Source organism: Glycine soja, chromosome 4, assembly GCF_004193775.1.
Source record: "Glycine soja cultivar W05 chromosome 4, ASM419377v2, whole genome shotgun sequence".
Lineage (NCBI taxonomy): Eukaryota > Viridiplantae > Streptophyta > Magnoliopsida > Fabales > Fabaceae > Glycine > Glycine soja.
Genome location: NC_041005.1, coordinates 39,989,740 through 40,061,828, shown reverse-complemented (window position 1 = coordinate 40,061,828; position 72,089 = coordinate 39,989,740). Strand labels below are relative to the sequence as shown.

The following is a 72,089-nucleotide window of genomic DNA, read 5'->3' as shown; positions in this document are numbered from 1 at the left end:
TTCCTACCAGCGGAATGTTTGGGTATCTTCCACATGAGAAAAGGACTCCTTCTTTTCCTTCCTTCCATCGGGGGAACCAACTGATTGTTCTACCTCCTATCCCGGCCAAGAGCTGGTCCCAATCTATTCTCCTCTTTTCAGTACACGAGCGATGGCTCAGGAGCGGACATGGATGTCTTGTGTCTTGTTGGAACAAGTGTGAAACCAACCAAACACAGAGGGCGGGTAAGCAACAGATGATCCGTGCGCTACTCTTTTCGCACCTTCGGTCAAATGTGTCAAATAGATCTGCCAAGACAGCTACCACCGGACTTTCCTTGCTATGGTGGTAGGCAAGGAAAGCGTCGATTGCTGCTAGGTCTACCAAACCATCCACGTTTGGAAAGAGGACGACCCCAAAAATTAGCAAAGCTAACACATCCATAAACGGGACCCAGTCTCCTTGATTGGCCATACCCCTCGCCTTGTCTTCTAGGTACTTCTGTGGTAGGCCCGCTATGCCGTTCCGAGTCTGTTTTATGCGGTCCAAACCTCTTGCTGAATCCTTGACCACAGTTGCAATTCTGCTCAAAGAGGGGAGACACCCGGAGGAAAGATATGGTTTTCTTCCCCCGAGAGGACATCCTAAAATTTCCTCAAATTCTTCAATGGTTGGTACTAATTGGAAGTCTGCGAATGTGAAGCACCTCAAAGGCTGGTCGTAGTATTGGGTAAGTGATGCAATGGCTTCTATGGACACCTCTGCTATGGTCAACTCTAAGGTCTTTCCGTAAGTCTTGCGGAAGGCTTGCATTTGGAGGGGTTCCATCAACCGCCCTAATTCCTTGATGCTGGTGGTATCTAGGCTTTTGACCTTGACTTGGTAGAACCTCTTGCCGGTTTGATTTGTTCCCATGCTTACTAAAGTGAGACAAAAGCTGGTGCAAATCAAAACTCCGATATCTCATGGGTGGGATGGATGAATGCATGATGGAATGCATATGACACAGATGCAATCTAGGAATGCGGGGGTCCGGGGAATTTGTCCCCTTCTTAGATACGACGTCTAGGGGTAGCGAAATGCCCCAACGCACGTTTTTAAGAAGGCGACACGGACCCTCCGTTGGTTTGTTTACAGTAGGGATCAAGACAGAACCCATATGCAATGCCTATGCAAAAGACACAATGCGGGAATGTGCACAGTATGACAATATTTACCGAACATAAGCAAAAGGGTATATGATACTCATGCATGGCAGTGTGAAAAATGGCACGCAACGTGTTTGCTTCGTGCCCCTATTTAAGGGACCTATAAGGGAGAGAACTAACTAGGCTTTTAGCAATAATCCCCAAGGTAGTTATATCTCTCTTGATGGTTTCTAGAGGTATCATCCCCTTTGAAGAACATATTGTAGCAGTAGGGACTACTAGCAACAATAGGTTTTCAAAGAGAAAAGCTCTAGATGAGGGTTCACTGTAATCAAGCAAGTCGGAGACCTAGCATGATCACAGATTCACCTCCACTCCTTATGCTCCCATGAACCCGGGTATAGGGCCCTTTTTCACTCACAGTGTGTGCAAATAGTGTTGGTGTTTGTGTGCATCAAATGAATAGATATTTACTTCATGCATACATTTAAAACGCACTAAAAGCAACAAAGAGTTTATATACACAAGAACATAATGAAAGGAAACCAACAAAGGGGTAAGTCACGGTAAAACATTGCACAAAATTAAATGGCCTAACTCTCTAAAAACAGTCCCCAGTGGAGTCGCCAACTGTCGCAACCTACCCTTCGGCGGGAGGGCGACGCGTGACTCGCGGGATGCGTGTTCCACGAAAGGAATACGCGCGGAGTCGCCACCAACGTTTATTTGAGGAAAACGTCGGAAAAACCGGAAAAGACGCGATCTACGGACTTTTAAGTGAAAGGTTCGGGAGTTGTATTTACGCACGGGGAAGGTATTAGCACCCCACACGTCCGCCCCAAGGGACGGCAGCCTTTAATCGAATGTGCAAACATGACTTTGATTTTTTATGTTCCCTTTTTATGTCTCTATATCCTTTATACCCTTTTTATATTTTCTCTTTTTTGTGGTCGACAAGGGTGTTTCCCTTTGCTCCTACGTATTCCTCAATTTGGGATGAGAAAATCAGACCTACGTAGTTCTTTTTTATCAAGTGATTCTTTTTTACTTTAAGAGGTGATCATTTTAAGGCGTTGGACCTTAAAAATGATCCATTTTACTTAGTGAGAAAATGAAATGACAAACTTCAAAAGCCTATTTTTATGGACGAGCTTGACTAGGCGAATTGATTTTAGCCTTTAGTTTCACTTTAGTTATTAATCAATTCGATTAAGAATGAGAAATCCCAAAGAGAAAACGTCCGATTGATTTTCCGCTTTATTTTACTAAAAGATGTCTTTTTGATTATTATATTATTTTTTACCTCTTTTTGATTTCCAACGTGGTTACGGCACGACCGAACGGTCGGAATTTATTTTAACCGAAGTTAATGGATAATACAATTCAAACGTTCGGTGGAAATTTATTTTATTTTTAAGTTAAGCGAGAAATGACTTAAGTAAAATGGCTTAAGCACGTCAACAGGGGGTATAAAAAGTAAACAAAACGAGAATAAAAATGCACGAAACACAATGTGGACCACCATGGGTGCATAGAATGAATCGAAAAGCTTGGTTCGAGGTACTTACCCGTTGAAGATCGAAGAACGATGAAGAACGAATGAAGAACGTCGAAGAACGGTTGGAACCTTTGCGAAATTCCTCACGGAAAAACGTTACGGAAACGTTTCGGAAGCGCCTCGGCTTAGATTTTCTTCACGGAAACAATTTTTCCAAGCAAATTTGAAAGAGAGAGAAGTGCCAAAGGGGCTGAACCCTTTTCTTCTTCACTTCCTCCCCTATTTATAGCAAAATAGGGGAGGTGGTTAACGCCCAGCTCGCCCAGGCGAGCTCAGCTCGCCCAGGCGAGCCAGGTTGCTTCCTCCAGAAGCAACAGCCTTCTGGAGGAATATTCTAGAGGGCCCAAGTGGGCCTGGGTGCTATTTGCACCCCCATTTTTACTAAGTACACCCCCCTCTGCTGTTTTTTTGGTGATTCTTTTTTCGTAAAGTTACGGAAACTTACGAATTTCATAACGATACTTGTTTTCTTTCCGTAATGTTACGGAACCTTGCGGATTACATAATCATCCCCCTTTTGACTTACGGAATGTTACGGAACCTCACTTAATTATGCAACGATGCTTCCATTTGATTTCCGGTGTGTCACGGAAACTTACGGATTGTGCATCAATATTTTTTTGGTCTTTCGGCATGTCCTGGAATTTCATAAATTGCCTAATGATGGGTGCCAAGCACCTCACGAGGACCAAAGAATGGTCGCATGTCATCAAGCAAAGGTCCCCGGACGAAATTAGGGTATGACAAGTTTTATACTGGTTCGGCAACAACCCGTGCCTACATTCAGTCCCCAAGCGACCTGCGGTCCTTGAGATTTCTTTTCAACCTTGTAAAATCCTTTACAAGCAAAGATCCACAAGGGATGTACCCTCCCTTGTTCTCTTTGAACAACCTAGTGGATGTACCCTCCACTAGAACTGATCCACAAGAGATGTACCCTCTCTTGTTCTCAGTCACAACAACCCAAGTAGATGTACCCTCTACTTATACCACAAAGGATGTACCCTCCAATGTGTAAAGACAAAGTTCTCAGGCGGTTAGTCATTTGAAACTTTGTAAATGGGAAAACAAAATAATTCTCAGGCGGTTAGTCCTTTGAAATCTTTTGTTTATGGGAAAGGGAAAAATCAAAAGAATTCTCAGACTATGTCGTTTTGAATTCTTTGACAAGGGAGAAGGGAGACACAAAAGAATTCAGGCGGTTAGTCCTTCGTTCTTTTGGAAAAGGGAGAAGAGAGACACAAAAAGAATTCAGGCGATTAATCCTTGGCGAATTCTTTTTGGCAAAGGAAGAAGGGAATGAAAAAGATGAATAACACAAGTTTTTGAACAAAGAACTTTTCTTGAAAGAGAAAGTCTTGAACAAAAACTTTTAGAAAGATGAAGAGAAGATGAAACCAGAAAGTTCTGAAAGAAGATGTTGAAAGATAGATTGAAAGATAGAATGATTGAAAGTGATGATGGATCAGAATTGAAAGATGATTGAGATGAAAGATTGTTTCATGCCAAGGTCACATATTTATAGTTTCTTGATGACTCAATTCAAAACTTGTAACTCTTGGCAATTCCTTTAAAACTAATTACTTAAAAAGATATGACATTTGAAAGAATCTTCAGAAACAAGTCACTTGAAGAAATGTGACTTTTGGAAATGAATTTTTCGAAAACAGTCACTGGTAATCGATTACCATAAAGGTGTAATCGATTACACATCAACAGATGTGACTCTTCATTTTGAATTTTGAAAATCTTAATGTTTTAAAACCACCGGTAATCGATTAGTATAATTTGGTAATCGATTACCAGAGAGCAAAACTCTTTGGTAATGATTTTGTAAAAACTTCTTGTGCTACTCAATGTTTTGAAATTTTTTTTAATACTTATCTTGATTAAGTCTTCTCTTGATTTTTGAATCTTTGAGTCTTGAATCTTGATCTTGATTAATCTTGAATCTTGAATCTTCTTGATGAAACTTTCTCTTGAATCTTTCTCTTGATTCTTGAATTGTTCTTGACTCAATCTTGAAATCATTCTCTTGGGATTTTTGTCATCATCTTTGTTATCATCAAAACACCTTGAATCAATCTTGATTCATCATCATGAATCAATCTTGATTCATCATCATGAAGCAATGAAGCTTGCTTCTACAATCTCCCCCTTTTTGATAATGACAACCTTGAAATCAAGAAACACATACACACACTTTTTCCTAGTCGATCTCTCACTTAATTCTCCATATTCTCCCCCTTTGTTTCTGAGTTTATGCTTCACTTGAAATTAAGTTAATTACTTATGTGAGTTCTTGATTTAATCCCTATTTCTCTCCCCCTTTGGCATCGACAAAAAGCCAAAGTGCATAATAAGTATAAAACATTCATATACTATTAATCATTCACAAGACATTCATTGAAGAATATAAACCAATCATGAAGCAAGAAACATGGATAGATAACATAATTCATAATAGTTCAATCATACCATGCAATTAAAGAAATACTAAATTGTTCAAATGTCATAATAATATAGATCATTTAGACAAATCACTAGCATCAAGCAGTCCTAATTCTTTTCTAATAGTGTAGAAGGAATCTTTGTTTAGTGGTTTTGTGAAGATGTCTGCAAGTTGATTTTTAGTATCTACAAATTCTAAAACAACATCTCCTTTTAGAATATGATCTCTAATAAAATGATGCCTAATTTCTATATGCTTGGTTCTAGAGTGGAGAACTGGATTGTTGGATATGTTTATGGCACTTGTGTTATCACATTTTATGGGAATGTGATCTAATACAATTCCATAATCAGATAGTTGTTGTTTCATCCACAGAATTTGTGCGCAACAACTACCAACAAAAATATATTATGCTTCTGCTGTGGATAATGCTACACTATTTTGCTTCTTGCTATTCCAAGAAACAAGAGCAGATCCTATGAATTGACATGTGCCACTAGTGCTTTTCCTATCTGTTTTTGATCCAGCAAAATCCGAATCAGAATATCCTACTAAATTGCATAAAGAATTCTTAGGGTACCATAATCCTAAGTTAACTGTTCCTAATAGATATCTTATGATTCTTTTTACTGCCATTAGATGTGAAAACTTTGGATTTGATTGAAATCTTGCACACATACATACACTAAACATAATATCTGGCCTACTTGCAGATAAGTAAAGTAGAGATCCAATCATACCTTTGTATTGCTTTGCATCAACAGGTTGACTGGCTTCATCTTTGTCAAGATAACAACTGGTGCTCATAGGAGTAGCCAAGTGTTTTGAGTTTTCCATTCCAAATCTCTTGATGAGTTCCTTGCAATACTTTGCTTGGTTGACAAAGATCCCATCATTTGTTTGTTTGATTTGTAGTCCAAGAAAGTAATTTAACTCACCCATCATTGACATCTCAAACTCACTTTGCATATCAATAGAAAACTCCTTGCACAAAGATTCATTAGTAGATCCAAAAATTATATCATCAACATAAATTTGTACCAATAAGATATCATTATCCTTTCTTTTTATGAATAAGGTGGTATCTACCTTCCCTCGAGTAAAATTCTTTTCTAATAGGAATTTACTTAATCTTTCATACCAAGCCCTAGGTGCTTGTTTTAAACCATAGAGTGCTTTCTTTAATCTATAGACATGATCTAATTTTTGTGAGTCTTCAAACCGAGGAGGTTGTTCTACATATACCTCCTATTGAATTAGACCATTTAAGAAAGCACTCTTGACATCCATTTGATATAGTTTAAAATTCATAATAGATGCATAAGCTAATATCATCCTAATGGCTTCTAATCTGGCTACGGGTGCAAAGGTTTCTTCATAGTCTATACCTTCTTCTTGATTATATCCTTTTGCTACAAGTCTAGCTTTATTTCTAATTACTATACCATTTTCATCCAATTTATTTCTAAATACCCACATAGTTCCTATGATTGGATAGTTTGAAGGTTTCTCTACTAATTCCCATACATCATTTCTTTCAAATTGATTTAATTCTTCTTGCATAGCTATTATCCAATGATCATCTATAATGGCTTCTTTAAAGTTTTTAGGTTCTATTAACGAAACAAAAGCCATATTATTGCATAAATCTTTGAGAGAGTGTCTAGTTGTTACCCCTTTTGAGATATCTCCGATGATGTTGTCAAGAGGATGATTTCTTGAAGTTTTCCATTCTTTGGGAAGATCATCATTTTCTTGGATTATATCATCTTGAACATCCTCATTTTCTTCATCTCTCTTCCTTTTTAGATTTCTTTCTTGAATGTGTGTATCTTCCAAAGAATCTGCAATATCATCAAGAAATTCCTTTCTTGGAGAGGTAATATTAGTTTCATCAAAAGTAACATGTATTGATTCCTCAATTGTCATGGTTCTTTTGTTGTATATCCTAAAGGCTTTGCTATGTAGGGAATAACCAAGGAATATGCCCTCATCTGCCTTAGCATCAAATTTTCCTAGGCTTTCTTTACCATTGTTTAGGACAAAACATTTACATCCAAAAACATGTAAATGAGCAATGTTTGGTTTTCTATTGTTAAAAAGTTCATATGGGGTTTTCTTAAGAATGGGTCTTATTAAGGCTCTATTCATAATATAACATGCGGTGTTGACTGCTTCTGCCCAAAAATATTTTGGTAGTGATGTGTCATTTAAAAGAGTTCTAGCAATTTCTTCTAAAGCTCTATTTTTCCTTTCTACTACTCCATTTTGTTGGGGTGTCCTAGGTGCAGAAAAATTGTGTTCTATGCCATGTTCATCACAAAAAATTTCAAAATTATTGTTTTCAAATTCACCCCCATGATCACTTCTAATGGAGATAATTTTGAGATTTTTCTTGTTTTGGATGACTTTGGCAAGTCTTGTAAATGCATGAAATGCATCATTTTTATGAGTAAGAAATAAAGTCCAAGTATATCTAGAATAGTCATCAACAATTACTAATGCATAGTAACTTCCACCAAAACTCATGACCCTAGATGGTCCAAACAAATCCATGTGCAATAATTGTAATGGTTGATAGGTAGAAACAATATTTTTTGATTTAAATGATACTTTTGTTTGTTTACCTTTTTGGCATGCATCACATAACTTATCTTTTTCAAATTTTAATTTTGGTAAACCAATAACTAGATCTTTTGAAATTAATCTATTTAGATGATCCATGTTAATATGAGCAATTCTCTTATTCCATAACCATGGATCACAGTCTTTACTTAGAAAGCATATATCATTTTCAGATTTTTGTTTTAAATCAATCATGTAAATGTTATTTTCTCTAAAACCTATATGCTCAATATTTTTGTCATGCTTATGCTTGATAACACATTTTTCAGAATCAAAAGATACTTTATAACCTTTATCACATAATTGACTAACACTCAGTAAACTATGTTTTAAACCTTCTACGAGTAACACATTTTCAATGGGAGTAGAGGAACTCGTACCTATTTTACCGAGTCCAATAATTTTGCCTTTGTTATTGTCGCCGTATGTAACGTGTCCACTTTTCTTAGGAGAAATGGTTGTAAATTTGGATACATCTCCTGTCATATGCTTGGAACATCCACTGTCAATGTACCACTTCTTCCTTACAGATTCTTCTTTGTTGTTTTCATGAGATTTTGTCATGAGACACAAGTTGGCTTGGTCTTCATCTTGAAATGATTTTAGATTTGACTTGTTCCTAAAAATACTTTTGAAAAACAAAGAATTTAAAGAGGCCATGAATCTTGAAGTTGTTAAACTTTCTACAAGATACCTGCTATGATACCACTTGTTGGATCAAGTGGCCTCGGAATAATTAAGAAAGGGGGGTTGAATTAATTATTACTAGACCTTTACTAATTAAAAATTACCCTTCTTAGGCTTTTACTATAATGTTAAGAAAATAAAGAACAAAGATAGAAACTTAACCAAAAGTAAAAGTGATAATTAAAGTGCACAACAGAAATTAAAAGAGTAGGGAAGAAGAAGACAAACACACAAGAGTTTTATACTGGTTCGGCAACAAACTCTGCCTACGTCCAGTCCCTAAGCGACCTGCGGTCCTTGAGATTTCTTTTCAACCTTGTAAAATCCTTTACAAGCAAAGATCCACAAGGGATGTACCCTCCCTTGTTCTCTTTGAACAACCTAGTGGATGTACCCTCCACTAGAACTGATCCACAAGAGATGTAACCTCTCTTGTTCTCAGTCACAACAACCCAAGTAGATGTACCCTCTACTTGTACCACAAAGGATGTACCCTCCAATGTGTTAAGACAAAGTTCTCAGGCGGTTAGTCCTTTGTAATCTTTTGTTTATGGGAAAGGGAAGAATCAAAAGAATTCTCAGACTGTGTCGTTTTGAATTCTTTGACAAGGGAGAAGGGAGACGCAATAGAATTCAGGCGGTTAGTCCTTCGTTCTTTTGGAAAAGGGAGATGAGAGACACAAAAAGAATTCAGGAGATTAGTCCTTGGCGAATTCTTTTTTGCAAAGGGAGAAGGGAATGAAAAAGATGAATAGCACAAGTTTTTGAACAAAGAAATTTTCTTGAAAGAGAAAGTCTTGAACAAAAACTTTTAGAAAGATGAAGAGAAGATGAAACCAGAAAGTTCTGAAAGAAGAGGTTGAAAGATAGATTGAAAGATAGAATGATTGAAAGAGATGATGGATCAAAATTGAAAGATGATTGAGATGAAAGATTGTTTCATGCCAAGGTCACATATTTATAGTTTCTTCATGACTCAAGTCAAAACTTGTAACTCTTGGCAATTCCTTTAAAACTAATCACTTAAAAAGATATGACTTTTGAAAGAATCTTCAAAAACAAGTCACTTGAAGAAATATGACTTTTGAAAATGAATTTTTCTAAAACAGTCACTAGTAATCAATTACCATAAAGGTGTAACCGATTACGCATCAACAGATGTGACTCTTCATTTTCAATTTTGAAAATCTTAACATTTTAAAACCACTGGTAATCGATTACTATAATCTGGTAATCGATTACCAGAGAGTAAAACTCTTTGGTAATGATTTTGTGAAAACTTCTTGTGCTACTCAATGTTTTGAAAAACTTTTTAATACTTATCTTGATTAAGTCTTCTCTTGATTCTTGAATCTTTGAGTCTTGAATCTTGATCTTGATTAATCTTGAATCTTGAATCTTCTTGATGAAACTTTCTCTTGAATATTTCTCTTGATTCTTGAATTGTTATTGACTCAATCTTGAAATCATTCTCTGGGAATTTTTTTCATCATCTTTGTTATCATAAAAAAACCTTGAATCAATCTTGATTCATCATCATGAAGCAATGAAGCTTGCTTCTACATATAAAAGAAGTTTCAAGTGGAAGGGGAATTTGGTCTAAGGGTGTTAGAGGATTGAACCCATAGACAATCTTAAAAGGCGATTGCTTGGTGGTTCTATGAACCCCTATGTTGTAGGAAAATTCTACATGAGGAAGATACTCATCCCAAGACTCATGGTTGCCTTTTAAAAGAGCTCTTAAAAGAGTTGATAGAGACCTATTCACTACCTCTGTTTTCCCATCAGTTCGTGGATGGCAAGTGATAGAGAAAAGAAGCTTAGTTCCTAACTTAACCCATAAGGTTTTCCAGAAGTGGCTAAGGAACTTAGCATCTCTATATGACATAATGGCCCTAGGCAAACCATGGAGTCTCACAACTTTCCCGAAGAAGAGTTTTGAGATGTGAGAAGCATCATCTACCTTGTGGCATGGTATAAAGTGTTCCATCTTGCTAAACCTATCCACCACCACAAACATAAAGTCTACACCTCTTTGGGTTCTAGGAAGCTCAAGGACAAAGTCCATACTAATGTCTACCCAGGGTGCAGATAGGATGGGTAAGGGTGTGTATAGCCCATGACGCATCACCCTAGACTTGGCTTGTAAACAAGCCATACACCTAGTGCAATGCTTATAGACATATTTCTTTATATGGGGCCAGCAGAAATTTTCTTTGAGTAAGACAAGGGTCTTGTCTATCCCTAAGTGGCCCATAAGCCCACGCTTATGGGTCTCTTTCACAAGTAATTTCCTGATGGATCCTTGGGGTATGCAAAGCTTTCTCTCTTTGAACAAATACCCCTCAGCCAAATAGAATCCATCTTGGGCCTTTTGCCCACAACTCTCATAAATGGGAGATAAATGTTCATCTGAAGCATACGATTCCCTAATGTTATCAAATCCTAAAATTTGAGCTCCTAGGGAGCAAAACAATGTGTGCCTCCTAGAGAGGGCATCAACTACCACATTTGTTTTTTCCTTTTTGTATTTGATAACATATGGAAATTGCTATAGGTACTTTACCCATTTTGCATGCCTTTTATTTAACTTGCTTTGCCCTCTAATGTATTTAAGTGATTCGTGATCACTATGAATGACAAATTTCTTGGGAACAAGATAATGTTCCCAAGTTTGGAGGGCTCTTATTAAGGCATAAAGTTCTTTATCATAGGTGGGGTAGTTGAGGGTGGCACCATAATTTTTTTCACTAAAATAAGCAATAGGGTGCCCACCTGCAACAATACAGCTCCCACACCCACTCCAGAGGCATCACATTCTAGCTCAAAAGTTTTAGAAAAGTCAGGAAGAGCTAGAACAGGTGCCTTGATGAGCTTTTCTTTGAGGAAAGCAAAGACTTGCTCTTTTCTTTCACCCCAAGTGAATGCCACATTCTTCTTCACCAGCTCATTGAGAGGTGAGGCAAGTGTAGAAAAATTAGGAACAAACTTTTCGTAGAAGCTTGCTAACCCATGGAAGCTCCTGTTATCTCCTACACTTTTTGGGGTGAGCCATTCTTGGATGGCCTTGATTTTCTCAAGGTCCACTTGGACCCCATTTCTACCAACTACAAATCTTAAGAAAACTATATTATCTACACAAAAGGTACACTTCTTTATATTGGCATAGAGAGTGTTTTTCCTAAGAACTGAAAGAACTTGTCTTAGATGTCCTAAATGATCATCTAGGATCCTACTATACACTAAAATATCATCAAAATAAACAACTACAAATATACCTATGAAATCCCTTAAGATAAGATGCATAAGCCTCATAAAGGTGCTTGGTGTATTAGTGAGCCCGAAAGGCATCACTAGCCAATCATACAAACCAAACTTGGTCTTGAAAGCACTATTTTCCACTCAACACCCTCTTTCATCCTGATTTGGTGATAACCACTTTTAAGATCAATTTTTGAAAACATGTTGGCACCATGAAACTTATCAAGCAAATCATCAAGTCTAGGAATGGGGTGCCTATACTTTACAGTAATGTTGTTGATGGCCCTGCAATCTGTACACATTCTCCACTTACCATTCTTTTTGGGCACCAACAACTCTAACACAGATCAAGGGCTTAGGCTCTCTTGGACCCATCCCTTCTCCAACAATTCCTTAACCTGAGACTCTATCTCTTTAGTCTCGTGAGGGTTAGTCCTATAGTCTGGCCTATTAGGAAGGCTTATTCCTGGGACTAAGTATATTTGGTGTTCTATTCCACTGAGAGGAGGTAGCCCAGGGGTATCTCTTTGGGAAATATATCACCAAATTCATGTAAGATTTATTGGACCTTTGGAGGTAAGGTCTCAAATGTAGGAATTATGGTAGTGCTAAGGTAGGTTTCCCTTGATAGGAGAAGGTAGAAGGATTATTTAAGGAGTGCTCTTTTGATATCAACTTTTGTTGCAAAATGATTTTCCTTCTTAACAATCTTCTTGGAGGAATTCTTTTCCTTTTTTTCCTTCCCCTTGGCCTTTGAAGACAAAGCCTTACTATCCTTTTTTTTCTTTTGTTTTTCTAGTTTTTCTTCCTCATCCCTCTTATCTTTCATAGTTAGTTGATCTTTGGCCACCTGTGAAGGTGTTTGAGGATGCAACACAAACTTTGTTCCAAGGCGGGTGAGGTTTATCTTATTAGTTAGGCCATTATAGTGATCTTCCTATCATATTGCCATGGCCTACCTAAGAGAAGGTGTCCTACCTCCATAGGAACTACATCACAAGTCGCTTCATCCTTATATGTTCCAATGGAGAAGGGCACTTTCACTTGTTGAATGATTATCATCTCTCCTTGCTCATTGAGCCGTTGAAGTTTGTAAGGCTTTGGATAGGGAGTGATAACAAGGCTCAACTTAGAGACTAATCTTGTGTTGCAACAATTGCAACATGAACCACTATCTACAATGAGAGAGAATGTGTTATAAATTTTTTTACACCTTGTGTGAAAAGTATTCTCTCTTTGAGATTGGGTAGAGTCACAAGATTGGCCTCCTAGAAGCCTTCTGACCATTAAAAGGTCTCCTTCTTCTTGGGAGTAGATTTCTTCACTTGATTCTTCCCCTTCCGCTTCTTCACTTTCACTAGAGGAAGGTGAAGTAGTAGCCTCATCTTGCCTACTATAAACGCCTTGGCCCCTCATAATCATGGTTTTCTTGGTGGGGCATTGAGAAGCAATTTGTCTTCTTCCAAGACATTTAAAGCACTTTATAGAGCTAGTCTTCTCTTGTATACTAGCCTTAGGGGGTTGCTTTTATATTGCCTTCCCCTTATCATCTTTGGGCTTAGAAGGTGCAGCCCCTAAGATGCCTTGACCTTTTAAATTGTTGCTCTACCCTTATGTAAATTTGGACTAGGTCATTTAGGTCCCTATATGGAAGGAGCTCAACCTTGCCCCTCACTTCCATATTAAGTCCACTAAGGAACCTAGTGATCGAGGCCGAACCCGAATCAAATAAACATTAAAATGTAGTAACTAGGAAGTGATCCTAGGTCATTTCCCAACGAGCAATGATAAACCAAATGTTCATAACAGATAGTAGGAAAATAGTAACGAATTAGGGGGGGTTGTTTGCTTTTGTAAATTAAACAACGAATAGATGTGAATTAGAAAATATCAGAATTTAAAACACGTTGCTTCCCCTTGATTCACAAGCAAGTCTCTTATCCTAGGTTACGAGAGTTTATCCTTTATCAGTTCAACCACTTAATCCAACCCTAAATTAAATTACTAAGCGAAATTTAACATAAGGCATTCATTATGTGATTAAGCAAGACATACACCAATTAATCATAAACGATCATTAAGCATGAACGTAAATTAAGCGCAAAGACAATTAATCAAGCACTAAGCATGCATGAATTAATAGCAACAAATACAGAGTAATTAGTGAAGAGGAAAAACTGATCAGAATTTAATAGTAATAATAGAACCTCAAAGAGAATTGTGCTTGATCCTCAAGAGAAAACAACGCTGGAGACTTAGCCTTCCATTAATCAATAGAGAACGAAATTTTATTGCTAAAACGAAAAGTAACAATTGGAATCGCAAAATGAAAAAGTGTCTAAAAGAAGAGAAGCCTAAAACTAAAAACGAAAACAAGAGAGAGAGAAGAGAGAGAAGAGAGAGAGAGCCTAAACTAGAACCTTGGTGCTGTTATATAGTTTTCTAGCCCCAAAGCTTACAAATCTGTTTTAAATCCAAGCCCATAAATAAAATAAAATCAAATCTAGATAAGATAAGATCTAGATGAAGTAATATCTAGATGAGATCAAATCTAAATACTATCTAGATAAGATAAAGTCTAGATAAGATAAAATTTTGTAGAATAAAATAGTCTGCCCTCTTCAAGTCCAAGCCCAATTCTGGATTCAAGCCCAATGCTTCATTAATTCCTGAAATTAGATTAAAAACATCAAATTAGCTGAATGAGCCCAAATAATAAAACTGCCTAATTAATTTGACAATTAAGACTAATCAGTAATTAAAATGGTGCAAAAAGGGTTAAGAAATAGGAGAAAATAATGGCACATCACCTAGCAATACTTGTTTTTTCCTCCTTCTTAAGTCCAGCTCTCAAAAGGAGTAGTTCCATTTGTTGCCTATACTCTTCAACACTCATACTCCCTTGTCTAAGCCTTTGGAGCTTGTCCATAATCTCCCTTTTGTAGTAGGAGGGAATGTGCCTCTTCCTAAGGGCACTTTTCAAGTCATTCCAATACTCTACTGGAGGATCCCCATGAATTCTTCTTTCCCTAACTAGGGAAGTCCACCAATAGAGGGCATACCCTTGGAAGCTAAGGGTAGCCAAAGGAACCTTCCTTTCCTCACTTGTATGATGGCAAGCAAAGAGTTGCTTAACCTTCATTTCCCAATCTAAATAAGCCTCTACATTGTCCTTCCCATGGAAGTATGAGAGGTTAATGCTAGTCTCTTGAGGCTTTATTTCCTTTTCTCTCCTATGGGAGTGAGCTCTAGGATGTGACCTATTTCTTCCTCCATAATAGTCACTAAGTTCTTCACTTAGGCTCTTGCATGAGTCATGACTACTATAGAAGGCATGTTTTTCTTTTCTTAACTCTTTTAGTATTTTCCTTCTTTCTTCTTTCCTTATTTGTTCCCTCTCATCTTGATTTATTTCTACCTTCTCTTTTCCTTTTTCTTTTCTTTCTAGTTTTCCTTTCCATAACTTGAGGGAACTCAACTCATCTAAGATTCTAGATAGAGGATCCTTATGACTAGTACACTCACCATTAACACTAGATGAATGATGACTCATGTTAGTTCCTAAGTTGTGGTTCTTTCTTGTTTGGGGTTTGCAAAAGGTAAAAGCTAGGGTTCCAAAAGAACTCAAGATAAGCGTGATAAGCAAGAAGAAATTATTATGCAATAACAAGATAAACTAGGTGTGACTAGTAAAAAAAATAAGCTATGAAAGTAAGCAAGAAATTAAAGTGCAAGAAATGTAAACTAGGCGAATCCTAATAGTGTTTGGATGACCACATTTAAGGTTCCCAACAAAACACTCACCATCCTAAGGGAAAATTGCCTAAAATTATTACACACAAATGGAATTTTGGTAACCTATCGGAGGCTCCCAACGCACTTCCAATGAAAGCCTTTTTGTTAAAAAATTTGATAGCAATGAAGGTAAGTAAATTGCCAATTACAAAGTTACAAAAAAGTCCTCAATTTTGGTGGCTATTATCTTTTTGGTGTTTCAATCAATTTGGTGTGCTTCTTAGTTCAATAGCTCTTAAGGTGTTTGGCCCCTTGCTTTTTGAGTCAAATTCTTCAAGGGATGACACCAATCCTCCTTTCCAATTCCCTATATGGCAACTCACAAACAAGGAAACAAAGAGATAAGCAATAACCAAAGACCAAAAAATGAAATGAAAGCTAAACCAATAGAGTTTTAACAAGACAAATTTCCAAGGATTATTCAACAATTAAAGCAATGAAAAGTACATAAAAGGAAGCTAGGACTCAAAGAGAAACCTAGAATGACTCTAGAGTATAGTAAAAAACTAAAAAAAAGACTCAAGAAACCTCTAGTTTTGACACTTTTTTTCACACTACTTTTCAATTGAAATTTCAAAACTAAGATTGTTCTAAAATAAGCACTAGCTATAGAACAAATTTTGAGCCAAAATAACAAGCACATTTCCTTTTCACTTTTTTTTTTTTTATCTTTCCTGGACACTGATTTTTCTGCCAAATTGTATGATTTTTCTTATTTTTTACTTTTATCCAAATCACTTGGTTATTTTTTCACATTTTTTTTCAAGATGTCCAAAAAATTCAGTAAAATTGTCAGCTCAAAATTCGTAGTGACCAATTCCCAGTAATGTTTACAAGTTCGTATGTTCAAGCTGCCAGCACCGGCAATTTCAGACTTTGAATTTTTTAAGCATGGTATATTGATTGGCTTAGGCTTAATTTCAACCCTCCTATGTATGTTGAACTGACTAGGCTTGTTTACCACAGTTTTAGGAGTTCAACATTCACTTAGGATCAAAATTTCAGCCAGCAATTCAATCACCAAAACTCAAATTCACAATAGACACAATCATAAGAAAATCTAAAAGTTCAAGAAAAGGTTCACAATCAAAGACTCTCTAAGAATTTTGCATGAACATGTTAAGGACTAATTAACATGCAAGATTTGAATCAAATCAAATATAGGCTAAAATAATTTCATACACTCATGAACAAATGAGTTAGACAAAGAAACAAGAAAAATAAAATTTAGCACAACATAAGGAATCTTATGTGACAAGTTTCATGACTTGACATGACTTCTATGACAAAACTACAATAGGTGAACAAGTCACTCTAGATTTTAAGGTTGTCTTCTACTTTAATGTTTTTGTATGAATTTTATGGTTTAGGTTTCAGCCACAAAAAATAGCAAAACAAAACTCAAAGGAACCTAAACTTAACACAATTCATGGTTCAAGAACAAGAACAATAAATTTGAACCATAGAAAATCAAATCTACCTTCTATAGCAAGTTTAATCGGTGGAAATTCTAGAGAATCATGTTAAAAACATTTAGCACAAGACATGTGAGGAGATACATGGAGAAAAATGAAGAAATAAAAATGGAGGAGAAATTAAAGCTGAAAATTAATGGAGGTTTAAGAAGCACCTACTTGAAGCTCTTGTGCTCTAATTACCACTTCATGGAAGCTTTCTTGTGAAGCTTCTATGGAGGTTGGATCTTTGAGCTTCACTAAGGTCCTTCAATGATGATTTTCAGCCATGGATTTGCGGTGAAAGATAAAGGAGAAGAGGTGAGAGGAAGCACCATCTACTAGAGAATAAGCCATGGAAGGAGAAGCTTCACTACCAAGAGAGTGCCTTGGATAAGAAGCTTAGAGAGGAAGCTTCAATGGAGGAAAAGAATGTGAGAGAGAGGGGGGGCATGAAACTGAAGGAGAAAAAGAGGGAGAAAAGTTAAACTTTGAAGTGTGTCTCATAAGTTTCTCATTCATCAAAGTTATGACAAGTGTTAAACATGCTTCTATTTATAGCCTAGGTCACTAACTAAATGAAAGCTACCTTGAGAAGCTTCCTGGAGAAGCTAAAGCTTAGCTATATACATTCCTCTAATAACTAAGCTCACCTCCTTGAGAATCTTCCATAGAGCTTAACTACACACACCCCTCTAATAGCTAAGATCACCTCCTTGAGATGAGAAGCTAGAGCTTAGCTACGCCTTGAAATACAAGGCTAAAACCCTATACTACTAGAATGGCCAAAATACAAGGCCCAAAGCCCAAAAGAAGGAAAACTTATTCTAATATTTACAAAGACAAGTGGACCCAACCTTGGCCTATGGGCTCATAAATCTACCCTGAGGTTCATGAGAACCCTAGAGCCTTCTTTAGTAGCTCTAGCCCAATCCTCTTAGAGCCTTCTGCTCATGGCTCTGGTGACTGGTTCCTTCCTAGGGAGGATTGCATCACTTTCCATAAGCAAACCTGAGCTACTGCGGATGAGCTTTGACCTCAGTTTTGATTGACAACACTTGTAGGCAAGTAAATGCATGAGTACTTGTCACAAATTAAGGTGATCGTTGACTCTCTTGCTTTTATTGGAAGCTCGATCATGCTTTAGGAGCATATTGATTCCATCCTTGAAGGTCTCTCATTGGATTATCATTTGATCATTACTATAATCGAAACAACTTATGGAATCACCTATAGTGAACTATACTCACACTCAAATAGTGCCAAACAAATAGGAGCTTGAATTTTTTTTCCAATTTCCATGGTGGATCTAACCGTGGCGGTGGTTTTGGTGGAGGTTTCAACTACATTGGTGGCCGGTGAGGTGGTGCCAGTGGTGGTGCTGGTAGTGGTGGCTGAGGCTGTGGCAGTGGGTGCTTCACAATAAGTACAAAGCAAGGCTTGTGGCAAAAGGATTTAATCAAGTATTCAACTTTGATTTTTTTGAAACTTTCTCCCCTGTAGTGAAACTTGTTACCATCAGACTTATTTTAACATTAGCTATCACTAATCAGTGGTCCCTTGCTAAACTAGATGTGAATAATGCTTTTCTGAATGATTTTCTATATGAGACTGTCTATATGTCTTAGCCACCAAGTTTTCAGAACTTCAACACTACATTGGTCTGCAAACTAAACAGAGCTCTCTATGGCCTTTAATAGGCTCTTAGACAATGGTTTTAAAAGACTTCAGACCATACTACTTCAGTTTGGGTTTGCTGCAAGTAAATATGAACCTTCACCCTTCATCTAGAAGAGTGATTCTCACACAGTTTATTTACTTGTCTCTGTGGATGATATCATCATCACTGGAAGTTCTATTTCTCTGATTCAACATCTCACTTCTCAGTTGAATTCCAAGTTCTCCCTCAAACAACTTTGTTCTCTAGATTATTTTCTTGGAATTGAAGTCATTACACTCTCTGACAAGTCACTATTTCTTACTCAGAGTAAATATATTAGAGATTTGCTACAGATGACTAGCATGACAGAGGATCAATCTATCTCATCTCCTATGGCTTCTAGATGTAAACTCACAAAAATTGGCTCAGATATGTTTTCGGACCCCACTTTGTTCATGTTTGTGGTAGGTGCTCTTTAATACTTAACTATCACTAGACTTGAGTTAAGCTAACCAACTGCCATCTTCACCGGAATGAGCTATGAGATTGATGCCCTTCCATGCTGATTCACTACTGCCCATTCTTTCTCCATCCAGAATCCACCATCCACCATATTTTGAAATCAGTATCCTAGACCACAAGTCCCCTTGGTTATGGAGAAGGTTCCATCTCTACTTTCCGAGAAGTGCATAATTAAACTTCCTTAGATCCTTGATTCCCATTCCCTCTTTCTCCTTTGGTAGACACACTGGCTCCCACTTTACCCAAGCTATATTCTTCTGCTTCATACCTCCATCTCCATAGAATCAACTTCTGTATCCACACTAGCTTGCCAAAACTTTATTAGGAACCTTGAAAAAAGAAAAGAAATAGATAAAAATTGAATTTAGAACTGACTTTATGAGAGTGACTCTTCCCCCAAATGAAAGTAACTTTTGTTTCCATTTTGCGTACTTTCTCTGACATTTCTTGACAATAGGATCCCAGGCATCACTATGCCTTGGGTTTGCCCCAATCGAGATACCCAGGTAAAGGAAAGGTATGGCCAATAGACTGCAATTTAAATACCTAGTAGCATCCACCTTCCATCTCTTCGACATCCCGATTGCCACAAAATTACTCTTTGAGAAATTAATTTTGAGGCCTGAGACAAGTTCAAAGCTTCTCAAGATCACCTTGATCGCTTTGAAATTTTCCATGGATGTTTTCCCAAAGAAAATTGTATCATCTGCATACTGTAAGATGCTAACTTCCATCTCATTTCTTCCCACTAGTAAACCTTGAAACAAGTTTTTCTCCATTGCTTCTCTCAGCAATCCATTGAGTCCCTCCATAACAACGTTAAATAAAAGGGGAGCTAGTGGGTCCCCTTGTCTTAGACCTCTTTGGGGAATGAACTCAGACGAAGAGCTACCATTTACCAATATGGATATAGAAGCGGATTTTAGGCAGCCCTCAATCCAAGATAGCCATCTATCGCAAAATCCCATCCTCCTTAACATGTACAACAAGAAATCCCAGGAGACTGAATCATAAGCCTTTTCATAATCTACTTTAAACATCAAACATGGTTTGTTACTTCTTTTTGCTTCATGAATTACTTCATTTTCAATAAGGGTGCTGTGTGACAAATGTCTACCCTCTATGAATGCAGTTTGTCTCTCATATATTATTAATGGAAACACCTCCTTCATCCTCCTCGCTAGCACCTTGGCCACAATTTTATATATGCTACCTATTAAAGAAATAGGCCTATATTCGTTTAGGTTCTATGGGTCATTCACCTTAGGAATGAGAGCAAGGAATGAGGCATTGTACCCCTTCAAGAATGTTCCATGAACCAAGAATTTATCCATGAACTAAAGCACATCACCTTGATAACTCCCCAAAACTTCTTAATAAATTTAAAGTTAAGGTCGTCTGGTTTGGGGCTCTTATCGCTCCCACATTCCCACACAACAACCTTTATTTCTTTTGCATTAAATGGCTTCGACAATCTGACATTGTGCTGCTGTCCAATGGCTTTAAATCTGACCCCATCTAGTTTGGGCCTCACCCAATCTTCCTCTTGAAATCTGTTCTTGAAGAACAAGCATATTTCCTCTTTCGCCTTTCCTGGTTCATCAATCCAAACACCATTCACAAACACTCCTCTCAAAGTATTGAATCTGCGATTTGAGTTTACAATCCTATGGAATAACTTGGAATTGCAATCCCCTTCTTTGATCAATCTTGACCTTGCCTTCTACCTTAGTAGGGACTCATGAGATTGAGCAGCTGCCCACAACTCCTCTTGCAACTTTTTTTAGGTCAACAGCTCTTGGTCAGATAATTGTCTTTTATCTCCTTAAATTTCTAGCTTGTTTAATTCCTTCTTGATGCTTGCTAGCTTCTGTTGTGAATCTCCAAATTGATCCTTATTCCATACTTTCAGCCTTGCCTTGATTCCCTTTATTTTTTATTTAAGCACAAATCCCCTCAAGCCCTTACATGATTATTCATCTAGGATTCTTGAACAACCCTTTGGAATGATTTATCATGGAACCAACAATTCAAAATCCGGAAAGGTCGCGGTCCCTAATTAATACTTTCAGATTTCAGCAAGATTGGGTAATGATCTGAGAAGTTTCTTTCCAGTATAAATTGTGTAGTTCCTTGCCATTTGAGAAACCATTCAGCAGAGAGAAGGACTCTGTCCAATTTGCTCTTTGTTGTTCCATTTGGCTTGTACGAAGTGAATTTTCTTTCCATACAAGGCACATCTTCAACCTCAAGGTAATCGATCCATTCATTGAATTCCTCCACATTACTATCATTTACCCCCCCTGACTTAGCCCTACTCTCTCAGCTGAGCTTCTAATACTATTAAAATTTCCTAGTATGCACCACAATACTCCTGGGCTTAAATCTCTCAAATGTCTGATGTGCTCCCACAAGTTTCTCCTCTGAACCATGTCACATGGCAAGTATATGTTGACTATAGACATTTTTTGCCCATCAGGAACCCATATGCCTTCTAAATAAGTAAAACCTTGCCCACTTATCTTCCTCTCCAATCTGAAAGATTTTTCATTTCACAGACAAAGTAAACCCTGTGCTCTATTACACATTGGTTGTTTCTCCCACCTTACCTCTATATCTCCCCACATAGCCTGACAAACAAATTTATCTATTTGTTCCTTCTTAGTCTCTTGTAGACACAACATATCTACCCTTTCCTTTATTACCATTCTTTTAATTGCTGCCCACTTTACCCCCCTCCTCAACCCCCTTATATTATAAGTGATGATCTTCATTATCCAGCCCCCTTATTTCCCAACCTGTCAGCCTCCTTCTTGTCCCTTTCCTCCATACTAATCAACTTGGTGACCACTATTGCATCCCCTCTCCCACATGTAACTCCCAGATTCTGCGCCATGGTCCATTATGATTTTTCTTCTTTTATTTGATCACAACTTTCGTGATTGTTATTTTGTTGTGAAATCTATGTTACATGTTGTATTTTGTCAATTTCTTCCCAATCTGCCACTTCTTTCAGCCCACTACCTCTCATTACTGGCGAATATTTGTCAGAATTCCCCTTCGTGCTACTGGCTTCAATCTGGATGTTGGTGTTTGATTTTTTTAGAGCCCACCAGTGGGCCCATCTGTTATATTGTGGTCCAATTGCTTTCTGCACCCTCTGCTTCTTGAGTATACCTTCTTCACACATGTTGTCCCATTTTGTTTGCAATTTGTATTGCCTTCTGCCCCTTCATTATTTTCAGCAAAGTTGTTTTTAGTAAGGCCCATTAAGGGCCCGTCACCCTCAGCCTTGAGTACACCAGCATGTGACTCTGTATCCTTTAATTCAAATATTTCTAAAAGCAGTGGGCCCACCTCATGCCCACTATCATTTTTGCCCTTTATCCCTTCTAGTGCATCTTCCTCTTCCCTGATTTCTGCTATACATTTTCCTGTCTCCTTCATTTGTCCTTTCTCTATCATTTCTTTCATGCTTTTACCCCAGGTTCTTTTCGGTGGATAAGGCTGTGATTGACTTTAGCTATTATCCCTTTTTCCTCAATTTGTTCACTTCTGTCAGCCCTATGGTTGCTCCGGTCAACTTCTTTTTTTCTGCTAGTTATCTTGGATGTGACTAGCTTCTATGTTCGTGTCAGTACCCTAAAGTTATTACCATGTGGTTCATGCGAGTAGTCTTTTCCTTCAGTCCGTTGTACCTCAGAAACCTCTCATAGCTGCTCGCCGCCAATCAAAAAATTGTTCTTCGACAACAGTACTATTTCCGGTGTTACATCACCGTCCAGCAATGGCGTCCCTTTATGGCTCTCATCGGAGCTTATTTCCTCCGATGACCTTATGAAGCTCCCTCTCCGACATATGCATCTATCGGGGTTGTAACAAGTTTCTTCAACCATGTGTACTATGTATCCCACCCTATTAATCCATGTTGATACATTGTGTTTGATTATTGGTTGTTGTGGTGGCTTAACTAGTACCCGAGCCCTATCCAGCCTCTGGAGTTCTTCCACTTCGTCATCCACCACCACCACCACCACCACCACTTATCCTATCACCGACACAATCTATTTAATATGCTCCAAATCCCATGCATGTAGAGGTATTCCCCAACACAACATCCAAACGAGTCGGTACCCAATTCTCATATAAGGATTCCACTTTTCCAGCAAGTAAAATAAGGACAACCTTGCTTAGTTGCTTCCCTAACTAGTTGTTGAGCTCTGACCTCTGTGAGTCCTAGTAGCAATATCATGTCATGTCCTATATATTTTGGCGTGATGTCATCATCCCCATTCCACATGAAATCGTCTTGCACTCTATCAAACATCGCAAGATTCTTCAGTCTTCCCACCCAGGTATTGCTTAGCCATGTCTTTTCCTCCACAGGTATGTTCAACTGTACTAGCAAATAAGAGATTGTTCCTGTTGGACTCGGATTTGTGAAATTTCTTCCTCGTCCCGTGTTGCTGCTGCCTGTCATCAACACTCTTGCATACAAGGATGTCGCTGTCATTTGTTGGAGTTGTTGTCCTTTGCACCTTCAAGGTTATCTTTACCTTTCTCGCCCTCGAGTAACGTGTCTGAGGTTTTTTCCATCCTGTACTTATCGTTCATGTTGGCTTCTCCTTGTATCATCCTCTCTCTTCCATGCTTTGGTATATTGACATGCATTTTCAGTCCCCTTACTACTAGGTTGTCCAGTTTTCTTTCAAGCCATCTAACATCTTCCACCCCGTTGAATCTTACGAAACCATATCTCTTACCCCTCCTATTACAGTTTCTTGCAATGAAAACCTCTCGCACGTCCCCCCATTTTTTAAACTCATACCACAATTCTGTTTCGTTCATCTCTTCAGGAAATCTGGTGAAGTAGAAGGAATGAATGTCAGGTGCATCTATCCAATTTGTTTGTCTCATTTCAATCTATTGGCCATACCCGTTTCCGGTGTGATTTCATTGGGGTCCCACTCTTACCCACTCTTTATTTCTCTCTCTACCTTGCTCTGTCTCCCTCATCGCGAATTACTGTAAATGATAACCTGAGGAAAGATAACCTGAGGCTATTTTTATATTCGTTAATGAAATAATTACATTAATCATATTATTGATATTTTAATTCTTTGAGAAAGAACGTAAGCTAGGAGGTTGATTATTAGTCATCCATTTAAAACATGAGGGTTAAGAAATAAAAATCTCAATCTTCTGGCAAGATTAATTTATAAAAGGTGACTAGAGTTACTCACTTTCTCTATTGTTTTTTTCTAAAGGAAGAGAGGAAAAGGTTACATATGTACCCTTATCGGGATGAATTGGTCGAAGCTGTTCATAATCACCAGGCATGCCCCCCACTCTTTCCTCTTTATTCCTTTCTTTCCATTTCCCATATTTTTTTATTCGATTACTTTTTATTTGGTGTTGAGAATGAATGAATTTCATCTCTGTTGTCAGTGAACTATTCTATATTTGTATTCATTTGATTTCATTACCTTTTTATTAGTATTTTCTTGCATACAATTGTATATTCATTCAAATTTAATTTGAATAATCTCTTTATATAGGTACTTGTAATTGTTGTAGAAACTGGTTATGGAAAGACAACACAGATCCCTTAATATCTTCATGAAGCTGGCTACACAAAGAGTGGAATGGTGCGATTTGATTTCTTTTTATGTGATTACCATAGATGAATTTCATTTGAAATCCTTTTTTGACGCTCCCATTATATTGACTTTTCTTTCAAAACATGCAAAATATTGACGAGGCAGTGCTACTTTGTCGATGTTTCATTTTTCTCTATTCCTGTGTTGTATGCCTTGTCTCTCCCACTTGGGGTCTAAGTTCCAAACTCTAGCAGCTCCTTGTAAGCAATGAGTTCATCAACTCTTTACCTAGTGTGCGCCTTCATCTTTAATTATCCTTGAAGGCTAACTGAGGCAATGCAAAGCCTCAGCTTGTCAGTTGTAATAGCTTTAGTCAACATATCTGCTGGATTCTCTGATCCTAAGATCTTTAGCAAAGATAAGTCTCCATCATTTATCAACTCCCTGATAAAATGGTATCTTAATTGAATATGCTAGCATCTAGAATGGAAGACTTGATTCTTAGCAAGACCTATAACACTTTAACTATCACTGAACATTGAAGCATTATCTTGTTCTTTCCCTAATTCATTGAAAAAATTCTTTAGTCAAATCATCTCCTTAGCTGCTTTTGAGATAACTATGTACTCGGCTTCTGTGGTTGAGAGAGCAACTTTATTTTGAAGTTTAGACTTCCAACTCATAGCAGTACCTCCTAAAGTAAAAATGTAGCCTGTGGTGTTTTTCATGGTATCAAAATCTCATCCCAAGTCTGCATCTCAAAATCCCTGTAAAGTGAGATTGCTTTTTCTGAAGCACAAACACATCCCTGAAGTACCCTTCAGATATCTGAGTATCCCCTTTACGACTTCCCAATGCTCCTTTGCTGGATTTGATAGGAAACTATTGACATTTCCCACTGCATGTGCTATGTCAGGTCTGGTACACACCATAACATACATCAAACTCCCGACTGCTGATGCATATGGTACTCTTGACATGTAACATTTTTCTTCATCTGTCTGCAAATATTGCTTCTTTGAAAACTTCAAATGAGATCCTAAAGGGGTATTCCTGGTCTTAGAATCTCCTGAGACAACTTCAAAATTCCTTCTGATCTATTTCTAAGAATTCTCATACCAAGGATTTTTTTAGCTAGACCAAGATCCTTTATTTCAAAGTTGTCTGCCAACTGCTGCTTCAACCTGTTAATTTCTGTCATACTAGATCCTGCAATCAACATGTCATCAACATACACGACAAGGATAACATAGCTATTAGTATATTTCTTAACGTAGCAACAATGGTCCATGTCACATCTGTTGAATCCTAAGTTGCTCATAAACTCATTAAACTTCTTGTACCATTGTCTCGGTGCTTGTTTCAAGCCATATAAACTTTTATGAAGCTTGCACACAAGATTCTCCTTGCCTGGCACTTCAAAACCTTCTGGTTGGGTCATATAGATGTCTTCCTCTAAATCCCCATGCAAGAATGCAGTTTTAACATCTAATTGCTCCAAGTGAAGATTCTCTACAGCTACAATACTCAAAATAACTCTGATGGTAGTCATCTTTACAACTGGAGAGAAGATCTCTGTGAAATCAATTCCTTGTTTCTGCTTAAGCCCTTTCACCACAAGTCTCACCTTGTATCTACTTCTACCGTTAGATTCTTCCTTTAGCCTATAGACCCACTTATTCTGTAAAGCTTTCTTTCCTTCTGGCAATTTAATTAAAGACCACGTCTTATTCATCTAAAGGGATGTCATCTCATCTTTCATTGCTAGCTCCCACTCAATAGAGTCATTCCCCTACGTAGCCTCACTAAAACATTCTAGCTCACCAACATCAGTTAACAACAAATAATGCAATGAAGGGGAATACCTATCTGGTGGTACTGAAATTATCCTTGATTTTCTTGGAGGAGTTGATGGTTCTAGTTCTGACTCAACCTCTATGTATGTACTCTGGTTTCTATTGGTTACATCACTTTATGAAATTTCTTTAAGTGTTGCTTTCTAAAAAAATTTTGATAGTTTACTTGCACATGTAGATTCTGCAAAAAATTTGTCCTTATAGAATAAGTTCTCATTAAAAGTGACATTCCTGCTTCTGATAACTTTCTTGTTTTGGTTATCCCAAAACCTGTAGCCATACATTTCAGATCTATAACCAATAAAATAACATTTCCTCTCCTTCGAATCGAATTTATCTCTACTATTAGAGTCTATAAGTATATATGAAACACAACCGAAAATTCTCAAATGTGAAAGTTTTACCTCCTTTCCAGACCATACTTCTTCGGGCAGCTGATAATTCAAAGGAACTGATGTCCTCTATTGATGAGATATGTTGTTGTGTTTATTGCTTCTGCCTAGAATGCTTTAGCCAAGCCATATTGGATCTGCATACACCTCGCTCTCTCGTTCAAGGTTCTATTCATCCTTTCTACAACATCGTTTTGCTCAGGTATTCCTGGTATTGTCTTAATCATTTTGATCCCATGTTCTAAACAGAAGTCCTTAAACTCCTAACTATCATACTCCTCGCCATTGTCAGATTTCAGACTTTTAACCTTTAGACCTATCTGATTTTCAACATCTGTTTTCCACCTTTTAAACACAGAAAACACATCAGATTTATTTTTAAGAAAATAAACCCATACCTTTTTGGTAGAGTCGTCGATAAAGGTGACATAATAGGGTGAGTTTCACCCAAATTTCACTGGGGCTGGCCCCTAAACATCTGTGTGCACCAATTCTAGCTTTTCAACTTTAGGAGTCTTCCCTGCCCTTGAAAAGCTAACCTTTTTCTGCTTTCCAAAGATACAATGTTCACAAACACCAACATCAACATGCTTCAGGCTTGATAGCTTACCCTTTGTCGCCATAAGCTTCATTCCTTTTTCACTCATGTGTCCAAGTCTTTGATGCCATAGGGTTGAATTATTGACAGCCTCAGTAACTGCTACCATATCCTCATCTGCAATCATGTAAAGAGATCCTCGCTTCTTTCCACGAGCCACAACGAGATTGCCTTTTGTTACCTTCTGATGCAATCCTACCCCACAATAGCATTAGATAGAAGACTCCAAGTAGATAGGCCCAGAGATCCAAGGGAAGGCCCTAGGGTTCTCATGAGCTGTAGGATAGATTTTGAGCCCATGGGCTAAGTATGAGCCTGCTTATCTTTGTAAATATTAGAATAGGTTTTTTCTTCATTTGGGCCCTGTATTTTGGCCATTCTAGTAGTATAGGGTTTTAGTCTTGTATTTTGAGGCATTTTGAGTAGTCTTTGTAGTAGGGACTATTTTGTATTTTCATGTATTTTGTCATGGGGGTGAGCTTAGCTATTATAGGGGGTGTGTAGCTAAGCTCTAGCTTCTCATCTCAAGGAGGTGAGCTTAGCTATTAGAAAGGTGTGTGTAGCTAAGCTCTAGCTTCTTTAGGAATCTTCTCAAGGAGGTGAGCTTAGTTATTAGAGGGGTGTGTGTAGCTAAGTTCTAGCTTCTCAAGGAAGTTTTCTTAAAGAAGCTTCTCAAGGAAGTTTTCTCAAGAAAGCTTCTCAAGGAAGCTACCTAGTCTATAAATAGAAGCATGTGTAACACTTGTTGTAACTTTGATGAATGAAAGTCTTATGAGACACACTTCAAAGTTCCACTTCTTTCCCTCTTTTATTCCTTCAATTTCGTGCTCCCCCCTTCTCTCTTTCTTTTCCTCCATTAATGCATCCTCTTCAAGCTTCTTATCCAAGGCACATTCTTGGTGGTGAAGCTCCTTCTTCCATGGCTTATTCCCTAGTGGATGGTGCCTCCCCTCTCCTCTTCTCCTTTGCCTTCTGCTGCATCTCCATGGTGGAAAATTACCATTGAAGGACCTCATTGAAGCACAAAGATTCAGCCTCCATAGAAGCTCCACAAGCAAGCTTCCATCACCTTCCAAGCTCCATCTCCAAAAGTGGTGTAATGCCCCTCATCATCCAACTGCCCTATAGATATTAAATTTCTCTTTAAGGCAGGAATATGTCTGACATTGTGCAATGTCCATAGGGATCCACTGGAGGTCTTGATGTCAATATCACCTCTTCTGACAATGTCAAGAGATTTTTCATCTGCAAGGTAAACTTTCCCAAACCTTCCAGAAATATAGTTAGACAATAAATCCTTAGAGGGAGTGGTGTGGAACGACACACCTGAGTCCATAATCCATGAATCAGCAGGACTATCCAAGTTGCAAATTCATCATCAAATTCATCAATTTCTGCATTTGGGGATTCATCATCATCGTGCTTCTTGTTTTTGTGAGTCTTGTTCTTCTTTGGTGCCTTGCACTAATTGGTAAAGTGACCTCTCTTGTCACAATTCTAGCAAATAATGTCACTTCAAAATTTTGTCTGACCTTTTCCTCTTGACTTTGATCTACCTCGACCATTCTAACCCTTTTGGGTAGTCCTTCCTTTGCCTTTGGTATTCAATGCTGAATTGGAAACATGACTAGAAGATTCTCCTGAATCTCTCTTGTAAACATCTTCGCTTAAGATCAAGTCACAAATGTCACTAAGCTTTAATGTGTTCTCCCTTGTAGAATTACTAACTGCAGTAACTGTTGCAGCCTAACTATCCGGTAGTGATGACAATAGAATCAATGCCTTCACCTCATCCTCAAATTTAATTTGCACTGACTCCAACTGGGCAAGAATAGTATTAAATTCATTAATATGATCAGTCACAAAGATACCTTCTCCCATCTTGAGGTTGAACAACCGACGCATCAAGTATACTTTGTTGGCTGCTGACGGCTTCTCGTACATATCGGATAATACCTTCATTAAGCCTGCAATAGTCTTCTCATTTCTGATGTCGAACGCAATGTTCTTGGCTAATGTCAATCTGATCACGCCAAGAGCCTGTCGATCTAGCAAGTTCCATTCTTCTTGCTTCATGTCGTCTGGCTTATCCCCTGATAAGGGTTGAATACAACTTCTTCTGATATAGATAATCCTCTATCTGCATCTTCCAAAAGCTGAAATCTTTGCCATCGAACTTCTCGATCTTCACCTTCCCCTCTTCTAATGCCGTTGCTCCCACTGCCTCCTCTAAACTGAGAAGACTCCCACTAATTCCTCTAAACTAAGGAAATCCCGTGGAGTAACCAAAAGCTTTGATACCAGTTTTTGGGGAAATCGAGGGGAGTAAAACACCGTGATTTACACCAATAGACCACAAGCCACCATATAAGGGAAATTGACACCACACTTTAACCCAAAACCTTAAGGCTCAGGTTTATGGGTATTCTCCTCACTTATATGGTGCTTAACTTTTCCACTTTTGTCAGATATGGGGCTTCACCTCACACTTGTAACCCAACAATCTCCCCCTCAAGTGTGAGTCTCTTCCATATGATAGCCTCCCCCTCAAGCAGAAGTCATTATCATCCATGAGTATAGCCATTAGAGCCTACATGCTCTAACTACTTGCGGTACTTGCACCGCTGCTCCATCTGTGGGATACGCTGCTTGGACTCATCGTCAGGAAGACTTTCGATACAAGGGATCCCCAAGGCTAAGATCCATTGTCGCCATCTTAATCATCTGAGCTGATCACCAAGTCGAACCATCGACATTGATACCAGTTGTTAGTATAGAGCAATAAGAAGAAGAGAAAGGAATAAGGAGAAAACAGAGAAGACACAATGTATGTACCTACGTCCACGGCTACACTAAGAGAACTTTTTATTATTTGCACATTTTAAAGCTTACAAGATGTCTCTATATATAACACTAATAAGACTCAAGTTTTACAAACCAAGCGATGTGGGACAAAGGAATTACTTACAGTGCTTTCTTTTTGCTATTTGTTAGTTAACTGATATTCTAACTACTGTAGTTAGTAGGTAGTCTGTTGTCAATTGATAGTCTAGTTAGTTAGTTGACAGTTACGTTAGTTGGTAGTTATCCAACTATATATTCATCCTTGTAATCAGTTTACAGTTGGGTTGAATAATATCAGTTTTCTCAATCTCAAACTTCTTTCTCTTTCTCTCTCAAATTCTCTCAAGTCTTTTATGGTATCACAACTTAGGTCAAAACCTTTTTTCTGTTCATGGCTTCCGCATTGATTCTTCCTTCAGTTTCTCCTCCTTCCTCCCCACTAACACAACCAACTTCGTTGGTAAATGCTTCTTCAAAGTCCTTTGCGCATTCCATTTCTCAGAAGTTGCACGAGAAGAATTATCATCTTTGGATTCAATGTTGAACTTGTTATTCATAGTCATCATGTTGAAGGCTACATCATTAATCCAAAAATTCCATAAAAATATGCTTTGATTGAAGATTGTGATCCTAATAAAGTCACCAACGAGTATTGCGTTTGGTATGAATAAGATCAATTTCTTCTTGCATGGTTGTAGTCCACCATTTCCAATGACATTCTCTCATGTGTCATTTAATGTCGATTGTCGTGGCAACTCTGGGATTGAATTCAATTACATTTTCTTTCTCTCACGAGAGCTAAGGTTCGTAATGAGCTTTGAAATCTCTTCCTTGATAATTGTTCTATTTTGAATTATTTCTACATGTTCAGACGCTTGTTAATGAGCTTACTTCGATTGGTGAAATTGTTTCCAATTCTGAACAACTTGACCTAATTCTCGATGGTCTTCTTGATGAACAAGTCATCGATTTCTATGATTACTAGTTGGTTTGGTCCATTCACTGTTGATGAAGTTGGAACACTACTGCTTATGTGTGAAGTGCGTATTGAGATATCTCAAAAAAGAGCTTTAGGTTCTATTAACCTTACTCAAGGTTTAGGTTCTGTTAATCTCAACTCTGGAAATTCATCCCTTAATAATTCTATTAATCCTAATTCTACACAGTCTAAGAACTTTGGCTGAAAGAATCGTGGTGGTGGTGGTAGAGGTAGGTTTTCTTATGTTCAGTGTCAGATTTGTTATAAATTTGGACATGCTGCTGCTTATTGTTATCACATATTAGAGGAAGATTATGTTCCTAATCTTCCTCCACTAGCCTCACTTGCCTCCTACTCAATCTACTTCAGCTCAAAGTGGTAGACTTCTCAGCAAGTTTTATTTGCTCAAACCCATTCAGTATGTGCTTTCCTCTCTTCAGCAGTCACTCATCAATATCTGCTCAACCTCAGTATGTTGTTCTTCAGCCACAACAGACCAGTCAACAATCTTCTAAACAACTATCTAGTCCTCAAATTTATCTGGCTAGTTCATCATCTGCTCCCACTCAGACTCAGACTTGGTATCTAGATTCTGGCGCTTCCCATCATGTGACTAATATGTCACAAAACACACAACAAGTGACACCTTTTGAGGGACCTAACCAAATCACCATTGGTAATGGCTAGGGTCTCAACATTAATTCATCAGGTGTTTCCACCTTTTTATCTCTTCTTAATCCTGATTTTTCCCTTACTCTTAGTAATTTATTATTTGTTCCTTCTACTACTAAGAATCTCATTAGTGTCAGTTAATTTTGCAAGGATAACAATGTGCCTTTTGAGTTTCACTTATCATTTTGTCTTGTTAAATCACAAGTTTCTAAACTTGTTCTGCCTAAAGGATGTGTGGGAAGTGATCTCTATTAGTTCCCTCAACTTCTTGCTTCTATGCTCAAGTGCAATCTTCCTTCAAATGTTTGTCAAAGGTTTTGTACAAAGTCTTGTTGTAAATACAGTCACTAGTGACTCTGATTTTCAATTTGTTCCATCAAATAAAGCTGTTGTAGATAAGAATGTTGTAAATACAGCTACTAGTAGTGCTACTTCTTTTGCAACATGGCACTGTAGGCTGGGTCACCCTAGTGTTATTGCTATGAAAATTGTATTTCGACTTTTTAATATTCCAAATATTAATAAAGAACCAACAGATTTTTGTAATCACTATTGTATTGGAAAGTCACATAGACTTGCTTCTTATCTTTCTCATACTATCTATGCAAAACCTTTTGATCTTGTCTTTACTGATCTTTGTGGACTTGCCACATCCCCATCTTCTTCTAGTTTTCGGTATTATGTTACTTCTGTTGATGCTAATACCGGGTTCACTTAGATGTACTTAAGAATAAATCTGTCACTTTAGAAATCTTTAAACTGTTTAAAACTATGGTTTCAAATAAGTTTAATATGTCTATCAAGGCTATTCAGTTTGATTGGGGAGGGGAGTTCAGACCTTTCACAAAATTCTTGATAGAGCATGGTATTCAGCACAAACTAATATGTCATCATACTCATCACCAAAATGGAGTAGTAGAAAGCAAGCGCAGACATGTTGTGGAGTTGGGTCTCACTTTTCTATCTCAAGCCAAGTTACCTTTTCATTATTGGGACCATGCCTTTGTCTCAAGCATTTACCTCATCAACAGATTGCCCTCATATGCTATAAATAATGAAGTTCCTTATCAGAAACTATTCAACAAACAACCTGATTACTCTTTTATGAAAGTGTTTGGTTGTTCTTGTTTTCCTTGGCTAAGGCCATACAACTAGCACAAGCTTCAAATTAGATCTCAAGAGTGTGTATTCTTGGGGTATTGTCCTTCACATAAAAGATACAAGTGTGTAGTTGCTTATGGCAGATTATAGATTTCAAAAGATGTCATTTTCAATGAACATAGCTGCCCTTATCCTACCCTATTTCCTGAGCCATCTTTAATAACTTCTTAAGTTCTTGATACTACATCTACCCTTACTGTGTTATCTTCCTTTTAGCTTGCATTATCATCTAGTAACACAAATAACACCTTATCCTCACTTTCTTCATCTCATCTATCTTCTCACAGTGAACAGATTCATAGCACTTCTCATTCACAACCCTTGAATGATAGGGATATTGCCTTACCTCAAGACCAAAGTCCCATCTTATCACAAGACCTGACCAATACTACTATACCACAAGACCAAAATCCCACCTTTTCTCCTACTGATGCTCTCCCAACAAGCCTCTTAATACTCATCCTATCTGTACTTGTGCAAAGTCTGGTATTGTTAAACCCAAAATCAATCCTACTCTTTTTACTAGCTCATCTTGAACCAAAATCAACCAAAGATGCCTTAGCTGATCCTTCATGGTATTTTGCTATGCAATTTGAATATGATGCTCTAATAAGGAATGTTGTTTGGACATTAATTGATCTTCCCGCTAATAGAACAAAAATTGGGTGTAAGTGGGTGTTTAAAGTAAAGGAAGATTCGAATGGCTCAGCTAACAAGAGTATAAAGCTAGGCTTGTTGCTAAGGGTTTTCACATTTTGATTACAAGGAGACCTTTTCTCCTATAATCAAACCTGTTACTGTTAGGTTGATTCTCTCTCTTGTTGTTTCTCACAATTGGCCTCTTCAACAACATGATGTCAACAATGCTTTCCTAAATGGCATTCTTGAGGAAGAGGTTTACATGACTCAACCTCCTAGATTCATTTCTTCCAATAAGACTCAGGTTTGTAGACTGCATAAAGCTATTTATGGCCTAAAACAGGCTCCTGGAGCCTGGTTTGACAAACTAAAAGGTACTCTTCTCAGCTTCAATTTTTCTTCAAGAAAATGTGATCCTTCTTTGTTTTTTCTGAGAATCAGTTTGTTGTCTACATCTTAGTTTATGTAGATGACATTATTATCATGGGCAACAACACCACTTTGATTCATTCTCTTGTTTCAAAACTGAATTTTGTTTTTTCCCTCAAAGATCTTGGTGATTTGGACTATCTTCTGGGTATTGAAGTTCAAAGACAGAATGATGGTTCTCTCATTTTAACTCAATCAAAGTACATCAGAGATCTCTTGGCCGAAACTAAAATGGATGAATCAAATCCTATCTCTTCTCCTATGGTTGGGAGCTATAAATTGACCAAATTTGGTTTTGAATATTTTTCTGATCATACCCTGTATAGGTCCATTGTTGGTGCTTTGTTGTATGCTAGAATTACAAGACCATAGATTAGTTTCTCTATTAACAAGGTTTGTCAGTTCATGTCTAAACCCTCCAAGCAACACTGGTTGGGGTATCTTATGGGTACTATTTCTTGGGGTTTGCACTTTTAGTCTGCTCCTCTTAGGTATCCTTTTGCTCTTCATGCCTATTGTGATGCAGATTGAACCTCTGATCCTGATGATAGGAGGTCTACTTTTGGGGCTGGCTATTTTTCTTGGACCTAATCTCATCTCTTGGCGGTTTTCTTAAATTCTTAAGAATGTGAGTTTAGGCCTAACTCAACCCCAAAAGCTAGCTCATGAGGTGAGTATTGCCTCTCACTTATATATTCTATCTTGGCTTTATTTTTAGCCGATGTGAGACTTGGATTTTTCCTAATACACCCCTTTACGCCCAACACTTCTTGGGCTTGGTGCGTGGATAACAATGATGGGTGACCCTTTGGATTAATCTTGAATATGCTCTGAATCCATCTTAGATTCTTAAGAATGTGAGTTTAGGCCTAACTCAACCCCAAAAGTTAGCTCATGAGGTGAGGGTTGTCCCTCACTTATATTCTATCCTGGCTTTATTATTTTTTATTTTTAGCCGATGTGAGACTTGGAACTTTTCCAATAGGTCTAAGAAGCAATCAGTTGTTGCAAGATCTAGTTCTGAGGCAGAATATAGAATCATGACACTTATTCTAGCAGAGGTTACTTGGATTCAGTCTCTTCTTTCTAAATTCCAAGTAGCTCACACTACTCCTATTATTCTGTGTGACAACACCAGCACTGTTTCATTAGCTCATAATGTAACAGTCGTGTTTTTTTTAAGTTCTCCTATAATAAATAAAATTAATAAATAAATAAGTAAAAGTAATTAGGTCATAAATTCCCACTATATAAACCAAATTTTAACCTAGAGTAGCTTTTACAAAACACTTTTGTTCCTTTCTTTTTCTTCTGACGCACAAGAACCCTAACAGAGCAATTGGATGAGGAGCTCTAGAGAGCACCAAAAATGGCACAATTGCTAACGGAGAACGTTTGAGTGACTACATCGAGGTAAGGGATGAGTTACTCACGCTTAGGGATTAGAATAAACATGTATAGGGATCCCTAGAGGATCAATTCTGGGTTATTTTGGGTTGTTCCTTTTTAACTTAAACTCAATTTTTCCTAAATTTTTGTTTGTCATTGTGATTTAAATTCACTTGTGCAAAGATTAATTTATTTACATATGCTGCAAGTTTTAGTTTCACATGAATTTTTTGCCTATTGCAAAGTTTGATTTAAATTTGAATTATACAATAATAGCAATCATATGTATATAACTGGAAGTGGGGCTCCAATTTGAGTGGTGTGAAGTGCATTAATTCTAAAAATAAACCTAGGGTCCGTTGATGTTATCTTTTATGATTTTCATGAGAAAAAAAAAATTCTATTGATGTTAATAGTTTTCTTGGAGTGAATTTGTAAAAATGTTGATACTTAGATGCTTCCCTTGAAGGTGTAATATATATATGTTTAATTCGTTAATGATCCTGCATATTTAATTGGTAAATGGATGGTAGCTGAAAAAAAAATATTCTTTCCAAGGTGCAATAATATATGTTTAATATGATGATCATTGAAAATATTATAATTGTAAGTGCAGCACCGGCAATACTCATATCCGTGGTTCTTGCTTTTATTAGTATCTATATTCATACTAGATTCTGGAAGTTGATTCCCCGTATGTACATGCTTGTGAATTACAAAGAAAAAAATATCAAACCAATTTAATTGGCTCACTGTATACGTGTTTATGGTTTATGTTCTTGCTTTTCAGTTTTATATAAATAAAATAAGGTTATAGAAATTATTTATTTTTCAGAAATAAATTAAATATTGTTGTGAAATTATTATTTTATTTCTTTTCTGTTATATACGTTAATAATTAAAAATAGTTATTGTTACATATATTTCAAATTTAAATAATTAAATAGTAGTTACGTTTTAATAATTGCAAATGTTATATATATATATATATATATATTAATAATCAAATATTTGTACAATAGTTACATATATTTCAGTTATGTTAGTTACATTCTCCACTTCAAGTATTGTTGAAATATTTCTTCGTTGGTTTCCGCTTTAAATACTGTCGTAAATTATATATGTAAATTATACGTTATGTTTTATATGTGTTAATTTTACGTTATATTTAATATGTTAATCATTAAAGATATTATATTGGTAAGTGCAGCCATAGTAATATTGATACGTATGCTTTTTGCTTTTTCAGTTATATATATATATATATATATATATATATATATATATATATATATATATATATATATATATATATATATATAATAAATTAAATATTTCTGTAAACTTATTGCATAATAATAATTATTTTTATTTTATTGAATTAATATATTTTGAGCATTAAGAAATATTGGAAGTATAAAAAAAAATGGTTTGGTACTTTATTTATTTTTGTCTTAGTATATTCCAAGTATGCATTTTCACTGTGATGTATAAAAATAATAATAATAATAAGAAGAATAAATAAAATAAGGTTGTTATAGAAATTATTGTTTCATAGTGATTATTTTTGTTACTTTATAAATTAATTGTTGTAAAAGTTTTTATTTTATTTTATTTTGTTGAATTAATATATTTCAATTTAGTTTATATTTTTGTTGTGTCAAGTAAATATAACTATTGAATGATATGTGTAGGATACATGAGATGCCATAAATTATTTTATTATTAAATTATGATTGAGATTGTGTGTAAGTGATACTCATCTGGTACGCAATGGATTGTAAATTACATGATTGTTGAGATGTTGTTTGTATCGAGTTGTGAGCTATGAATTATGTAATCAATAACCGTAAGATCCTTTAAGGGCGACGAGTTAATGCGCGATGAGTTGTGATGGGATCCACTGTGGGAACCCGACGAGTTAATCACTTGAAGCACGATGAGTTAAAATTATTTATAAAAAAATTGACTTTCGAAAACAATTGAGTAGTTGTGTGTATTGCATAATTCATAGGTAGAGTTTGTGTGTTCAAATGTGTTTTTTTGGGTTGGACTTGAATCAGGAGGGAGAGGCCCTATGATGCAATCCTCCCTAGGAAGGGACCAATCACTAGAGCCATGAGCAAGAGGCTCCAGGAGGATTGGGCTAGAGCTGTTGAAGAAGGCCCTAGGGTTCTCATGAACCTTAGGGTAGATTTCTGAGCCCATGACCTAAGGTTGGGTCCAATTATCTTTGTACATGTTAGATTAAGATGTCATTATATTTGGTCCTTGTATTTAGGGCTCCATAATGTAGGTAGGGTGCCCTAAAAATATAAGATTTTTCAGCCCTTGTATTTTAGGGCACCTAGACTAGTTTTTGTATTAGGGGTAATTTTGTAATTTCACATGCACTAAGTGAATATTTGATGTGTATGTTGGGAAATAAATTTAATTGAATTGGTAGAAGCCCAATCCAATTAAATTTTAGAGGGGGAGGTAAGCATTTGCTTACTACACCCCATTGCCACATCATATAGTCACACTTTGTGCATGTCCTTCATGCTTTACATGCCTCATGACACCTAAGCACACTTAGTGGAGAATCTTGGAATTGATCTTGGATTAGTGGGCTGAACCATAACTGAAATTCACTAATCATAATTAGTGAAATTTTGGCTCCAACATTTTCCTCCATAAATTCAATTTCAAATTCAAGTGAAATTTGAATTGAAATTCAAATTTCCCTCCAATTTTGTGTGACACTTAGGCTATAAATAGAGGTCATGTGTGTGCATTTTTTCAAATTTGATCATTTGAAAATTAAACTTCCGATTTTAGAGCTCTTTTAGAGCACAAAATTCCGTGCTCTTCTCTTCCTCTCCCTTCATTCATCTCTTTCTTCCTCCAAGCTCTTATACATGGCCTCCTATGGTGGTGAGCTTCTTCTAGACTCATCTTCTCCTTGAAGTGGCGTCTCCTCTCTCTCTTCCTTCTCCATTCCACTGCCATTCATCTTGCAAGTAGCAAAGGAATCCATTGATGAAGAAGATCCTAGGCCTACAAGCTCTAATGGAGCTTACATCATGTGGTATCAAGAGCATCTTCATCTAGGTGATGTTCTTTTGCTTCCTCTATCTTTTTGTTTAGTGAATTCTCTTTAATTCCTTTTTCTTCATCTTATTCTCCATGTATATCCTCCATTGTCTTGTGGCTTGGTGCTGTTTAGAGTAGATTAAAAAAATAAACCAATTAAATCTTAGATCTACACTTGTTCTTGCATTTCTATGGTTCAAATTTTGTAGATCTACTCTTGAATCATGTTTTTGTGTTGATTTTAGGTTCTATCATTTTTCATTCATAATATTCTTGTGCTGAAACTTAGATCTAAATTTTCTTCCCAAATATTGATTAGAAAAGAAAACACAAAAATCTAAGTGTAAATTACTTAATCCATGTTGTCTTAGAGTCATGTTTAGTCATAGTAATTGTCACATGATGTTCTAAGTTTGTGTTGAATTTTGATTTTGTTGATTGAATTCTAGATACATTTGTTCATGTATTCTTGTCATTCTTAGCCTATCTTTTGAATTTTGAGTCTAATTCATGCATGTTATTTAATTCATAACATGTTCTAAATCAATTCCTATAAGTAGTCTTGTTGTTGAACTCTTTTTTTGTTTTCTAAGTTTCCTACATGATGCCTATGATGAAGTTGAGTTGAGGTGCTGAGTTGTGGCTGGATTTGTGAATCAAAATAAGTCTTAAGCTCTCTTGAATTGTGTTATTCAAGATAATTCAGCATAAGCAAACACAAATTGTAACTATCCAAGCCTTAAGCAGCATAAACGCTACTCTTGATTTCTAGGTTGAAATCGCTGGTGCTGGCAGCTTGAACATACGAACTTGTATAAATTACTGGGAATTGGTCACTACGTGTTTTGAGCTAAAATTTTTACTGAATTTTCTAGACATCTGGACCAAAATTATGAAAAAAGGACCAAGCGTTTGGAATAAAGGAAAAAATAATAAAAATCACACAAGTTGGCAGAAAAATCAGTGTCCGGGAAAAAAAAGTGAAAGGGAAGTGTGCTTGTTGTTTTGGCTCAAAATTTGTCCTATAATTGGTGCCTATTTTATACCAATCCTAGTTCTGAAATTTCAATTGAAAATTATTGTGAAAACAAGTGCCAAAACTAGAGGTTTCTTGAGTCTTTTTTTTTAGATTGCTTTTGTGTGCTTTTCATTGCTTTAATTGTTGAATAATCCTTGAAAATTTGTCTTGTTAAAACTATATTGGTTTAGCTTTCATTTCATTTTTTTTTGTCTTTGGTTATTGCTTGTCTCTTTGTTTCCTTACTTGTGAGTTGCCATATAGGGAATTGGAAAGGAGGATTGGTGCCATACCTTGAAGAATTTGAGTCAAGAAGCAAGGGGCCAACCACCTTAAGAGCTATTGGACTAAGAAGCACTCCAAATTGAGTGAAACACCAAAGAGAGAATAGCCACCACAATTGAGGACTTTTTTTTAAATTTTGTAATTGGCAATTTTCTTTGCTTTCAAATTTTGTAACAAAAAGGCCTTTCATTGGAAGTAAGTTGGGAGCCTCCAATAGGTCACCCTACTTCCATTTGTGTGTAATAATTTTAAGCAATTTTCCCTTAGGATAGTGAGTGTTTTGTTGGGAATCTTAAATGAGGTCATCCAAACTCTTAGGATCCGCCTAGTTTTCATTTCTTGCACTTTAATTTCTTGCTTACTTTCATAGCTTATTTCCTTTACCCTCCATTGTCAAACCGCCTAGATAGGTTGCCTTTTACAAATTAGTTTTTACCTTATCTTTCACACCTCTTTTAGTGTTTATTTTGGCTAGTTTCAACCATAGTTTCTTTTACCTTTTGTTTTCAAACCCCCAACAAGAAAGAACCATAACTTAGGAACCAACATGAGTCTTCATTCTTCATCTAGTGTTAATGGTGAGGGTTCTACTCCTAAGGACCCCTTGTATAAGATATTAGATGAGTTGAGATCCCTTAAGTTGTGGAAAGAAAAACAAGAGAGAAAAGAAAAAGGTAAAAAAGAGTGGAAGAAATAAGTCAAGATGAAAGAGAGAAAATAAGAGAGGAAGAACTTAGCAACTATTATAGAGGGCGCCATAGTTCACATACTAAACATCACTCCCAAAGAAGAGAAAAGGATAGAAGGCCTCAAGAGGTTAACATTAGCCTCCCATATTTCTATGGAAAAGATAATGTTGAGGCCTACTTAGATTGGGAAATGAAGGTTGAACAACTCTTTGCTTGCCATCATATTAGTGAAGAGAGAAAAGTTGCATTGGCTACCCTTAGCTTTCAAGGGTATGCCCTCTATTGGTGGACTTCCCTTGTTAGGGAATGGAGGATTCTTGGGTATAAGAGTGGAGCAACAACTTAAAAGAAAACCTTCTTCAAAATCTTATGGCTCTCTCTCTTATCCAAGGAAGGACCAAGCCCATGGAATTTTGGGGGCTGCACCTTCAAAATCCAAGGAAGATAAGGGTAAAACCATAGAGAAATACACCCCTAAGACTAGTTCCCAAGAAAAGACTGGCAATATTAAATGCTTCAAATGTCTTGGGAGAGGTCACATTGCCTCTCAATGCCCCACAAAGAAAACCATGATCATGAGGGGTCAAGACATTTATAGTAGTCAAGAGGAGACTACTTCTTGCCCTTCCTCTAGTGGAAGTGAAGATGATGTAAGGGGTGAAGAGTCTAGTGAGGAAGTTTACTCGCATGAAGAAGGTGACCTCTTAATGGTTAGAAGGTTCCTTGGAGGTCAATCTTGTGATCTATCTCAATCCCAAAGAGAGAACATCTTTCATACAAGATGCAAAATTTTAGATAAAAATTGTTCTCTCATTGTGGATAGTGGATCTTGTTGCAATTGTTGTAGCACAAGATTAGTTTCCAAGTTGAACCTCACTATCATTCCCCACCCAAAACCTTATAAACTTCAATGGCTCAATGGGCAAGGGGAAATGATAGTTAACCAACAAGTGAAGGTACCTTTCTCCATTGGGACATATAAGGATGAAGTTAATTATGATATAGTTCCCATGGAGGCAGGACATATTCTTTTAGGAAGGTCATGGCAATTTGATAGGAAGATCATTTACAATGGCCTAACTAATGAGATTACCCTCACCCATCTTGGCACTAAATTTGTGTTGCATCCTCAAACACCTTCACAGGTGGCCAAAGATCAACTAACTATGAAAGATAAAAGGGATGAGGAAGAAAAACTAGAAAAATAAAAGAAAAAGAAGGATAGTAAGGCTTTGTCTTCAAAGGCCAAGGGGAAGGAAAAAGAGGGAAATGATTCCTTCAAGAAGATTGTTACGAAGGAAAATCATTTTGCAACAAAAGGTGATATTAAAAGAGCACTCCTTCTCAAACAATCTTTCTACCTTCTCCTATCAAGGGAAACATCCCTTTGCACTGCCACAATTCCTACATTTGAGAACTTACCCCCAAAAGGTCCAAGAACTCTTACATGAATTTGGTGATATATTTCCCAAAGAGATACCCCTTGGGCTACCTCTTTTAAGGGGAATAGAACATCAAATAGATTTAGTCCCAGGAGCAAGCCTTCCTAATAGGCCAGCCTATAGGACAAACCCTCAGGAGACTAAGGAGATAGAGTCTCAGGTTAAAGAATTTTTGGAGAAGGGTTGGGTCCAAGAGAGCCTAAGCCCATGTGCTATGCCAGTGTTGTTGGTGCCCAAAAAGGATGGTACGTGGAGAATGTGTACAGATTGCAGGGCCATCAACAACATCACTATAAAGTATAGGCACCCCATTCCTAGACTTGATGATTTGCTTGATGAGTTGCATGGTGCCAATATCTTTTCAAAAATTGATCTTAAAAGTGGTTATCACCAAATCAGGATGAAAAAGGGTGAAGAGTGGAAAACTGCTTTCAAGACCAAGTTTGGTTTGTATGAATGGCTAGTGATTCCTTTTGGGCTCACTAATGCACCAAGCACCTTTATGAGCCTTATGCATCATGTCTTAAGGGATTTCATAGGTAGATTTGTAGCTGTTTATTTTGATGATATTTTAGTGTACAGTAGGAGCCTAGATGATCACTTAGGACATCTCAGGCAAGTTCTTTCAGTCCTTAGGAAAAACACCCTCTATGAAAATATAGAGAAGTGTACCTTTTGTGTAGATAATATAGTTTTCTTAGGGTTTGTAGTTGGTAGAAATGGGGTCCAAGTGGACCCTGAGAAAATCAAGGCCATCCAAGAATGGCCCACCCCAAAAAGTGTGGGAGATATTAGGAGCTTCCATGGGTTAGCAAGCATCTATAGAATGTTCGTTCCTAATTTCTCTACAATTGCATCACCTCTCAATGAGCTGGTGAAGAAGAATGTGGCATTTACCTGGGGTAAAAAACAAGAGCAAGCCTTTACTTTGCTCAAAGAAAAGCTTACTAAGGCACATGTTCTAGCTCTTCCTGACTTTTCTAAAACTTTTGAGCTAGAATGTGATGCCTCTGGAGTGGGAGTTGGAGCCGTATTGTTACAAGGTGGGCACCCTATTGCTTATTTTAGTGAAAAACTTCATAGTGCCACCCTCAACTACCCCACCTATGATAAAGAGCTTTATGCCTTAATAAGAGCCCTCCAAACTTGGGAACATTACCTTGTTTCCAAGGAATTTGTCATTCATAGTGATCATCAATCACTTAAGTACATTAGAGGGGAAAGCAAGTTAAACAAAAGGCATGCAAAATGGGTAGAGTACCTAAATTAATTTCCATATGTTATCAAATACAAAAAGAGAAAAACAAATGTGGTAGTTGATGCCCTCTCTAGGAGACACACATTGTTTTGCTCCCTAGGAGCTCAAATTTTAGGATTTGATAATATTAGGGACTTGTATGCTTTAGATGAACATTTCTCTCCCATTTATGAGAGTTGTGGGAAAAAGGCCCAAGATGGATTCTATTTGGCTGAGGGGTATTTTTTCAAAGAGGGAAAGCTTTGCATACCCCAAGGATCCATTAGGAAATTACTTGTGAAAGAGAGCCATGAGGGTGGGCTCATGGGCCACTTTGGGATAGACAAGACTCTTGTCTTACTCAAAGAAAAGTTTTATTGGCCCCATATGAAGAAAGATGTCCATAAGCATTGCACTAGGTGTGTGGCTTGTTTACAAGCCAAGTCTAGGGTGATGCCTCATGGGCTATACACACCCTTACCCATCCCATCTACACCTTGGGTAGACATTAGTATGGACTTTGTCCTTGGGCTTCCAAGAACCCAAAGAGGTGTAGACTTTATCTTTGTGGTGGTGGATAAGTTTAGCAAGATGGCACACATTATACCCTGCCACAAGGTGGATGATGCTTCCCACATCTCAAAACTCTTTTTCAGGGAAGTTGTGAGACACCATGGTTTGCCTAGGACCATTGTGTTAGATAGAGATGCTAAGTTCCTTAGCCACTTCTGGAAAACCTTATGGGCTAAGCTAGGAACTAAACTTCTTTTCTCTACCACTTGTCATCCATAAACTGATGGGCAAACAGAGGTAGTTAATAGGTCTTTATCCACCCTTTTAAGGGCTCTTCTGAGAGGCAACCATAAGTCTTGGGATGAGTATCTTCCTCATGTAGAATTTGCCTACAACAGGGGGGTTCATAGAACCATTATGCAATCCCCTTTTGAGGTTGTCTATGGGTTCAATCCCCTAACACCGTTAGACCTCATTCCCCTTCCACTGGACACTTCTTTTATACATAAAGAAGGGGAATCTAGGTCAGAGTTTGTAAAGAAGTTGCATGAGAAAGTTAAGAACCAAATAGAGAACCAAACAAATATGTATTCAACTAAAGGCAATAGAGGAAGAAAAGAACTAATTCTTAATAAGGGTGACTGGGTTTGGTTCCATCTTAGGAAGGATAGATTCCCTACTAAAAGGAAATCCAAGCTTAGCCCTAGGGATAGACCTTTCCAGGTTTTGGAGAGGATCAATAACAATGCCTATAGGTTGGACCTCCCAGAAGAGTATGGAGTCAACACCACTTTTAACATTTTTGATTTAATTCCTTTTGCAGGTGGAGCTGATATTGAGGATGAGAAACTAACAGATTTGAGGTCAAATCCTCTTCAAGGGGGAGGGGCTGATGCAATCCTCCCTAGGAAGGAACCAGTCACTAGAGCCATGAGTAAGAGGCTCTAGGAGGATTGGGCTAGAGCTGCTGAAGAAGGCCCTAGGGTTTTCATGAACCTGAGGGTAGATTTCTGAGCCAATGGACCAAGGTTGGGTCCAATTATCTTTGTACATATTAGATTAGGATGTCACTATATTTGGTCCTTGTATTTAAGGCTCCATAATGTAGGTAGGGTACCCTAGAAATATAGGATTTTTCAGTCCTTGTATTTTAGGGCACCTAGACTAGTTTTTGTATTAGAGGTAGTTTTGTAATTTCACATGCACTAAGTGAATATTTGATGTGTGTGTTGGGAAATAAATTTAATTGAATTGGTAGAAGCCCAATCCAATTAAATTTTAGAGGGGGAGGTGAGCATTTGCTTACTACACCCCATTGCCACATCATATAGTCACATTATGTGCATGTCTTTCATGCTTTACATGTCTAATGACACCTAAGCACACTTAGTGGAGAATCTTGGAATTGATCATGGATTAGTAGGCTGAACCATAACTGAAACTCACTAATCATAATTAGTAAAATTTTGGCTCCAACATTTGGCTCCACAAATTCAATTTCAAATTCAAGTGAAATTTGAATTGAAATTCAAATTTCCCTCCAATTTTGTGTGACACTTAGGCTATAAATAGAGGTCATGTGTGTGCATTTTTTCAACTTTGATCATTTGAAAATTAAACTTCAGATTTCAGAGCTCTTTTAGAGCACAAAATTTCATGCTCTTCTCTTCCTCTCCCTTCATTCATCTCCTTCTTCCTCCAAGTTCTTATCCATGACCTCCTATGGTGGTGAGCTTCTTCTAGACTCATCTTCTCCCCTCTCTCTCTTCCTTCTCCATTCCACTTCCATTCATCTTCCAAGAAGCAAAGGAATCCATTGATGAAGAAGATCCTAGGCCTACAAGCTCCAATGGAGCTTACATCACCCTGACGAACTCTTCGGAGTGTAGGCCTTGGGGGTCATCCGGTTTGAGTGCTTCTTTAAGCCTGTGTCGATCCCACATGGTTAGAGCATTCTCGCAAAACAGCGTGACCGTGACTGGTCTCCCTATGATTTCACTTAGTGAGAGTGACCTGACTTACCCATTGTGAGGCATGTCCTGTCATGTACTCCTAAGCGTTTGACGAGGCTTTTCACTAAAAAATGGTACCACATTGCATGTAGGCTTAAGTCTAGTGTATTTGTTGCATAACGCTTGTGTTTGACTTTCATTGAGTTAACAATTGTGGTTTGATGTTATTGTCTGGAGTGTATGAACTCCAATGGGTGTGAATAATGTGTGTGATTTTGGGCAGTGATGTTATTTATATAAATACAGCTTTAAGTATTATATGTTTCACATACTCTAATATTTTATTATATACGAATGTGATAACTCACTCTCGGTGTGTGTTTGTGTTTGGGTTGATTGCCATTTTGTTTCAGGTGAGCCATCATATGATGAGTCCATGATAGAGACTGAGAGACTTAGTCTATGATAGAGACATGCTCTGATAAGTGTGACATTGGGGCATAGGATTTTACTTCGCATGTTATAATTTCTATAAACGATATAATCCTATTATGTTTCTGTTTTAGTTTGTTTTATTTATTCAACATGGACGACCTTGTTTTGAGCCGTGATAACTTTGTTTTTATTCGAACAATTTCTACTATGTTTTCATTAAGTGAATGTGAGCCCTTTATCTTTTGAAATTAATTTAAAGTCAATGTGTTAAAAAAAATTCCGCATGATTTTATTTCCTTTTATTCATTATTTGTGAGGGTAGAGGGTGTCACACATAATCTTATTCTTCACTCAAGAACCAAGCATACAAAGCTGGATCTGCTCTTTGTCAGAGAGAAAGTTCCAACCATACAACTTAATGTTGTTCATGTTACTGCCATGGATCAACTGGTGGATATTCAGACCAAGGCTCTCTCTCCTTCATTTCTCTCATTCTGGACCAAGTGGTTGAAAGGCATTCTTCCAAGCCCTCATGAGCTTCTGGAGGAGTATAAGGGAATATTCATTACTCGCAGTGCTTTGTTTTTGCTATCTGTTAGTTAACTGATATTCTAACTACTTTAGTTAGTAGTTAGTCTGTTATCAGTTGATAGTGTAGTTAGTTAGTGCCTAACAGCTTTGTATCAGCTGTCAACTAACTTAGGTTAGTTTACAGTTAGGTTTGATGGTAGTTATCCAACTATATATTCATCCTTGCAATCAGTTTACACTTGGGTTGAATAATATCAATTTTGTCAATCTCAAACTTCTCTCTCTGTCTCTGTCTCAAATTCTCTCAACTCTTTTAATGTGGAACAAGTAGCTATTTGTTTATTTTTCATTGCAGGTTACTTTAGTTCCTAAAAAACATTTCAAGAACATGGTCATGGTTTAAGAATTAATTTTGATTGTGTCATTCAACTGTGAATGCTTGAAACTTTTCACATCTTGTAAACTTATTATGCTCTCTGTAGGAAACAAGCAAGCCTAAGGTGGCTATATTTTTGGGCAGATTGCATGTACTCAAACACGACGTGTTGCAGCTATGAGTGTTGCTGCTCGAGTTTCTGAAGAAATGGGTGTTAAATTAGGACATGAGGTAGGCTTCCTCCGTTATTAAATATTTTAACACAGATTCTTTGTTGGTTATTATTATAAAGTTTATTTTCTTTTAAGATTTCCTATTTATTAGAAAATGGATATGTTTATGTACATAAGTGGTAAATTTTAACTTCTCTTTAATATGCAATTAGATCACGTACATATCTCTTTCACGTGTCTTGGTCTTTCAAATGTGTAATTCAAACTTTTTAATTGTAGGTTGGTTACTCCATCCATTTTGAAGATTGTACATAAGAGAAGACTATTTTAAAATACATGATGGATGGAATGTTACTGAGGGAATTTTTTGGTGAGCCAGATTTGGCAAGTTGTAGGTGAGCTTATATTCGATTCATATTTGGGGTTTAGTTGGATATGTTATGATTGTTCTTGTATTATGTTTGCAAATGTTGCAGTGTTGTGATGGTGGATGAGGCTCATGAAAGAACACTCTCAACTGATATTCTGTTTGGATTAGTAAAGATGGGTAGCAAATTCTTGTGATGAGCTAAATTTGCATGTCTTATTTATAATTCTAGCAGATTGAGAGTTGAGACAATTTAATTCTATTCCTTGAACAATCAGCATTTTGATTGTGATATTCAAGACACTTTAGGCATATATTTGATTAAGTCTAGTGTAAATGTTTTTCTATACATGTAAGAAATCTGACATGGTGTTGATTGCATGGATTCTTTTGTTCTATATTGTTGTGCAATTATTTTATTTGGTTACTGACCAATCTGTAACTCATTAATGCATGGTCCTTGCTCATATTTGAATGTATTTCATGAACATGTTCAGGTTAAATGAATAAATAATCTTATTTGTAGTTGTTCATTATAATATCCTCCTGTGTACTTACCCACTTTGTTTTTGGAGTAAATAATCATTTTGGTTCCTAGAAGTGCATAGTGTTGTCACATCGAACTAGAGGCTTGGGGACTAAAATTTCTGAGTTAATAATATGCCCTATATATGCCAACCTTCCAACTGAACTACAAGCTAAAATATTTGAACCCACTCCCGGAGGAGCACGAAAGGTTATAAACCAAGAACAGGAATGGAGTCTTTGCTGGTGACTCCTATCTCAAAAGATTCAGCAAATCAAAGAGCTGGTCGTTCTGGAAGAACGGGTCCTGGAAAGTGCTTCCGACTGTATACTGCATACAATTATCACAATGATTTGGATGATAACACTGTACCAGAAATACAGCGGACTAACCTTGCAAATGTAGTTTTGACTTTAAAAAGTCTTGGTATTCATGACTTATTGAACTTTGATTTTATGGATCCTCCACTTGCTGAGGCCTTATTGAAAGCTTTGGAGCTTCTATTTGCATAAGTGCGTTAAATAAGCTTGGTGAGTAACTAAGGTGGGTAGACGGATGGCAGAGTTCCCACTTGATCCAATGTTGTCAAAAATGATTGTGGCTTCAGAAAATTACAAGTGTTCAGATGATATTATTTCTATTGCTGCTATGATTTCTGTTGGAAACTCAATATTTTACTGTCCAAAAGATAAACAAGTACATGCAGACAATGCAAGGTTGAATTTTCACACTGGAAATGTTGGAGACCATATGGCATGTCTAAAGGTTCTATTTCTTCTGACTTTTTTTCTGTATTTTGTTGGTTATCATCTTATCTATATCCATATTTCTTTTGTGTGAAATGTTAGACTCTATTGTTGATCTAATTATAGATTCAGTATTTGTTGTTGTGCTTGTTGTGTATTTACTTTTTCACCTGGGTGGGACATGGACAGATTATCATTGGGTTGCATATTTATTAAATTATAATCGATTATTGGTGTTTCTTCAGTCTAGATTTTTACTGAACCTTATTATTATTATTATTATTATTATTATTATTCAGGTCTACAATTCATGGAAGGAGACCAATTATTCAACGCAATGGTGTTATGAGAATTATATACAGGTATGGATCTTTGTCTAACAAAGTACAAACCCATTATTTGGTGCATCCATATTTAGTGAAAGTGCTAGAAGAAAGTAGTACACCCATCTGCATGGTTAAGCACAAAGTAGTTATAATTTAGAAATGTTAAACTATTTCTAAATTTAATTTTGGTTAATTTTGTTAGTTCATTTAGAAAGCATTTGAGTTTAATAATAATCTTGGAAAATTTTGGACAATCTGAAGACTGTAAAATTTATTATTACCATGAAAAAACACCTCCATCTTCTCCTTTATGACTGTGGAGATGTATGATGCTTATGTGGTAAATTTTTGTGGTTTTAGGTTGATAGCTAGCTTTGTGAAGTTGTACTTAGTAATTACTACTTGCCCTTTTCATTTTTTGATTTACTTTTTCCCTTTTGGCTTTCTTGAAGGATATCTTACCATTTCTTTTATTACTTTTTTTTATGTTATTCTATTGATAGTATTTGATTCATGAAAGACCAGTTTAGAACTTGTATGTGGGCTTATGACTATGCTGCCCATGTTTAGTTCCCCCACCATTTTGAATCACATATGAACTATTTCAACAATCATCTATCGGTGAAATGATAATGATTCATGGTTGTGAAATTTGATACTCTGGTCTTCTTTACTCTGTTAAAATGCTTTTGTTTGTTTACTCTGAAATTTGAACTATTTCAACAATCATGTCTTCTTTACTTTGTTAAAATTTATTCATCTTTTGTACATTCGTGTGTTGATTTCTACTGTAATATTCTAAATTTGTTTGTTATTTTGATGTTCAGGTAAGGAGTGTGAAACGAGCTAGGGATATCCGTGATCAACTGGCAGGTCTTTTAGAGAGGGTTGAGATTAAACTAACTTCAAATGATAATGATTTAGATGCCATCAAGAAATCCATTACATCTGGTAAACTTATAAAACTAACAATTTCTTGCAATGTAGATCTTTTTTAGTGCACCGAATCTAATTTTTAACTGCTGCAGGGTTTTTCCCACACTTTGCACGACTGCAAAAGAATGGATCATATTGAATGGTTAAACATTCACAGACTGTTCACATACATCCTAGTTCAGGGCTACCACAGGTACTTGTGTGGTATGTTGTTGATAACATTTGTTATTTTAATGGATTGCTCCCTTCCCTATTTCTTGTTAATATTAGAAGAATTGTGTTGTATTATTGAAATAAGCAATTCAAATAAATTGAACCAATTTTTTTTGTAAACAGCGTGACCTTGCCCACTCCTCAGAGTAAACAAGTGATCTTTGCTTTACCTTTGTCCTCATATAAAAATGCTTTACCTAGTGCATTTTTTATGCAATGAATAATGCATACAACATCCTATGACTATCACAAGAGGAATTTAGAAACTAACCCACTGCACTTACAACAAAGGTGATGCCTAGTCTGGTAAGAGTGAGATAGTAAAAGTTTGCCTTCTAGGAGTCGATACCTTCTCAAGTTTTCCAATGGCTTCTTGACCTAGAAGAAGCTTGACATTAGGATCATAGGGAGCTTCAGGAGAACAGACGAGCATATTGGTCTCGTCAAGAAGGTCCAATGCATACTTATTTTGAGTAATAGTAACACTGAAATGGAACTAGGCAACCTCAATTTCCAAGAAATATTTGAGAGGGTCCAAATCTTTGTTTGAAATTGACAATATGGATGGTTTTTTTAGGTGCTGGATGCCAACCTCATCATATCTAGCGATGACTATTACCAATATAGACAACAAATGTAATATGGCCTTCAGGAGAATGAATGAAGAAGATTGAGTGATCAGCCATGCCAATTGTGGCAAGGCAGAACTGTAATGTCACACCAGGCCTAAGGGGGATGTTTCAAACCATGAAGAGAATGGCACAAATAACAATTGAGGTGACAAGAAATAGGAGGGAGATAAATGGTCATGATTTAATTGATAACTACATTATGAGTATATTTTCGGGGTTAAATTATAGAAAAATTTGTAATTTTTCTCTCATAAATTTTCCTTTTTGAGCCAATAATTGTTAAATTACCATCATTTAAATTTTTGTGAAAAGAATATTAAAAGTGATGGATTTATGAAGCTTAGTAAAATAAACCCCAAAAAAGCAGGAATAATTAAGGAAAACAAGCTAATTGAGGAAACAAGGGCTAATTGAAGAAAGCAGGGCAAATTAAGAAAAAAAGATTAATTGATGAAAGCAAGATAATTGAGGAAAACAAGGTTAATAAAGGAAAGAAGAATAATCAAGGAAAGTAAGATTAATTAAGGAAAGTAAAGGCGGACTTAGTGCAAAAAATCCACTAATCTGCACCTATAAAAGATGAAGAGAAAAGAAGGAAAAGACACCGAAATTCCAACAGAATACAATTTCTTAGAGAAGGCAAATTCTAAAAGAAGGAGAAACAAGCAATGAGAGTCATTCCTTCCCCCCATTCCTTATCTTATCTTTTCCCCTTTTACTAAATATTCCACTCTTGCAATTGTAAAGTCTTCATGATAATGAGAGGTTAAACCCCTTTTGTTGGGTACTTGACAGCCAACTACTCTTGATATAATTTTTCTTCCTATCTATTTATAACATTACATTTGGATTATCCTTTCTTGTGCTTAATATTATTGCTTGTGGCTTGACCACCCGTTTGCATGGTAAGTTTTAGGGTTAGCGTTGGGAAACATTATTTTCTAATAGAACTGGGAAAGAGTATCTAAATAAAGTCATCACTAGGGATAAGTTGATATTTGTTTAGCTTGTTATACATCTTTATTCTTAATGCAATTTACTATTTTAGCTCTACAAAGGGATTTGGGAGAGAAAATAGATAAATTAGGCTCTTTCATGCGGGGGACCAAAGTTAGAGTATATTAGTAGATACAAGTGTAAATTGAAATAATTATAAATAGAGAAAAATCATTAACATTACATCAAGGAGTAGCTCTGGTAGGCTAAGTTCCCAATATTCTCATCTTTTGAATTTCCTTCTACAATAATATTGGATTTTCTCATCTTTTATGTAATTAATTAACTCATGTTTAATTCTTTTCTTGTTTGATCCATGGAAGATATTTTAAAGAGGTGGATTGAGCATCTTGAAAGCATACAATTAGGGGTCAGTCACCCACCACCGATAAATTGTGATTTTTGTGGAGGAGAGCATTTCAATAATAATTGTCATCTCTACTCCATGATAAATTCTTGGTCGATACAAGAGTTATACCCTTAGAATCAATATGAAGAAAAAAGACTTTCTAATACGGAGAATATGTTTATGCAATTCATGGAAACATCCCAAGCTAGATTTAAAGCCAATCAAAACTCAATTCAAAATCTGGAGATTGAGGATGGCAAGAGTTACTCCATGGAAAATTGTTGGTGGGAGAAAGAGTTACAACCTTACAATCAATATGAAGAAGAAAGAATTTCTAACCTTGATAATTTGTTGATGCAACTCATGGAAACATCAGAAGCTACTCAACACACAATTCAAAATCTAGAAATTCAAGTTGGTAAGCTAGCAAAACAAGTGGCTAAATTACCCTTGGTCACAAGGGAAGAAAGCTTTGTAGAGGTTGAAGCTTATGAGGAAAGTCTTGTAGAAGAGCATGATTCAAGAGAAAAAGACGAAGGAAAAGGTAAGGAGAGAACACAACAATAATGGGAGAAATGCTCACAAGTAAAAATTCAACAAGAAAGCATTCTCCAAGTCAATACTTCTCCTCATCAACTGATTGGCAAGGAAGAAAGGCTTGGAGAATGTGATAAATGTTTAAGTGTCATTCTCTCCTTGAACACCAACACTTCTCTTGCAATGGTATGGAAGGCATTTCCGGGATACATGATTTTCATGGAGTCTTTGACTAAGAAGCAAAAATTCAAGGAAGATGTGTTTTATGTGACATTCATGCCACCTTGAAGGCATTTGACTCGTCAAACTTGTGACGTTAAAGAAATGCTTACTGGGAGACAACTCAGGATTTCTTACTTTATTTTTTTTATTTATTTAATTACATTGTGTGTTTTTCTATTATTTCTTAGGATAGTTGTGTTCAATTTATTTCAATTATAATGTGTGCTTGCCTTAGCTCTAGGAGGTTAAGAAAACTGAAGGAATGTCTTGCATGAGTGAAGTGATAAGAAGTGACCAAATGCCTGTACAAGTTGTCTGGCCAAGAGTCTAGCCTCCTTCTGTAGGGGGGGTGATACCTCTGGTACTGGTAATGGTGATGTCGCGGAGACTAGAACTGATGATGATTACGTTGCAGACATCATTGCTGCACAAGAAGATTGAGATCCAGGGCCCATACAGGATTGAGGCCTATTTTGATCAGGATTTTTCTTTATTTTCTTTATCTATCTTTATTTATTTTGGTTTCATTTCCTTTTATTTTCATTTTAATTTCTTGCATTTAGGACAATTTAATTTCAGTAGTTTAAATTCAATCATTTAATATTTTTAATTTAGTTTGATGCATGATAGAGAAGTAGATACTTATTGATTGGTTACAACACATTTTGAGTGAACCGATTACATGAGTGAGACTAACTGCGTACTAATGAATATTTTTGTGAATGTTTGATTCTTGTGATAGCAGGTGTCAGTGTAAGTGATGGAGTGTGAACTAACAGTACAAGAGTGAAAAGGTTAGTATTTCTGACAGAAAATCATGGAACGAGAACCTTCATACTTCAATGAAAATCGGTAAGTTGTGTGAACTTTCAACTGTGAGAGAATGACTGGTTTTAATTTCCTGATTTAGCATGATTCTTCGATTTCTTAAAATGCATGTACGATGTGGAGATGATCAAGGCCTTGTTTGTTATTTTATTCAGCTACTTAGCCAAAAAGTCATCCTGTGAATTAATGCATCCCTTGCACCCTTTTTAAGCCTAATGTAAAATTTATGTCATTGGATCCCAAGCCCAAAATGTGATATTTACTAACTACCCTTTCTTAGGTTGTAGGAGAGTACTCATGGATCCAAACAAATTTGTCCTAAATTTGGGGGAATGTTTTTGGGTGATTTTCTATTGCAAGAAAACAAATATACAACACAAGTTAAATTGAGTTGCAAAATATGGTGTTACTCCAGCCCAGTATGAATGTTTTTACATTTGCAAAAAAAAAAGAAAAAAAGTTATGTTATTTTAAAGAATAAAAGTTGGAGTAAACCATCATCGAAGAAAATAAAGGTGCTGAAAAGAGTAGCAAAGCAATAAGGTTGGTGTAGTGAAAAATTCAAAGTTATGGTTTGTAAATAATTTGGGGGATTAAATGCTCTCCTAGATCCTAAGCTTTGAATCCTAGAAAAACCATGATTTCTTTGTTAGCCCAGCCATGTTACAAGCCTAATAAAGTCCTTAGTGATCCACATTCTGCATGTATTATAGCATTGACTGAGATAATGTGCAAAATTGGGAATTTTACATTTCAGTTGTTATAATTCAAACACTTTTACTGAGACACTTGTGGAATTGAGAGAAACACTAGCCTTGTGAGGACTGAAGTTGGTGATTATTCCTTGTGATCTGTCATTCTTGCTAACCATTTCATTTGAAGTACATCTTACTCTACTCCTTTCATGAACTTATGACAACTATGAACTTGAGAATTGGTCAATGAAGCTTTTTGGAATGTATGTAGTTATCTCATGAATTGTGATTGGTAAAATTTGAACTTTTTCCTTTTGCTTGAGGACAAGCAAAGATTTAAATTTGGGGGAGTTTGATAATTGTTAATTATGAGTATATTTTGGGGGTTAAATTATAGAGGAATTTGTAATTTTTTTCTCCTATTTTTTCCTTTTTGAGAAAATAATTGTTAAATTAACATCACTTAAGTTTTTGTGCAGCGAATATTAAAAGTGATAGATTTATGAAGCTTAGTGAGTAAAATAAAGCCCAGAAAAACAGGAATAATTAAGGAAATCAGAGCTAATTAAAGAAAGTAAGCAAATTGAGCAAAAAAAGGGCTAATTGAGGAAAGCATGGCTAGTTAAGGAAAGAAGAATAATTAAGGAAAGTAAAGGCGGGCTTAGTGCAAAAAGCCCACTAATCTGCACCTATAAAAGAAGAAGAGAGAAGAAGGAAAAGACACACAAAAATTCCAATAGAATACAATTCCTTATAGAAGGCAAAGGCTAGAAGAAGGAGAAGCAAGTAATGGTAGCCATTCCTTCCTGTCATTCCCTTTCTTATCTTGTCTCCCTTTACTAAATATTCCACTCTTGCAATTGTAAAGTCTCCATGATAATGAGAGGCTAAACCCCCTTTGTGGGGAACTTGGCAGCCAACTATTCTTGATATAATTTTTTTTCCTATCTATTTATAACATTACATTTGGATTATCCTTTCTTGTGCTTAATATTATTACTTTTGGCTTAATCACCCATTTGCATGGTAAGTTTTAGGGGTAGCGTTGGGAAACGTTATTTTCTAATAGAACCGGGAAAGAATATCTAAATAAAGTCATCATTAGGGATAGGTTGATATTTGTTTAGCCTATTATACATCTTTATTCTTAATGCAATTTACTATTTTAGCTCTACAAAGGGATTTGGAAGAGAAAATAGATAAATTAGGCTCTTTCATGCGGGGGACCAAAGTTAGAGTATATTAGTAGATACAAGTGTAAATTGAAATAATTATAAATAGAGAAAAATCATTAACATTACATCAAGGAGTAGCTCTGGTAGGCTAAGTTCCCAACATTCTCATCTTTTGAATTTCCTTCTACAATAATATTGGATTTTCTCATCTTTTATGTAATTAATTAATTCATGTTTAATTCTTTTCTTGTTTGATTTAATTTTCTATCAATTTAAATTACTATTTTTCTATAACTTTTTCAAATCTTTTTCTTAATCAAATATTTATCTACCTAAGTTCAAACAAAGTTTTTGTGAATACGATACTCAGACTTTCGTTTTAACTTTACTACTTGGGATGAATTGGTGCACTTGCCAATCCATCAACATTAATACAAGCATATAGAGGTGTTAAATATATGATTTGATGTGATTGAATGTAAATAGGGAATTTGGGTATATCTGTATATATATGTAGGGATTTCATTATCATTTGTCTCCTTAATTATCTTGTACCTATGATTATAAATAAATCAGTGTGCGTAAGATAACAACACAACTTCTGTAAACACTTCAATATGGTATTAGTAGATTATGGTTCTTCAATCCCTTCCCCTTCGTACATGTAGCTTCGCAAAAAACAGTGCCTGCACTCTCTACTACTATTTGACAGCAACAGTGTCTCCCTTTTTCCGACATGCAACCTTCGATCACCATCACCCTTCTCCGGTGACCATAACCATGTCCGGCGCGCTGCCATATGTCGTTGCACGAGCTCCCACGCGCACCACTTTTCCGATGTGTGACACATCGCCGGTGACACCCACTCATCAACGAGACCAACCTCAACCTCCTCCATCTCAGGCAATCTGCACAAGCCCTTTGTTTGGCTATTTTATTTATTTTTTCTTTTAATGGATTCTTTGGGTACTATGGACACTGTCTTTGCCATGACGTTTACCCCTGCCCCACTTATTCCTGGTTAGAAATTAATCAGATCTGCTAATTATACTACCTGGGCAGCCATTGTCCAGCTTTGGTTTCACGGTCAAGGACGTGCCGACCACTTGACCACTAAGGCTACGTACATTCCTGATAAAGACCAAGCCTGTTGGTGAAAATTGATGCCTTTTTGTGTAGCGTCCTTTGGTTCTCTTTTGATCTGAATCTTCAACTTTCATACCAGGTATTTGACACGTGTTATGAGGTTTGGAGCAAAGCTAATAAGGTCTACTCCAATGATGTTCATTGTCTCCACTATGTGATAACCACTATGTTGTCCACCAAACTCTAGAATATGGATATGTAGGCGTATTTTAGTAAGCTTGACCATTTGATTGTTGATTATAACAATTTAATGCCTTTCACTTTTGATGTAGAGACCTTTTAGTGGCAACGTAACCGATACTTTATGGTTCTAGTTCTTGCTGATCTCCCACATGAACTTGATTTGTTGCATAACTAGATTCTATCGGCCCATACTGTTTGAACTTATGACATGGTTAGTGAATCGTTTTGTGTATCTCCACTTTGCATGCTTTTGGTCATTCTTCCATCTTTGCCACTTCTGTGAATTCCTCCGCCCTTGTCTTACACTCATCATATGGCGGAGGGCATGATGGAAGAATCGTTGCAATTATTGTTAGATTTATAGTCATTGAAGCCAATTACCGCAACAAAGCCCGAGACCAATCAAAATCGGCAAACATTGTCCAGGTAACTAATCCTGCCCCCCCCCCCTAAGGATGTCACTATCTCTACCACTGAGTATTATGATTTCCTTCAGTTTCGAGCAGCCCAACAATTAGCCTTACTTGTTACTTCTGTACCTCACTCTAATAATCCTATAGCGTTTGTTTCCTAGTCATCCTCTCTTGGACCTTGGATACTTGACTCCGATGCCTCTGATCATATAACTCATAAACAATCTTTTTTCTCTTAATTTTCGTTATCAAATTCTTTGCCTTCTGTTACTCTCATAGATGGCATTGCAAAAACCCAGCCACTTCCTAACTTCCCTTTGAATTCTATCTTGTTTGTTCTTGATTATCCTTTCAATTTGATTTCCATTAGCAAACTCACTCACTCCCTTAATGTTTGTCTTGTTTGTTAATAATTTTGTTCTTGTTCAAGATCGGCGTACCGGGAGGACGATTGGAGCAGGACATGAGTCTAAGGTCATCTTTAACCATTGCTTCTGTTGATCTTGCCCATCAGTGTGTTGATCATCCCAGCTTTGAAAAGTTGTGTCTTTTAGTTCCTAGTCTCTCTACACTTAAGTCGTTACAGTGTGAGTTGTGTTAGTTAGGAAAACATGTTCGTAATTCATATAATCGTCGAGTCAATAAATGTGTTGTGTCACCATTTGCTTTAGTTCACTACAATATTTGGGGGCCTAGTTGAGTATGATCAACTTTAGGATGTTATTATTTTGTTACTTTTATTGATAACTTTTTTCGTTGTTCTTAGGTCTTATTAATGAAAAACTGTTATGATGTCATCTCTGTCTTTCAAAGTTTTTCACATGAAATTACTAATAAATTTGGGACATCTATTAAAATTTTACACACTAATAATGCCAGAAAATATTTGTCTGTCCAATTTGTCTTTTCTAGCATTGCAAGGAATTCTCCATCCAAATTCTTGTGCTCAACCACAACAAATTGGTGTTGTAGAACGGAAAAAGCATCACCTAGTTGAAACAACTTGCACCCTTATAATTGCATGTTACTTAATCAATTGCATGCCCTTATCCATCCTCAACAATCAAACCATGTACTTTTTTTTGTACCCACAACAGAACCTCTATTCTATTCCTCTTTGTGTCTTCAGTTGTACTTGTTTTGTCCATGATCTTTCCCCAAGTAAAGATAAACTTTCTGCCAAGTCTCTTAATTGTGTTTTTCTTGGTTACTCTTGCCTATAGAAAGGATACCATTGCTTTTGTCCGCAACTTCAACGGTATCTTGTTTTTGTTGATGTCACTTTCTTTGAGTCTACTCCATTCTTCTTTGAGACCCTTGTCAGTCATGCACAGCTGGTTGATCAGCCTGTTGTTCCCACTCTGGCCATTGTTGTTGCTCCACCATTATTAATTGTTTATCGATGAAGGCCATAACATCCACTGGTGGTTCCACATACTGATCCCCTAGCATCATCACCTGCTCCAACTGACCCTCCAACAATGCCTCTTGCACTTTAACTTCCCATTTCCCTATGCAAAGGTATTTGGTCCACTCATAATTCTAACCCTTTATATGCTCGTACTCTTCATTGTCACTGATTACCTCCTTCCTATTTCTCTTTTATCTCCTCTTTGGTATCTATTCATATGTCTACAGGTGAAGCTATGGCTGATCCACACTAGTGACAGGCGATGTTGGATGAAATGACTGCTTTACAAACCAGTGGCACATGGGAGTTGGTTCCTTTACCTCCAGAAAAGACTATTGTTGGTTGTCATTGTGAAGGTTGCATCGGATGGTAGTATTGATTGATTCAAAGCTTGTTTGGTGGCTAAGGGCTATACTTAGATCTATGCTCTTATGAGAGTATATTGTATACAGGATCAATCTCAACTGCATCCTAAAGATAGAAAAAGGGAGTCTAAAATTAATAAAGGAGTCTATAGTTGTAACTATGACAACTATAATTAGTCTTATAACTTTCACTAGGACAACCATGTATATAACCACTTCTAAGTGGCTTTTTCTAACTACCTAATGATAGAAATCATTTTTCATTTTTGAAATATCTCAATAGGCCTTGACTATGGGGATACCTTTTCCCTTATGGCCAAGATTACTTTTGTTCATTTGTTTCTTGCTATGGTTGTTATTTGTCATTGTCCACTTCATCAATTGGGTATTAAAAATGTCTTCCTACATGGTGAGCTGCAAGAAGAGGTTTACATGGATTGACCCCTATGTTTTACTAGTTCTGGTGGACCTCATCTTATTTGTTGCCTTCGACGCTCCCTCTATGGCTTGAAGTAGTCTCCCCACGCCTTGTTTGGCCATTTCAACTCGGCCTTAACTCAGTTTGGTATGACCCGTTGTGAAGCTGACCACTTTGTTTTCTTCCTTGATTCTTCATCTGGCCTGTGCATTTATTTGGTGATCTATGTTGATGATATTGGCATTACTGGTGATGACTCTGATTGTATCCATTGACTCAAATCTCACCTTCAGAGTCAATTTCAAATGAAGGATCTTGATCCGCTCAAATATTTCTTGGGCATTGAGGTTGCTCAATCCACTTCGTGTATTGCCATTTCCCAGAGGAAATACGTTCTAGGCATTCTCATTGAGACTGGTATGCTTAACTGTTGTCCATGTGACACTGCCATGGATTCCAACATCAAACTTCTTCTGGGTTTGGGGGAATCACTAGAAGACCTGGAAAAATATCACAGACTTGTTGGTGGACTCAATTACCTCATTGTCACCAGGTCAAACATCACATTTGCCATAAGTGTGGTAAGCCAATTCCTCAATGCCTCTTGTGATAGTCATTGGCATGTTGTCATGTGCATCCTTCAATATATCAAGAATGCATCAGGTTGCAGACTATTATATGAGGAAAAGGTAATTCCAAAATTATCTGTTATCTTGATGCTTATTGGGCAGGATCACCATCAAGTAGGAGATCTACCTCTGGTTTTTGTGTTCTTATTGGAGGTAACTTAATTTTATGGAGAAGCAAGAAACAAAATACAATTGTTAGATCTAGTGCGGAAGCAAAATATTGTGCCTTGGCAGCAGTTGTAAGTGAAATTACGTGGCTATGACAACTTCTCCGGCAGCTCCAATTTGGAGACACCTATGGCAATAAGCTTATTTGTGATAATCAAACCACTCTTCACATTGCATCCAATCTAGTCTTCCATGAACAAATTAGACACAGAGATAAATTGTCATTTTGTGAGAGAGAAATTACGCTAAGGAGAAATCACCATTGACTTTGTCAACTTTAGTGACCAATTGGTGGATGTGTTCACTAAATCTCTTAAGCAGTCTCGCATTGATTATATTTGTAATAAGCTTGGTGCATATAACATATATGCTCCAACTTGAGGGGGAATTTTAAATATATTATTTGGTATGATTGAATGTAAATAGGGATTTTGGGTATATCTATACAGATATGTAGGAATTTCATTATCCTTTGTTTCCTTAATTATCTTGTACCTATTATTATAAATGAATCAGTGTGTGCATGATAACAACATAACTTTTATAAACACTTCAATAAGAGGATTAGGATTGAGAGGACCAAATACCTCTACATAACGGGATGGGAAGCTCAAGTGCAAGCGATGTACTTGGATAGTTGATTGGGGCAGGAGATGAATATAAAGGATTGGATGAAGGAGGAGGCGTGGGTTTGGGTCAAGATTGTTACTAGTATGTGGTCAAAGGAGGTGAAGTGCGAACAAAGAATTAATGATTGAAGTTGGTGCAACAAAGGGAATAAAGGAGACAATCGGGGGTGGGAGTTTTTTGGGCAAAGTAGCATTGTTTTTAGCTAAAGGAGAAGGGGCTTGTTCAAAGGAGAGAAGAAAGAGCTAGTTTCAAACCTTCTGTAGGCGTGAGTAGCCAAGAAAAACATATTTGAAAGAGTGATACCATTTAGGTAATCGATTACTTTGAAAGAATGCTCTCAAGTTATTGACTAATGGTCAATGATAATCAAATACTCGAGGTAGCCTAACATTAGTTGATGAGTAATCTATTACTTAGAGATTACTAGTTATATAGCCCAAATGGAATCTATACAAAGTTTTAAATTTTGAAGAAAATCTTCCAACATAATTTTGATATCAAAGTCAAACATAATAATGTTAGGAAGTTTGACATCACTTGCCTGAGTTCTCGAGGTGCAACTTATATAGCTATTGGGAAACTTTACTTGATGTCAATTGGTTTTAAGATGGATAACATGTATAGCTCATCTTGGTTCTCACCTATTATAGTAGGCTCTCCTGTTCTGACAGGCATCTATGGAGGGGGGAATTTGGAAGTCTCAAATCGCTTGCCTCAATTCTTAGGACACAACTTATATATCTGTTGGACAACTTCACTTAATGCCAATTGGTTTTAAGATGGAATCTAACAAATCATGCCAAAGCCATTATCAATTTAAGAGATATAATTAAAATCACTTAAGACTTGATAATCCCTAGGACTCTCAATATTTATTGATAAAAAGGAAATACAAATTACGTCCAAATGAAAATTCTAACCTAGGAGTCAAATCATCAAAATATAAGAATTTGCAAATGCGGATGCTCTATGGAGAGTCTTCATCATCTAGAGGAACAACTTGAATAGAATGATATTTAGTGCCATGGAGTTGAATATCTTCATCACTTCCTGTAATATTGATGTAATATTAACCTAGTTTTGCGATTATAACCTGTAACTATTATTTTTATTAAGTATGATATGTGGCCGATTTGAGGCACTTTGAAAATAGAATTAATCAACTTTATGTTGTATTAATGTGCATTAACACTTATTGTGAAGTTGGGACTGCTATTGGTCTTGTAAAAGAAATCTAGTTGTTTCTCTCATTTGATTGTTTTCTCTTTGTTTACCTTTCATAGGTTCTTCCCAGATGGGTTGCATACCATGAACTAGTACTCACAACCAAGGAATATATGAGACAGGTAGTCATAATTGTTAACCAATTCAAATATTTTATGACTTATTTCAATGGATATGTCATTAGCTGAAATCACATACTCAAATTGCAGGTGACGGAGTTAAAGCCAGAGTGGTTGGTGGAGATAGCCCCCCACAATTACCAGCTTAAGGATGTTGAAGACTGTATGATCTCTCCTCTCTCTCTTTATCTTTATATTGCCACTATATTTTTGCAAGGAGTTAACAACATTTCCCTTTGAGCTTTATAGATAATCGACCTTTTTAATCAAGTTTTGTTTATAATAAATATCATAAAGAATCAGTTTGTAGATTGCTTGCGAGCAAGGTTCTTGTCATTAGTTTGTGGAGTATAATTCCTCATTTTTTAATATAGCCTATTCTAATTTATAAGATGCAATGCTTTTAATTATCTTTAGGTCGTTTAGTGTATCTACTGTAGTATCTCCCTTTTCATTTAACACTTTATAAGATATTAGGAAGATTAATAGGAGAATATTACAAGAGAATATAATGTTACTCTTTTGATTTAACCTATCTAGTGTAACTTAATGGATAGTTAATTAGATCATTTGTTACGTATCCCTTGTTTTATAATTGGACTGCTTGCAAAGATATACTACTCACTATTCGTAAGAATTATTGTTATACCACGAGTTAATTCATTGAACATTTAAATAAATTCAAATTTAATCTATAAGTGGGAAAAAAGTAATTTTAATGAACTTGTAAAGTGAGTTAGGGAAGATATTTTGGTCAATCAGTGTATAACATATTAATCAATTTTGAATATGTTGATTGTTGTAACAAAAATAATTTGTTGATTAATTCCATAAACTTTTATTCTCTTTAGCTATTTAGTTGTTGAATTAAATTGTGGCAGCATATTCGAAGAAAATGTCTCGTGGAGCAGGACGTGCATCGTAGGACAAATAATTGCATCTTTACTCATGCTTTGGGAGAAGGAAACACTACTAAAAAAATGATTTTTTACCACATACGTTCTAAGATAGTTTCCATAAAATTGTCTTAGAATGTGAGACGGTGACAATTTTGTAACTAACAAGAGATGTACGACGACAGTTTTTGGAAAACCGTCTTAGATATTGAGTGTTCAAAGATGGTTTTATTATAACCGTCTTAAAAATCAAGTATTCAAAAATGGTTTTGTTAAAATCATCTTTGAAATTAACATCCTCGTTCAGTTTATATCCTCAACCTGTCATTCATTCTACATGTCCTTCTCCTCATACCCCCTTTATTTGTGCCTTAGCCTCACTCAAAAGATCTCCTTCCACGAGGAACACCGTTTTCGTTTCCGTCTTCTCCTTCCACCTGCGACAGCGACGAAGACAAGCTCCTCCAGAGCGGTAGTGAGATGTCAACGCTCCTATTTCCTAAACCTCAGGTAGGTTATTGTTGTTCGTGGTCTCATTTTTTGCCTTTTTTGTCTCTTTCTTTCAATCTCAAATCGCAACTATGATCCTTTGTACATCTCAATCTTATTCTTCACTTCACTTCATCGATTTTTTTATTCTCTCTCTCAATAATGGAAGCACACTTTCAATCTATATATGTAAGTTCTTCATTTTTCTCATTTTCTCTCTTTGCACTAAGTAATTTGTAATAATATTCGGTTCTGGCTTTTGAGGTCACTGTTTCTTTCTGCAATTGCTGCATTGGCATCTTGGGACCATTTTTTTTTCTTTACCGCTACTTTTTCACTAGTTTCATTGTTGTATTGTACTCTTCCTTGTGCTAGATCTGAAGCTAGAACCTTCCCCTTTTGGTTCTAGTTTATGCCTTACTTGATTTGGTTGCTCTTAACCCTTTTCACAAATAAAAAACACTTGCAAGTTCCGTTCTTTCAGTTTTATTGTGATTATTATTATTATTGCAAGACATATGTATCCACAAACCTTATGATAGTGCACACATGTCTTAGCATATATACCAGTGCAGGTTCTTCTGTTTGTTGAGAAGACTCATGTATCCTAATTATCTCTTTTGCTCTTTATTTTAAGTTTTAACAATTCTTACATCAGGGGAAAATGTGTAAAACAAATTATGTTTGATAAGTAGTTGTTATGAAGGCTACATACATAAGTTCTCTACAAGTCCATTATTTCATTACTTCTATAGTTTGGTTTCTCTCTAAGACCTAATTTCAATTATTTCACTTGTAATCATTTAGTGCTTTGGAGGAAAATTATCATCTTTTAGGATCTTTTCCACTTGTTCTCATGAAAGAGAAGATGGAATTTACTTGAAAGTTGAAACTTGGCCTAAATTTGTTTAGTATTCTTTTATCGGGAAGATTAAAAAAAAGAACATTTCTACATTTCTACATGTTGAAGAAAAAGTTATTTACATGAGTAAAATATATAGTTTTTTATGTCATTTCTTTGATGTCAATGGTGTTTATGACTGTGTCTTCATTCACTGAGCCTAATGTTGTATGCTTCTTTTTGGGAGGGGACAAGGTGGACGCATAAGGGGTTCTTATGAGAGACATTTTTCACTGTTTAGTTACCAATCTTTATGGTGTGTGAGCATAATTTTGATGTTATGCAGAAGATTGGAAATGATTAAAGTGATTGTAGGTTTGTCCAACATGTTATAACATTTCAGAGTTGGTTGGAATGTTAAGTTCAGTTCTTTTTTTAGGTGGACTAGTGTAAATTTTGTAGGCCTAGGAATGACGATGCTTCAATTGGTTCATTGTTCCTATAATGTTGATGACTGTCAAAACTCAAAAGCTAGTGTTTTATGCTTATAGTTATCTTTTCAAATAAGAAATGGATTTTTATTTTTTAATTATTGGGTGGTTCATAATTTAGATTGTAGACTATTGTTATTATTATTATGGAATTCTTCTGTTCTCATGGACTAATGTCAGACTCAACCTACAACATGTTCACCAGAGTATGTAATTATTCTAGGTACGTGAGTGAGTACTATAAGGACTTGGTTTCGCCTCTTTTTTCAAAGGTTATGAGTCAAGTGAATAGAGAAACCCGTAAATTTATGCACAAATATGATGTCACACTTGATGTTTGTATTTCCTTAGTGCTATCACAATCCAAAGTTATTTGTCCTCAATCCCAAGTGAGTCTTCTCTTTTGGACTTACCCTTCTCATGCTTCTCCAATTTTCATCACATTACTTTCATAAACTAATTTACTTCAGATCAGTCTCAAGTTTGGCTTGTTAATTAAAATTCTTGCCTTATATCATGGCATGACAGGAAGAAAATGAGAGCATAGATGTGTGTAAAGATGACAAGGTTACAAACTACTTAAACTGGAGAGATGTACAAGAAAAACTTCATGCAAAGCTCGTTGGCGTTCGCAAGTGGGATGTTTGCAGCAAGTAATTCCTTCATAAATGCCTTGTAGTTTGCCTTTTCTAAGTTAGTCTTGAAAAATGAAAATTAAGAGATCAAAAGTCTTAATCAACTTAGCTTGTCTATGCTTATTGTAGTTTAACTAAACAATGTTATCACTGACATGCATTTGTAGGTAACAACATACTGGATTATGATATGCTCAACCTAGAAGTGCCTACACTACTTGTTGTTGGATCCCTGATAAAATTTGGAGTTAAGGTCTTAATTTACAAGTAACTCTAACAAAAAAAAAAAACCTTTTCTTCTCCTTTTGATTTATTTGGTCACTTGAACTTTAAGGCTCATACATATGAGGGCTAGTTAACATAACCATGCGCATTGTTCTTGCTATAGTGGAAATCAAGATTTTGTAATTCCACTAACTGGAAGTCGTACCATAGCTTAGAAGTTGGAAACAAAATTAGGACTAAATTCAACAGTCCCTTACAGAGTATGATTTGAAGGCCAATAGGTATGTATATTAATTACCGAGGTAGCTTTTGGCACCATTCTTTTTTTTATTTGGTTTCTTTTCTCCTTAATATCCAAATAGTTTCTATGGAGTTATGATTTTTTAGCTTATTCTTAATTTAAAAAGGCTACTCCTATTTTTTGGTTTCTTTTCTCCTTAATATCCAAATAGTTTCCATGGTTTATAAGAGGTCAGAAGCCTTCATTGGAATCATTAGTGACTATATCTTTTGTCCATTATTAGTTAATGTGTAGATTTTTTTTTTCTCTGAACCATATTATGATTGCATTCACAACAATAGTAGAAAGCAATTTCTTTGCAAGTAGCACCCTTTTTTTTAACATAATCCAAATTATATGTATTATACATTAGAAACTAATCCTAGTTAATGAAACTTAGGTTGGTGGATGGACTCAAGGATATAGCAATATCCTCTCATTTACTACTCTTAGAGGTGCCTCATATGAAGCCCCTTTCTCACAACCTGAAAGATCACTTGTGTTATTCAAGTCATTCTTGGAAGGTGGGCCTTTACCTGATGCATTTTGACACACCCTTTGTGTTTTCATATTTAGTTTAGACTGTAAGTAAGCATTATCCTTAAAATAACATATCATTAGCATAAGAAAGTATTAACTATGCAAAATTCCAAAAGAAGAGTTGGAAAAATCATTTATTTTTTCTTTTGGGTTTTCAACCTTTGTATGTGAGTTTTTGTGTGCTTGGTTGTTCTTGACCTGTCAAATGCAATGGACCCTTGGGTTTAAGAGATTCTATAAAAATGTTGTAAGAGAATACTGTTATTTAATTTCTTCTTCTTATGCACAAATCTTTTGTACAAACATAATTTCTCTTTTTTAAAATGAGTTTTCATTAAAGGAACAACAATTATACATGATGACTTTGAACCGCTATAGGTGAAATTTGTAATTTATTTCTAATCAAGTCCTTGTTGGTGTAAGATGTTTAATTTTTTAATGATAATATTTTTATTATTTTAATTTTTTTTTAAAAAATATTCTAAGACGGTTCTTAAAAAAATCATCTTAGAAGGGTACCTTCTAAGACAATTTTCTCAAAACCATCTTAGAATCCTCAAATTTTTTAACTTTTTTTTTCTTTTTTAAAAAAGACATTCTAAGATGGTTTTCTAAAAAACCGTCATAGAAAGTAGACTTTCTAAGACGGTTTTTAAGAGAACCGTCTTAGAATCCTCACTAATTTTTCATTTTTTAAATGATTCTAAGACAATTCTTTCAAAAAATGTATTAGAAAGTATATTTTCTAAGACAGTTTTTAGCTGCTAAGATGGTCCTCACATAAAAATCATATTAGAAGAGTATCATTGTAAGACGGTTCTTTTAAGAATCGCCTTAGAATGTGTACTTTTTAAAACGATTTTTAGCTAATAACCGTCTTAGAAGGATATTTTTTACTAAGAAGGTTTTCTATGGAACTATCGTTGAAAGAACTTTCAATGACGTTAGCTTCAAAGACTATTCAAAATCGTCTTTCAATGTACATTACAATCGTCGTAGAAGATCTTTTTACCAATATTGAAGTACTTTTATGAAGTGAAGTAATTTTGGAGGGAAAAAATGTCACTTTGTTTTTATTAAAAAAAAGTGTCACTTTGTTGTATCTTGTGGAAATTAGCCTAGACTCTAGTAACCCTCACATGCTATAGTAACTCTCCCTTGGTGACTGGTGACTGCACTTACCTACAAGTTGTGTAATGTAAGTTTCAGTTTCATATTTTTTTGTAAAAAATGCCATCTACAATTCAATTTTGTTAGTATTGCTAGTTTAATTGTATAAATTTCTTACGGGCATTGGTTTTAATGCATAAATATCCAGAGCGGCATGTATTTACTTCTGATGATTGTAAAAATTCAATTGATCTAGCAAATGCATTTTCAATAGGAAAATGCTACTTCTGAAAGTTAGAGTTTGAAAAAACTTTCGAACCATTAAGAGTGTGACACTTGCCACTGACTTTTATAAATTATTCATTCAATTTAATATTTTAAAACTTAAGGTCTTTACTCGTTTACACTCACGTGAGTAACTCGACAACGAGGGCCTTCACGATGATTTGGAGTATGGCATGGATCTGGGAGGTGTGATCGTGCACTGCCCTTGACATGGATGCACGTGTTGATGTCGGAGTAGCTGTGGTGATCAAGGAGGAGGATGGGCTTGAAGCGGAGTATCTTTTGGCTCCACCAGCTTGAACAGTTCAAATATCTAGAGCCTAGCTCCCTCTCCTTTTTTTTTGTCCCATTTTATATCAAGTTTTTTAAATGCGAAATTCCAAATAGATTCTAAAGGGGGTGTGAAAGTTGTAGACTTGTGGCTCATCAAGCACAAAATCTGAAGATCATATGTCACAATGTGTGCATTTAATTCGTTTGCAATAACCAGTTATTGATCTTGAAGTATGGTGGCTCCACCGCTCCAATGATTCAAAACAATGTCACAAAAATTAGTGGAACGGACGCAAAACACCCTTAGAGGGAGATAGAATCTGAAATAACATATTGTTGAACATTTGCAATCTCTGCAGATTGCATTTTTTTTTAATCAATTAGAGAAGAATCAAAGAGAAGATGGAGAGACAATACTCATAAGAAAAGAAAAAAGACCAGAAGGTGAGAGAGAGTGTATTGAAAGAAAGGGCTATAAATTTGAGGTTTTTTTTACTGTTGTACACTCTCTCTCTCATCAAAATTCTCAAAGTACACTACTTTGAGAATTATTTCTCAAAGTGCACTACTTTTGCTTCTTTTACGGGAGTCGGGTTTGGCCACCCCGACTTCCCTTCGTGTTCCTTTGCTTTTTTTTTTTAATTAAAATATTTTAAAAATTAAATATTATATTATATAAAAATATTTTTAATTACTTTTAAAATTATTTAATTACTATTTTTTTTAATATTGATCAAATTAATTTTTTTATTAACAAAATGATATTATAGAATTTAATTATTTTTTTACATTATTTAATTTATTTAAGATATTTATGGTTGAATATTTGTTTTAAAATATGAATTTTTTATAATAATATATTTATTTTAGTAAAAATTTAAATATTAAATTTAATTATTTTACTAAATACAATTAGTTTTTTATGTCATTAGATTTAATTAAAAATGATAAAACTAAAGCTTTTAACAATTTATTTATAGAAGAATATTATACTACATTATCAATAAAATATTTAAACAATGACATTTGGCTAAAGAAAAACTTAAGATGGGGATATATTAGGACAATTGTTTCTGCTATGACCATGTTGCCGACAAAGTCCATATTTTTTTCTACTTGGTCGTTCATTTTCGTCTTCGTCCATCTCAGTAGGAATGCGAGTTGAAACGGGACAACCCTTTGCAGTCCTCTTTCTCCTTGGATCAGGACCCCACTGATCTACTTCATATTCTTGCCACATTGATTCGTGTGACAATAAACCAAAGGAGTTGTCGTACATGTGCAAAATGTGTTGTAAAGTGAATAACATTGGCACATAGGTCATGGGATCAACATTGACAGATTTACAGGCAACCATGACGTGGGAACACGGTAAGTGTTTAGCTTGATATTCACCATAATCACACTTTTGGGATTGTAACATTACTCTAAACCTTTCAGGTGGTCTAGGTGTTTCAAGTGGGGATTGAGTCTCTGTTATAATAAAAGTGTGATTGTGTCTGTCGAATTCATTTACAATGTGTGTATTAGATTCTTGTTGACTACTATTCATTGCATCAAAGAAGACTTCAAAATACTGTGAGCCAGATTTGATCATTGCCTGAGTTTGCCGACCTCTATTAGCAAAGAGTTGTGCGGTCTTGAAATACGTCTCCTCAACCAACGATGACACCAGAAAATGTCTTGTGTTTTTGAACATGGAATTAACAGACTCCGACAAATTGGTAGTCATATATCCCCAATGTTTCCCCTCATCAAAGCATTGTACCCATTTTTGTTTGGGTAATTGATCAAGCCATTCAGCTGCACTTGGCTTATTCGCACGAATATCCCCAAGATGTTGTCAGTACATCTTCTCCGTGTATGCATAACCTGTAAATATTCAATCAATCTATTACGTTATAAAATTTGATTGAAAGAAAATTATAACGAATAAATAAAATAGATTCTCACCAACCAACATGAGTGGTTTCTTTAAATGTTTGCAGTTTGAGTTACCGCAAAGAAAGTTTTGTGCAACGTGGTGCAGGCAAAAGAAATGGGATGTGTCCTGGACCCATAAGTTACTTGGGTTGTTGTAGGCACTTATAATTGAGGGGTGTCGGTCTAAAATAAGAGAAATATTAATTTGCGGAGTAACATGTCTTCTCAAATTCTTTAGAAAAACCCCAAGCTGAAGTTGTCTCCCCTTCTACAATGGCGTAAGCAATCGGAAAGATATGGTTAGCTTCATCTTGTGCGGTAGCTATCAACAGTGTGCTAGTATACTTCTCGTAAAGTCATGTACCATCTACTTGTACTATGTGTTTGCAATATGCAAAACCATTAATGCATGGACCAAATGACCAAAAGATACGTTTAAACAATTTTTTTCCCAATACTATTTCTCCCCCCTCATACATGGATTCTGTTTGAGCAGCGACCACAATCCCGGGAACACAAGATTGCAAAGCTCCGAAAAGTTTTGGCAGTTTGGCATATGATTCTTCCCAGTTTCCATGAATCATCTCCAACGCTCTTTGCTTTGCTAACCATGTCTTCTTGTAGGATGGGGTACAATTCATGAATGTTTTGATCTCTGCAATCAACATCTTGATGGAGACGGTTGGGTTTGTTTTGACAATTGGTTGGATGATCTATGTTATGACGTGTTTGTCGAGCTGGCGATGATCTTGTCTGAGTATTGGCACGAGACAAGTGTGATGACCTCTGATACTCTTGATAATCCATTTGTTATGCCTCTTTGAATTGCATACGCCCTAGCTCCATGTACAACCATTTTCATGTAACTTGCAGACGAAGTTTAGCCTTCTTTGGTCAGAGTAAATTGTTTTGTAATCAAAATGATTTATGATGTTGTATTCTTTGACTGCTCGAATACATTGTGCTTTGTCATTGAAGGTCATGCTAACCTCGAGTATACCAATTGGTGGTTGTACATTGTGTTGCTGATTAACAAAATGGTGTCGATCAATGTAGTGTGGTAGGTGGTCAAAGTTCAAGTCTACTAGACACCTAGGTTGGTGATATTGCAACGGAGGTGACGGAGGTGTCGTTGGTCTGCCAACACCCTCGACATCGGTTTGGTCATCGCTTTGGTGATTGATGTGATCAAAGAACTGTTGATCCTCATTATCACTAAAATCATCCATATTTTCATCATGAAATCGTATAATGGGATCTTCGTTAGCAATGAGATGTTCATCTCGGTTTGATGTTTGCGTTTGTGGTAGTTGTGAAGGTGGCGTAAAGGGGGATGAAGGATGGTTTTGTTGGTCAAAGGAGGTTTGTTGGCCATGAAAAAAAGAATTGTTCTTGGATAATATTTGTGTGTATGAAGTAT

At 36.2% G+C, this 72,089-nt stretch overlaps 1 protein-coding gene and 2 pseudogenes across 1 annotated transcript; 2 read left to right on the top strand and 1 right to left on the bottom strand.

Annotated features, from left to right (window-relative positions):
• Window positions 1-19,123: 19,123 nt before the first annotated feature.
• On the bottom strand, window positions 19,124-22,038 carry LOC114410800. Its single transcript, XM_028374725.1, has 5 exons — window positions 21,941-22,038; window positions 20,494-20,788; window positions 19,575-20,158; window positions 19,411-19,471; window positions 19,124-19,291 (listed from the first exon to the last, which is right to left on the bottom strand). The coding sequence occupies exons 1-5, from the start codon at window positions 22,036-22,038 to the stop codon at window positions 19,124-19,126; spliced, it is 1,206 nt and encodes a 401-aa protein (XP_028230526.1).
• A 1,381-nt stretch (window positions 22,039-23,419) lies between these two features.
• On the top strand, window positions 23,420-63,606 carry LOC114410799 (annotated as a pseudogene).
• Window positions 63,607-65,553: 1,947 nt separating this feature from the next.
• On the top strand, window positions 65,554-67,088 carry LOC114408263 (annotated as a pseudogene).
• Window positions 67,089-72,089: the final 5,001 nt, after the last annotated feature.

Bases quoted from the DNA above. Each gene is read 5' to 3' on its own strand.
- LOC114410800 (XM_028374725.1), bottom strand. From the start codon at position 22,038: ATGGCGCAGAATCTGGGAGTTACATGTGGGAGAGGGGATGCAATAGTG. The intron at 20,789-21,940 runs GTTGGGAAATAA...CTCAAATCGCAG, and splicing joins GACAAGAAGGAGGCTGACAG to ATTCAATACTTTGAGAGGAG. The intron at 19,472-19,574 runs GTACGCAAAATG...TCTTTTTTCAAG, and splicing joins GTCAAGAAATGTCAGAGAAA to GTTCCTAATAAAGTTTTGGC.